The sequence below is a fragment of the Limanda limanda genome, chromosome 6 (assembly GCF_963576545.1).
Source record: "Limanda limanda chromosome 6, fLimLim1.1, whole genome shotgun sequence".
Lineage (NCBI taxonomy): Eukaryota > Metazoa > Chordata > Actinopteri > Pleuronectiformes > Pleuronectidae > Limanda > Limanda limanda.
This window is the reverse complement of record NC_083641.1, coordinates 22439122-22506852: the sequence shown is the minus strand read 5'-3', so window position 1 is coordinate 22506852 and position 67731 is coordinate 22439122. Positions and strand designations below refer to the sequence as shown.

General features: G+C 41.6%; 2 protein-coding genes and 7 non-coding genes across 9 annotated transcripts; 2 read left to right on the top strand and 7 right to left on the bottom strand.

Annotated features, from left to right (window-relative positions):
• Positions 1-32401: 32401 nt before the first annotated feature.
• On the bottom strand, positions 32402-32475 carry trnan-guu (transfer RNA asparagine (anticodon GUU)). Its single transcript has one exon. It is a non-coding gene; the product is annotated as a tRNA-Asn (tRNA).
• A 1058-nt stretch (positions 32476-33533) lies between these two features.
• Positions 33534-33607, bottom strand: trnan-guu (transfer RNA asparagine (anticodon GUU)). Its single transcript has one exon. It is a non-coding gene; the product is annotated as a tRNA-Asn (tRNA).
• Positions 33608-34222: 615 nt separating this feature from the next.
• On the bottom strand, positions 34223-34341 carry LOC133004044 (5S ribosomal RNA). Its single transcript, XR_009678325.1, has one exon. It is a non-coding gene; the product is annotated as a 5S ribosomal RNA (ribosomal RNA).
• A 1615-nt stretch (positions 34342-35956) lies between these two features.
• trnan-guu (transfer RNA asparagine (anticodon GUU)) lies at positions 35957-36030 on the bottom strand. Its single transcript has one exon. It is a non-coding gene; the product is annotated as a tRNA-Asn (tRNA).
• Positions 36031-36533: 503 nt separating this feature from the next.
• On the bottom strand, positions 36534-36607 carry trnan-guu (transfer RNA asparagine (anticodon GUU)). Its single transcript has one exon. It is a non-coding gene; the product is annotated as a tRNA-Asn (tRNA).
• A 757-nt stretch (positions 36608-37364) lies between these two features.
• On the bottom strand, positions 37365-37438 carry trnan-guu (transfer RNA asparagine (anticodon GUU)). Its single transcript has one exon. It is a non-coding gene; the product is annotated as a tRNA-Asn (tRNA).
• An 848-nt stretch (positions 37439-38286) lies between these two features.
• trnan-guu (transfer RNA asparagine (anticodon GUU)) lies at positions 38287-38360 on the bottom strand. Its single transcript has one exon. It is a non-coding gene; the product is annotated as a tRNA-Asn (tRNA).
• A 239-nt stretch (positions 38361-38599) lies between these two features.
• On the top strand, positions 38600-50216 carry tada2a (transcriptional adaptor 2A). Its single transcript, XM_061073139.1, has 15 exons — positions 38600-38683; positions 39117-39223; positions 39304-39363; positions 39460-39551; positions 40046-40203; positions 40735-40823; positions 41103-41175; positions 41292-41355; positions 43274-43317; positions 45805-45915; positions 46514-46585; positions 47400-47532; positions 47947-47990; positions 48359-48438; positions 49428-50216. Exons 1-15 carry the CDS (start codon positions 38659-38661, stop codon positions 49611-49613), a joined length of 1338 nt encoding a protein of 445 aa, XP_060929122.1. The 5' UTR covers positions 38600-38658; the 3' UTR covers positions 49614-50216.
• Positions 50217-62327: 12111 nt separating this feature from the next.
• On the top strand, positions 62328-62978 carry dusp14 (dual specificity phosphatase 14). The gene has a single exon (XM_061073597.1). It carries the CDS (start codon positions 62346-62348, stop codon positions 62976-62978), a length of 633 nt encoding a protein of 210 aa, XP_060929580.1. The 5' UTR covers positions 62328-62345.
• Positions 62979-67731: the final 4753 nt, after the last annotated feature.

The following is a 67731-nucleotide window of genomic DNA, read 5'->3' as shown; positions in this document are numbered from 1 at the left end:
AATAAGCTGAGATTTGCCTGTAAAGTAGATAAATATTTTTAAGAAAAACAGCGGACAAAAGGCATTAATATGGGTTTAAATGTTAGTGATACCAATATTTCATGTGTGTTTGTATCAAAGTCATTACAAACCCAAATTTTCTTTTTCTTTCTTGGAAACTGATTTATATTGACAGTTGGAAACTTCATCAAATATCGAATTGCCTACTTTTCCTTAAAAACACAAAAGTAACCACAAGGTACCTTTTAACTCTAGCAACAAACTCTTTTCTATTTCCCAAATACTAGACGATGATTTTGTGGCCTTTCTTGATGTATTTTACAGCTGAATACCAGCTAATTACTTAACTTAACATTCACACCTTCATTCATGTAAACCAGTAACGTACTCCACTCCACAAAGAGGCACTGCTTTTGTTCCATACACACTATCTGATCAATTCACAGGAGCTAATTTGCTTTATTTCCACCTCACCACCCACTCAGAGATCCGGAGCTGAAAGTCTCCACTGTCTCCGCTCGAGATGCAGAGAAGCAAAGGAGAAAAGGAGAAGGGGGCAGAGGAAGTGAAGTAGACCCCAGCACTGCTTTGAAGCCATGCCAGCAGTTTGCATTAGCTTGCAGTTTGGATGATGTTCAGTGTAGGCGGATTTGGGGAAGAGGAAAATGAGCTTTTAACGTAAGGCTGCGAGAGGTCCCTCGCTCCACAGTCCCGTTTCCACTTAGTGTACATTAGATGGTCTTCTTAAAAACCTGTAATCACAAATCTCTCAGTGCATTTTTGTCCTTTCAAATATCAAAACAAGATCCGTTCTAAGGATACAAGACTTTCCTCTGCTGCTGCGTTCAGAGCATATTGCCAATAGTCAAGCTGTTTTTAAGTTTCCCCTGCTGTGAGGGGGAGCATTCATTTCAGGGAGGGGTCCTCTGGTCAGGACAGTCACCTACCAAAAGTTAATGACTGAAGTTAAAGTGTATGGGACCCAAAAGCCATACTAACAACCACACACTTCTTGGCACAGGGCGTACAACCAGCAGCCCTGTGCTGCTCCGAGGCAACGCAGGGTGAAAATAGAAACAGATAATTACTTGTTTGAAATCTCAGCGTTTCCCATGCGGAGCAGAGCCATGTGCAGCTCAGTGTAAAGTACTGCCCTTTGGCTTTTCTCTCTTTCAAATGACCCTCCCAATGCTTGGTAAATGATTTACAGGTGAAGTCACGATCTCACGCACACTGTGGACACAATAAAGCTGTTCCTGCTTGGTTAGCTCACCCAACCTTTGGTCAACGTGTGCTGAGAGTTAGATGCCAGCTGAGTAAAAAGGAGGAGGAGGTTGAGAAGGAGGAGGTGGTGGTGGTGGAAGCGGGGAAGAGCCCAACCCATGAGGCCTTCCTCGCCCATAAGAAAACACTACACATCAAAGAGAGGCTGTGGTTTATGAAGCGGTGCCGTGCTGTCGTGCCTCGTACTGAGGATGAAGAATTCTGCCTGACAGTGCGGGAACTGAAGCGGGGGGGAGCTGCACTCTGCACATTAGTGTGTGTTGGTGTCCTACAGCAGTGGAAAACACCCGAGCTGCAGAGGAGAGGTTTACTCACGAGTCGGACGAGTCACCTGTCAGGAGGCCGACTGGTTGAGCACAAAGGTTTATTCAGTACTTTGACCCAAAACTAAAAAATCTTGATGTCTTCTTGAATGAATTTTCCCTAGTGTGTAGATCAATAAAGTTTCATCTTAGGTTATCTCATGCAATTTTTATTAACAGATGTAGAAGTTAAATTCTTTTGGCTAACATCACTTTTTCCTGATAGAAAAGCTGTAGCTCTTTTATTTAGATAATTTAGTTTGCAAGCATGATTTTTTTCCAGAATGACCAATTTTATGAATGACAAAAAAAAACAGCATTGATCTTGTAATATAATACCCACTTTTCCATGACCTTCGAGTATTATAAAGATATTTCTGCCATGAATTATTCAACAACAAACCTTCCGTCACTCTCAGACGTCTCCACCCCTCCCGTCCCTCGAAACTAAAGGGTAATAGATGTGACTCACTGATTTAATATCACTGCAAAGGTGTAATTGGACGTCATTCTTCAATATGCTGATAACTAACACATATGCTATACATAAATCATTACAAATATCTGAAACCGTGCCCGACACCTTAACCACGCATGGAATGAGTCATGTCATTTATTTAGAGCCTGGCTGTATTCACTCACTGCAACTCCACATATCAAGATAGGGAGTGCTTCAATTATCTATTATCCCTTCATAAACTCATAAGATAATCAAATGCTCCATAACACCTTACTTACTAAGCATATTTTATTATAAACAGTGACAGTATATTCTTAGATTGCCTGACTCACTGATGGACCAGGATCCAGCTGCTGCAACAGAAGCTGCAGCACAGAACTCCAAAGGACCAGCCAAGCGCAGCTGGAAGATTTATTATTTGGAAAGAAAAGGGAGGACAGCCTCTCCTACGTATTGATTTATGCATTCCCTCTGATCTACATCCCTCCAGTCATTGATTGATAGTTTTCATTTCACTTCAGCCAGTCAAGTGAGCCCAGAATCAGTGGCCAGGGTCAAAGGTCAGTCAAACCCACCATGGCCACTTGCCAGCAGTAGCTCGGTGCAAGGGCCTGGATCAATTCCTGACCTGGATTAATGGAATGACAAACAGCAGCCTGCGAGGGAGGAGCAGGGAGGTGTTCACAGGCCAAACACCCCCCCCACACACACATACAACAATGAAGTATCTGATTGATTGTTATGAATGTGCTTAAAATACAAGGTGTTTGATTCCTCCAAACAGAAGCAGAGTAAATCTAGCACCTCAAGTTAAAACCACACGAGTAATAACCAATAATATTTTGAGACATTTCTGGCAAACAGAGAATTCAAACAACAGGTTTTGTTTGTCCAACACATCACTGATATCAATATTGTCTAAACGATGGGATTTTAATTTTCAAAATTGCACACTTCAGGAAAATTTTGTGCTGATATTTACTTTGTGTTTTGTCTTTTCCCTTTAATTTAATCTTAACTAGAAATTTAATACTTTTATCAGCTTGATATTAGTTTCATCTGTCTTTGTGACAGTTGTCTTGTTTTATGACTTTAATGCTGTCTTTTTGTCCATGGTCTCTCTTTAAAAGCATTTCCAGATAGACACAAAGAGTTAATCAATAAACCATTAATAAACCAAATTATTACAACATTATAAGCCTTTGTAAATGGTTTATCAGAGGTCAAGTGGCACTGCACGTAAGTCGACCAACGCATTTATTAAATTCGCACTCAAAATAAGGTCATTGTCAATGTGAGAGGGATACTTAAAACAACAAAAAGATAATTAGTACATGGCTAACATAGGTTTAGATATAAATATGGATATGAATGAAATCTGAGTAGTAGAAAAGTGTATCATAATAATAGAGGCACAGGGACAAATAGTTCAGTCCCAGTGACTTTCACAGTGACTTTTGATGCGAGTGACAAGAAAACCTCCAGAGGTTCACATGCTGCCGGGCTGATCTGTCATGATGAATGCTGACTCACGTAAGCATCGGTCAAAGCCAGGGCCTTTTTTCAGGTTCACCGACTGGAGCCGCAAACTTTGCACACGCTTTGCGCCTGACCATGAAAGTTAAACATCTGCTGTTTTATCTTGAAAGATGCTCATTAAAATGCCAAACACTGAGAGCGAGGTCTGTTCTCACAATTTCACAGACCAGAATGGTTTTAAACGAAACTCACACATTGTGCACGGAAGAAAATCGATGCCACAGGTGGTTCAGAATTTTTGGCAATGCAGGGAACAAATGTCTGACCTCTTTCCTCTATTTTTCTCACAAATACAGTTTTTGCATAGTGTCATAAAATGTATAAAATAAAAATAAACAATAATTCACTTATGTAGCATGTTTCTTAACAGGTGCTTTACTGTAAGAAAGAAAATATGAAATTAAATCAATAGATATTTATCAATGGATTTCATTGTTTGGAGGTTCTAACAGTAAGGGCCTGGGTTACCAGTCGTGATCTGGGTTAAACTGTTATATATTTTCCCCCGGAGTTGGTGGAGACCAAAACAGAGGTAAAAGAAGGGTGAAATTTAGGTTAATATCTGCCAGGTATCCACACACATGACTCTTATCTAATTAAGAGGTGAAAATATGTCAGTGTTGTGTTTATAACTTGATTCTACAGCCTCTAGGTTGTCATTATATAAGCTAATTCCAGGTATATATTATTGTTATTAATCATCTACAGTTTTTATTGCTTTTGCCTGGTGCTCTTTGTCAAGCGCTTATTATACTGTCTATGCTCATTCTACCTTTGGTAATGGGAGCATTTGTACGATTTCACCAGAAATTCACAAAAATGCTCGAGGACCAGAATTAGCTTAATCTTGGATTTAACCGTTGGTCACCCCAAGAATCCTCTCAGTGTTAAACACAGTGCTGTGTTGAGCCTGTGGATACAAATGTCTTTGGTCTGAAGTCCTGCAGATAATCTTAACTCCAACCTTCAGCTCCTAAGTAATGGCTTTCTGTGGCTCCAACCCATGCAACCCATAATCTGGTCCTATGGTAAAAGGCCACATGGCAGATACATGAGAAGAGAAGACGACTTTAAGATGTTCGAATCCAGTCTAAAATAGACGCTTTGTGGTCCTTGGCCTATTTTTAACTCCCACTTACTGGGGGATTTTTTTTTGGTAGGATAACTAGCATGTATGGGTGAGCTAAGAGTGACGTAAAAAGGATATTTTTGAATTTAAAGAAGCTTTCCTTATTTTCTGTAGTGTTAAATATGCAAAGTATTGCCACAAAATAATGTAAAAAGATCTGCAAACTGCAAACCCTAAAATCTCAAATTACGTCTTAATGATTTGTGGTAAAGCAGCTAAAACCTGCATACAAACATTCAGTATTATAAACTGCTGATTCTGATGTTTACTTAAGGGAATAGCCTTATATATCATGTTCTTCCATTGGAAACACAGTCCTGGGTAAAGGCGTTTCATCCTAGCCGTGGTATAATTCAATGTTGAGTGATGCCTTGTCGTAGCCATGTCACACTCATGTCAGGGCCAGTAATCCTATTACAACCACTTTCATCATCACCAAGATATCTAGATTAAATTCCTGTGTCAACAGCGATTATACTGGGAGGGGAATGGGATTGCTGAAGGTCCAGATGGGCAGCAGCGACTGCAAGTGATCAGTAATAGTGTAAGTATAGATTATATAGTTCACCGCTGGCTGGGGTCTGCTGCACGAGCTGCCCTCTCTGCAACAAACGCTGCTCAGTCATTCATTTGAGGAAGTGAATTAAATCCCTGCGACGCCTCAGATGTATTTCAAGGCTCCGAAAAAATATTATTTTTTCATGCCTCTCATGTGAAAAAGAGGAAATCAGAAATCCAGAGAAAAGAGAGAAAATCTTGACCAGATGGTCTGCCCAAGATTATCCTCCAAACATGGCTTCCCAGTCTCTCTGAGCCCCTAATGGCTACACTGTTGTCTCAAAGAAGCGGGGGAGTAAACACATTCAGTTCAGTGTCAAGCAGATGTCTCCACTGGGGGTCTGCGTGTTTAGTACCAGTCTGTGTGAGTGTGTGTGTTTGTTCCTGGCTACAGATGTGTGTTTGCTGTTGCGCGGTCAGGGAAGGGTTATTCAAATAAGCGTGGTTTGTCTTTTGACCCAACTGCATTGAAACGCTCAGCACCACCCACACTTGTATTGAGCGTTATTCCCACATCTGTGCTGCGGCTCAGATATCACTGCTCCCCCACTCACAAGCAGCTGCTGTTGGCAGAGGACGCTGCTTTGCACAAGCCTCTGCTCTCACATAGCCTCAATGCTTACTCATGTGGAGTCACCACCTCCGACATCAAAACATGCATCACAAGTCACACCCACTTTGCACTTAACCCTCTACGGTACAGCAGTTTTATTTACTGCTCAAACATTTTCTGAATAACAGATATGCAGGGGAATCCCTCAGAGCATTTTTTAGCCATTATCTGTTTGACATTTGACCCCCTGTCCTGTTTATCTGACTGTGAGACTTTTTTGTGTCAGACTGGTTACAGAGAGACCACTGTGACTTGCAGCAGGTTTTCTGGCAAGAGCTGATAGAAAAATATTCAAGAGATGATGAAATTCCCACGGATGTGTCTTATCATTCAGGACATGCCTGAGCATCTTCAGATCATCATCATCATCATCATCATCATCATCATCATCATCATCATCATCATCATCATCATCATCATCATCATCATCATCATCATCATCATCATCATCATCATCATCATCATCATCATCATCATCATCATCATAAGCATCACAATGGTTTTTCTTTCTGTTCATTAAAAGTTTTCCATGACAGAAAACAGCTACAGATCCATAGCTCATTCAGGCTGTTTATCTGGTGTAAAGAATGTATTTGGTCAGTTTCCACAAGTGAAGCCAAAACATCTGATCACCGACCTGATGGCTGGTTGCAGTATGAGTCATAAACCCTGCCTCCTCCATGGTAGCAGATGGGACCAAACTTAATATCTAGTAGTAACAATATTTAGACGATAAATAAATGTTTTCAATAGATTGTTTCTGTCATTTTAGTTAATTCCTATCCCACCGGGGTTTTTTTTAAGCCTTCTTCATGGCCGGTGGGAGTGTAGCTGAGGAGGAGGAGAAGAAGTGACCGTGTCATGGCCTCCAGGAGTGAGGACTCTATTCATACTGTAAGTGCACTCACCTCACACGTGGCTCTCAAGCTACACTCGGGCCTGTAACCGGGTTTTTGTCTGTGTTTTATTGCCGGTTTTATTTGTGTTTTTATTTTCTACGTGGGCCCACAATAGTAAAACAGTGTGGTTATTGTTTCTGAACTTCAGCACAGAACAACATGTTCTTTTAACTTCTGCCTAATGCACACAACACATGCATATTGGGTTTTAAGACTTTTTCCAGTGTTTCTGGTTGTTTAAAAACGTTTTTACATTTATTTACATTTTACATCTTGAACCTTTGACAAACAAACATACAGCCTCTCTCACAAAAATATTCTATTGCTTTGAAAACTGTAAATAAAAGCTGTATCCAGCTGAGCTCCAGTATCCTTAAGGCTTTATGCAAAAGCAGGAAGGAAATTATAGGTATTGTTAATATTAAGCTATATAAACAAAAGAACCCAGTCTAGGATATCATGGTGACATATATTTATCAAATATTTTAGGCATGTGTTATGTGAAATATATTCTTATTATTTGTTATTATTATTATTATTATTATTACTACATCATTATTATTATTCACATACATTTTTCACATTATTCACATTTTTTGTGGATCTCAGCTTTCACAATACAGAATCTAACGTTGATCTGAATATACCAACAAACCTCCTCATATGTCAAATTGTGTTTTGACTCAAGCCTTTGTTTATTGAAAAAGAAAAGAAAAAAGCACAAGGAAAATTCTTCCACAACATCATATATAAGACACAGAAACCTCCTCCTCTGCCCCATTTGGGGTTAACTCTCCTTGAGCTGCAGGAAAGGCCAGTCTCACTTCACCAGTGGGTATTATTTTGTCCATCTGACGGAGACATAGAGGACAGTATGTCAGTGAGCAGAGGTAGAGTGGAGTGGTTGCCACGGTGAACGAGCTCCGTTTTCACCGAGCCAGCCCCTGATTGGCCGAGGCCGTGGCTGAGGGAAGGAAATTCTGCCAATTGGAAACAATTGCTGTTTGTTGCCGGGCCAAGCTGTCCTGACACAAAGCTGACATTTAATGGCAACAGGATGGCTCCTCAGGTTTGAAAAGGTGACACACAATAGGTCTCACATCATTTATGCTGCTGTTTAAACAGACTCGTTCTTTTCTTCTTAAATAAAGTAACAGACTGTCCACATGGATGCGTTAGGACACAGTCGGCCCTCAGACAAAGTCAAGTTAAGCCCTCCTACATAGGAGCAAAACCCCCACACACATTTATGCATACACAAAACAACCATGTAGCTTGTTTTGTTTTCCTGCTGTTTATTTCATACATCTTCGTGGTCATTTCTCTCTCCTTTTAGCAGTTTCATGTCTTTTTGTGGTTGTCTTGCATTTCTCCCCGAGATAATTTGCAGAAGAAGATGAGGGGCCACAATCACCCTGGGCCGTGCCTGGTAGACTGTTTCAGTGACCCGTCCATAACTATTTCATATCAATTTATTCTGATCTTTTATATAAGAATATAAGTATCACCTCTTAAAAGTAATGTAGTACATGTACAATTCAATCAGGATGTAATCAGATTAAAAATATGATTATTATCAGGAAATGTAGTGATTCTCTTCAATGTATATCTTGTCACGTTGTTCTATTATTAAACATGATATTGTTTTATTACTAGCATTAGCATATTAATAAGATGACTGTAATGTAAATACTGGACTGTCAATCCTAAAAGCTAAAATTTTACCCCCACAACTATTTGACCCAGTAACATCTGTGCCTGTTCTGGGCTGTTTGAGCACAAATGTAATGAATAACACAGCTGACTAATATAAAACACACTTTTTCTACCCTTCATTTTAATATGAAAGTATACACTACGGTATAATATGTATTTGAATAAGCAATTTAACTAAATAAAGTAGTTCCACCTCAATCAGTTACATTATACTGCTGCTTAAGCATCAGTAATAATAGTCCAACATAATATGTTTAAATTGACACTAAAATAGGCAATCATGCTGCATAATGGGTACTTTTACTTTCAGTGCTTGAAGTACATTTTTCAAATGTTTTACTCTAGTAGCAGTTTGAATGCAGGATTTGTGCTTTGCACACTGTGGTATTAATTCCACTTCAGTTAAGCATGTCAGTAATTCTGCCTCAAAGAGACTGGTGGAGAATAAAAATAGGCTCAAAGAACTTCAGCAAAGAACCAAATGTTCTTTCAACTTCTGTCTAATATACACAGCACATGGTTATTGGTTTTGAGACTTTTTCCAGTGTTTCTGGTTTTAAAAAAAAAGGAAAGCTCGGTACAATTTATTTGACAAACAAACATACAGCCTCTCTCACAAAAACCTTCTATTGCTTTTTTAAATCAAAAGAGTCTGTAAATAAAAACTGAATCAAGGCTCCAGCCTGAGCTACAGTATCCTCAAGGCTTTATGCGATAGCAGGAAGGAAATGATAGGAATTGTTAATATTAAGCTATAACTGCAAAAACCAGGTATAGTAAACTGCAGTAGATAATATGTAGTGTACATTAGATAATATACTAATACAAAAGAACCAAGCTAACCTGACTATTTATTACCCATGACCACCGGCTAATGGATTTCTCCCATATAGATCATGTGTAGCATCAAAGTCCTGGAGATAAGCACCAAGTGTAAATATAAAGGGTTTATTCCTGCAGGCTGAGTAAAATGCTGCCCTCGTACTTTCTATGTTCAAATGAAATATTACTGTTGAATTCAGCTGAATATGTCAAACAAAACGGCATTCTCTACATTTCTGGTTTGTAATAAGTAAGATGAGGAATTATTTACACACTTTATTAAATCTGAGCGGTTCATACAAACAAATCCTGTCTGTTTTTAATAAAATCATTGTTCCAATTTCAGGCTGTTTGGTTTGAATCAGGAGGACATAAACTTGCTGAACTCTGCAAAAGATGAAAAACAATGAGCTCAGTATTCTCTGTGGAGGTTTCCGTTTCTTCCGAGTCTGTTTTTTTTATTTCCTCTCTTATAAGTTGGGCGTGTGCGTGAAAAGTTATCCTGCTAAACTTATTATGTTATTCTTGCAGTGTAGAACTGTGACGAAAAGATATCAAAAGGTGATAAAAGTGCTCTGCGTGCAAACATTAAAGCTGTTTTGCTTCTGTCCTAATTTGCTGAAACTCTTAAAGATGGCAAATTACAAACTGACCCTGAAAATGTGAGTCTTCTCATTTACCTCGTTATTACAACATTCCCTGTCGCTTAATACAAATCAGTTTTCTTCATTTATTTATTTGTATCTGTGGAAATTCAGGCGTGCACTAATGCAAGGTAACAACATTTCCAATGTCACTCATTAGCCGAGCATCTAAAACAGCCAGACAGTTATTGTCAGCTGCACATGAGTAATTGGATTGGACAGACGAGCTTAAACAATTGGATCTAATTGGATTACTCTTCTGGACCATGACAACTATTGTCAGTCTGAAATGTGCCCCTCCGGCACTGCTAATTGCATATGTAAATCAGAGATATTTGGCCCCTTAACATGAGGGGAGAGTTAATGTGATGAAGGAATTCGTTCACTGGGGTTGACTTACAGCCGACCTGGCAGGCGTCCACTGGTGGAGCCCGAAGCAGGAAACAGTACTGATCTGTTCAACTTAGTCACGGGATAGCACACACGTGATTTTGAGTCTGTCCAAAATTAATATCCTTATTTATTATAGTTTAATAGTCGCTCAGCTCTGTAAAAGGTGTCTTGACCTCCAAATGCTCCACAACCACACCTCTACTTGGAAATATGGCATCCAGATTTTCTTTTTCTGTCAGTGTCATTTATTGTTTTGCCCTTGTTTTTTTTTAAGCATTGGTGTGTACATTTTTTTTTTTAGTAACTCTACTAATTGTTAATTTTATTTTGACAAAACAGGGAAAAAAACGTGTTTCTTTTTGTAATAAAATTGCAGTGGAAAAGAAAAACATAATTTTTTACAGGGAAATGTAATAAAATTTTGATTACGCTTTCTAATAAATAACTGTGTTTAGGTTATGTTATAAATTAAAGAATTTGGCAAACAACACACTTCTTTTCTGTCAAATTGTTGCATTGCCCAGTACATATGCATTTTTAGTGATGACACCATAATAATACATTTGGCACACTGCATTTGGTTTAGGTTGTAGGGGAAGATTGTGGTTTGGTTTTACAACGGAGAAAAGTTCACAGTGACTTCATACACAATATGTTTATGTACGTTTAACCAAAACCACAGTCTTTCCCGAACCTTAACCAAAGTGCTTTTATTAGACTGGCTTTGAATTCTGCTGCCTTTAACAAAAGCAGCCCTTCGTTCATTCAATACTACAAAACGTATTTGCTGTTGCAGTTTATCTGTATAGAACTGTGATTTCTTGGGGACAGAGTCTTAGCAGCAGCTAGCTGAGCCTCAGTAACTACACACGAATAAATGAACTTTGAATAAGTGAAGTTTACTTGGAGTCCTGGTTAGAAGCTAACTACTTCCCTGTGCAGAGCTAACATGTACATAAAGTGATTTAAAGCCTCCATCCAACTGTTGTGAGAGACCTGAGCCCCAAATGTCAAAGTTATTGATAGTAATGGTATTAACACTGAATTTAATTTTGTCTTCTCACACTGAATGTCAAGGAAGATGTTAAGAGGTTATAACAGAGCACTTACAAATTGGAGGCTTCAGTGGAAACGCAGCTCATTAATTTTGAACAGGGTGATTTCATCATTGCTGAAAAGATTGACTTTTTGTAATCATGAACAAATACTCAAGTGCAGGTGTTAGCCAATCAAATCACATTAATTCAAGTACAGGTGGACAGCTTGGACGGCACTTTAGCATGAAAGTTGGCTACGTTGTGTGTCCCATTTGGACTATCATGCTAGCGCCAAGCGTTTAGCACTCCCACTGTCGAGATAAATGAAATGTGTGAGAGCTTATAGTGTATCTACTGCAACATTTTCATTCATTAAAAATGTTTCCCCATCCTTATTTTATTCTCTGTTACAACAAAAAAAGAAGAGTTAAGCTTAAGCATCATTCAAAGTAATCCTGTAAGATACACATTTATTCTGCTGATCGTGAAGCAACAACCTTTCCAGAACAAACACATCATTCGTTGATCCGAAGGTATTTCAACTGTAACTAAGACACTTGACCAAGCATTGTGAGTGAGCATGAAACTTTTTATTCAAACTAAGAGTCGACATCCATATTGTATTAAATCACCAAAGTAATGGCAATTCATCCCAGGGGAGAGATTAATGTGTGCATTGAATTTCATGGCAAGTCTTGTTTATATGTCATTACTCAAATCCACAAATGTCAATCTCATGGAGGTGCTAGACCAAAAGGTCAGGGGCATCATTAAGTCAGCAGGGTTCATTCTCTGGGGACCATGAATGTATGAATGGTATCTAATGGCAATGTATCATAAAGTTATCGAGATATTTCAGACTTGAGGTTATGGGTTGAACAACATTGTTATCCATATAACTACCACTAACTGTTCTGCAGTTTCCAATTGTTGTAAGTTGTCCCATTAATATAACTGAGTTGTAAATATTCTTTGTCACTTTTACTTTTTCTTACTCTTACTTTTTTTTTGACATGTTGTGGAGAGGATGTTCCGCTATTCCTCTAAGTCGAAGGAGGGGTCCAAAGAAAATATTCATAATCCCAACACACATTAAATTTCCTCCCTCCTCTGTTGATGTCCATACAGTCAGCTTGAAAGCTCAGACTCCTCACAGTGAGTTATGTGTCACACAGGGCGGATGGAGGGAGCATTAAGGACGACGGGGCGGAGGTGGAGGAGGAGGAGGAGGTCACGTTTCAATCCCCCAGCAGCGGTCTCCCCTCCCTCTCGATGCAGAGCTCTCCTCATCCTCCTCCTTGGGGTGAGCTGAGCAGTCCTTCATAGAGAGAGAGAGAGAGAGAGAGAGAGAGAGAGAGAGAGAGAGAGAGAGAGAGAGAGAGAGAGAGAGAGAGAGAGAGAGAGAGAGAGAACATCTGGAGCTGCAGCAATGGGGCCAAAACATGGCGCCAGCACAACCCTGAGCCAACACCACATAGAAACACACACACACGCACGTCTCTGTTTGTCCCAGCATGCTGTTGTGATGTGGCACCAAAGACTTCATTTCACACATACTCCGAATCGCTGGATGTACATTTTTATGTTTTTTCACTTGGCTCCAGGAAGCAGGAAAAGTGTCACTCTTCTAATAAAATTTTTTTAAAAATCCCTCCCACTGAAGTGCCCTTAAAAGCTCCTTAAATTAATCCTGAGAAATTAACATAAGCAGATACCATTCCTTTCTCACTCAGGCAGGGCAGACCCTCATGCATGTTAATTGTTCACAGCTTTTATAATCCAGTCCTCCACATGTGGGACCTGATCCAGTCTGCCTGGTTCTGATTAGGACTCAGCCACGTGGGACCCGACGCTGATAGAAGGATCTGTGGTTCTCTGAGTCTGCGGGATCTGGAACTGTTGTCTTGATTGGTCAGCTGAAACTTCTCTGTCACGCTCAGAGTTGTGATTATTGCTAATTTGCGCCGCTGAATGAAAATGATACTGGCCAAATACAGCTGGGTAATTACATGTGTGGGAAAAGGCAGACATCAGTGAGAGCAGCACGGGATTGGTTGATTACTCCTATTTGAAGGGAGAGGGGGGTTATTTTCCTTAATGTCCAGCAACCCACTGAAACCTTCAATCTGTAATCTTGTAATTTTGTGTGAATCCATTTTTCAGGGACGGTGTCGGTCCAAGTTAGTGAGAAGACAAATGGAGAACTTTACTTTGACGCATTTCAAATTCTAACCTGCCTTCATGGTGAATTTATTTCTCAGTCCAAAAAAATTGTAATTTCATATTCATGCAATGCACTGATGCCTGGATTGTGGCCCCTGTGGTGTCTTGCTTCATGGGCCCCTGCCTGGACTCTGCATGCACGAGCAGACCAGGATGCAGGTCATGGGGGGAGGAGGAAGAAAATGTTCATCAAGCAGTTCTGCTTTCTATTGATGGGTCACCGGGGAGCACTCCATCACAAACAAGCCGGTCTGTCCTGTTGCGCCGCGCACTCCCAGTCAGTGGGTCGGGTTTCAAACACATGGAGCGGATTAAATGAATGTGGCACTTTACCAGGGCGACGTCCGCCACACCCTGACCAAGCAGTGGCTGGAGGTCCCGCTTTGTTTTCTTTATAAACACAATATACATTTAAGACGTGTTGTTGCAGCACGGTGCTCGTTCACTGCAGCCGAGGCCACCGTTGTAAAGTGGTCTGAGGAATGCTGTGGGAATTTGACCCCTATTGTAGAAAAGAGTGATTTAATTAGGCGTAACCGTGGTATTTGTGTTTAGGGTTTTAACTATTCTCAATTTACTGATTCAAATCACGTCATTCAGTTCAGCTCAAAGACTTGTGGTCGCTGACGATGTAGATAATTCACAGTTTTCCTCAGCTGAGCTGTGGTATCGCCCTCGAAATGTACTTCAGTACAAACAAAAACTCAGTCTTTCAATGTGCTTTTACTAGGGAGGGGGGCAGTGTGGTCTTCTGTTTGATTGATTTATAGAGTAATGTTAAAAAAGTGAAATAGGCAAATTTTAGATAAATTAACTATGTTTTTGATGGGCAGCAACACATGAATGTAAATAAATGTAAAGTCGCTGCGGCAAATATTTGAGCAAAAAGTAGCTTTTTATCCATTTCATTTTTGTTTTTCCCGTCAACTGAAAAGTTTTAAGTCAATATTCACTCTTCTTTAGCTCCATTTTGGTCTCAACCAGCTCCTGAGGGAAGAATCTGACTTTTAATAAGCTGGGATAATTTTTCAAATAGTGTGGTAGATTTGCTCTACATGGAAAGTGCCCTGAAGTAATATCTGTTATGAGGTACCACTAAAATCTAGGTGGTGACTTAATTTTTGTGCTGTTTTTGTGATAGAAGGAAGAAAACTGTTGTTTATCAGAGCTTATTTCCTTCTGAGAGTCCCAGAGCAATAAAACAATATGGCAATAAATGTAAAAAATATTGATAAGCATATTATTGTTTTGTAAGTGTGGTCCCATATAAGCCGCATCTGGGTTTTTTCATATCTGCTCCACTCCGGTATTCAAATAATAAATCTGTATCACTCTGGTTTCCTCATTGTAAAAATTCCTTAGCACTGTGCACAAAGGAGGTGTGAATCATACAATTTATCAGTCTATGAAACGACACCTCAGAGAGTTTAAAGTGCAGGGTCACTGGTCCAGGACGATGTGTGCTTTGCTCAAGGACACTTCAGAAATCCTTCAATGAGCTTGTGTGTACATCGCAAACTGACCCCATGGTTGGCTTTCATCCCCCTGCACTCAACATTCCTGCATTCTTTTTAATTTACTGCGGTGACTCCAACGTCCTCCGCGTCATTGTCGAAGCTGCTGCGCTTGAATCACACATTCCTCTTATGTATACGCAGGCATTTACAGCCGGGGGAAGAGTAAAACATTAAACCACGGTCAACACTCGGAGACCTTCAGCCTGCATCCATGGGCCACCTATGATACGCCACTGGAACCGTTTATCAGCAAATCTCCTTTTTTTTCAGGGAGCGCTTGGCTGTGATCCCAGAGCCTGGATACAATGGAGCTGAAAGTGCAAGGTGCTCTCCCACTCTTCCAATTTTCCAAGTCAGAGTAGATTAAACTTTGTCTTTGTTCTGTGAAACTCCCGTGAAGAAAGTAGGAGGTGACGACGCGGTGTGAGGAGACAGCAGCGTAACACCTCATCTCCAATATCAAACTGCTTTTAATGCACTAATAAGATCTACTTAGATGTCTAATTGGTAATGTAAATAGTTTGGTTTGTGTTGAAAAGGTCTATCGCAAAGTCTTTGTATTTTCCCATCTGTGAATTGTACAAATGAAGTTACATCCACTTTCTTTGTAGTTTGATGGAGGTAGAAATCTCAGAGCCGTGTTCTTTAAAGGAGAACTTTGAATTTTGTAGAACATCTCTCTTGCCAAGAGCACTGGGATCTTCCTGCCGAGTCGACCCGTTTTCTCATCCAACACATTTTCCTGTGCCCTGATCCTGTGGTAACCTACATGTGACTAATTAAACTAAACTAAATTAAACCAAGATACACAAAGAGGTAAAAAAAAGGAAACCTGCATTGGATTCAGATACAAAAATTACAATTGCAGTTTGCAGAACGGAACAGGAATTAGTGACTATCCTTAGCAATCAGCAGTGAAGATGCTAATGATGTGATTAAGACAGAAGCAAAGGAAATTGTGTCCCTTCTCCTCCGCAGCTCTGCTCTGCATACACAATAACAGACTAGACTTTGTAAAGACGAGTAAAAATAGATAATGATGTGTTATCTCAAAGAGGCTGCGCTGTATGTAGCGGTGACAGTTCCCCGAGGAGAACGTCAGCGAGAGCGCCTCACGTTTCCATCATGTTCTTTTAGATGCAGCTACGCTTTGCCCTGGTAATATTAGCTCCGTCTTCCCAACTCATGTACGCGTCTGTGACAGTGTCACACTGACAGGACGTACATGTGGAGGAAGGCACAGCTAATGCCAGCTGACGTGGGATGTTTGAAACATGCTTATGACTGACTCAGATGGTTATCTTTAGTCGGGAAAGTATACACAAGGATGCATGAGGTCATTCTCATCTTAGACTCTTTCTTCTGGAACAGTGAATATTGTGCAGGTTGAGAATTTGAAGAAAGTTTACCAGGTTATTAAGTAAGAAGGAAACGCAAACAATACCAAGACTGCAGATAGTTTGGGGTTTATTCGTGAAGGTTTTAAGATATAAATATGTGTGCAATTCCTTCTCCTTGATGAGGCACTGAATAAAACATTTAAATTCAACAGAAAAACATCTCTCCAGAAACAGGGTATGGAGGGTCATGCAGATTTTCACAAACAGGGTGGAGGCAGAAATCTCAGACATGTCAAAACCTCAGCAGATAAAATTAAAAAAGCAAAATGTCCAGGGGAGATTTAAAAAAATATACATATATAGATATTTTAATTGTATTTAACATGCCTTATTTAAGACAGACTATTTGTTTTTTGCGACTATAAATTATTTGTTGTAAGTAAGAGTCTTTTGTTTCCCTCATTTCCCGTTCAAATGTAAATAAAATTGAACTGAAATGAATTGTACTGAACTCAACCTTTACACCTGAAGAGTCCCCTCAAAATGATCTTAGCAATGGTCATAGTCAGAAAACTGGCTTCACAAATAAGGTGATTAAACCAATTCCTAAATTACAATTCAGTGGATATTTCAACACAGGACTTGTCCGTGCAATGAATAAAACCAATGCGATCCTTGCCACAAACTGGTAGAAGAGGATCTGGAGATGGCTGCTAACCACTGATGAAACCAGTAAGTCATCTGTCAAAAGGTGGTGAGAAATTAGGCCATAACGTTGTAATGGCCTTGAGTGGGAATAAATCTGAGGGCGCCGAGCGTTTCAGGGCAGGTGAGGATGACGGACTGGATGTTGGAAGGTCATGAACTGTCTTTATGATCTTTGTGTTGACAGATGAAATAAAGACAGATGATAGGTCGACACGGTGACTCACTCTCTGCACGTGACTCAATCCAGCTTCTGTCAGTGTCATCAAAACACACACGCGCGGCCGTCTTTGCGAAACACGTGCATGAGTTATTACCGACATGGAACCTCTCGGAAACAGAGCGGAAACCTTTCAAAAACCTCTCTTCAGCAGCAGCTCCCACTGAAAACATGAAGCTGCATTGAACTATAAAGGACAGGAAGCGGGATGAAGAGTCGTAACCTAAGCTGTTCAGTTTACAGATGGACACAGTCGGCTGTTGACAGTCCTTTCCTCTGACTGGCAGGGAGGGCGGCGACCTTTAACCCCAGCTGTATGCCCATTCTTAGAAATAGGGGGGGTTGTCTCCCTGCTGGTGCTCTGCTGCTGTTTTGACAACATAAAGAAAACATCTTGCGTCAGGGGGAAGCAACCATATGTTTTCCAACAAACCCCCAATGAAAAATGGTGAATACCACAAATCTTGGTCTGCTTCACCCAGGAGAGTTTATTGATTCTCTCTGGAGAGATTTACATCCTGTGTCCGATGTGGATGAGATTTACGTAATGGCCGACCGGCGGCAGATGACCTCTGCAGCTAAGTACAAAAGACAGATTCACATGAGCGCTGCGGCCCTGTAATCTGCAGGTGAAGTGGAGAACAACAGGATTGGGATTGAGGAGATAATGACTCCACCTCGGGGTTAATCCCCACCTGCAATTTTGAAATATACCCGATTCCTGGTAATCCAAGGTAAAATGTGGAGCTAAAGGATCATATGACAAACATTCAATGATATCTTGTATATGTTCAGTGTAACACTCAAAACAGAGTCACATTAATAGAATCTTCTTCAAAGAGATCCCTCATTTTCTTTACTTAAATTTGTGATTTCAAATTATTTTGTTGAACCACAATAACGTCTTCTGTGTAAGTGTAAACAATGTCCAGATAAGATGCACAAACAGTAAAACTAAGGAAAACTTTGCTCATCTGGACCTCATTTGCTTTTTAAAGGTTAAGAGTTTACTTTAAAACTCAGGTTACATCAATGAAGACAACTTTAGATGAAGGCAAATTGAGGTTTATCACATAGACTTTATACAAAGATGTATGATGCACCTTCACTTACTCTGGCTGAACTGTAAAGAAGCTGTAATATCTCAAGTGTGGCCGTTATTATTTGTAGCCAGAGTTTGTGCAGTCTTGCTCGAGGTCCTGATACACACACATCATGGCGTTTTAAAATCAAACTCAGTCTCATCATATTTCGACTTTTTATTTTGGCCCATGTCCAATCAACTAATGTGGAGACAGTGTGGTTTGGGTCAGGGTACAATGATTATTATCGCTTTAGGCATTTAAATTTCCGATAATTCACGATGGCCGACACGTCATTAATCCTGTGATTCCATGCTTTTCCCAGAATGATGATCTTTTATGAGGAAGCTGCCAGATCACCTCTCTTTGTGAAGCACCACTCCACATGCACTCAGGCCAAGTGCAGCAGGTCTTGCTGAATAACATCACAATTCATAGGCTGACAGCAGGGGACAAGCTTTCACACAAAAAACCCACCAGCTTCATGTTTGCAGCTGCCAGCCTGACTTTCTTCTCTCTCAAAGTGCTTTTTTTTGCTCGGCACTTATGTCATCCAACCTCCAGAGTTAAATAATTGAGGCAAACACATTTTGACATGTAGTACAGGAGTTGCTTTTTCACCTCCGATACATTTAACTTGAGCGTTAAAGCGCCGACACGAGCCGCGGCCTTCTCGTAAATTAAACATCATGCCACCAATTAAAGCCCAGAGGGGATGCTATCTTCCTGTTTGCAGCAGCACAGGAGCAGCAAAGTCTGTCTGTGCATGAGACCCAAAACTTTAGAAGTTGGAGATAGTGCTTAAGTTTCATCATCTCGCCAGCTTTAGTATTTATAACCTGCTACAGAGCATCCTAAGGCAGATTTGAAACATTAGGCTTTATGAGCTGCCTCAGCACTTCTCACCCCCTGATTAACACACAAGATCAGCACCTTTATACCACACACACATTTTGTTCTCGCAGGGACATTTTTCCAGACTGAGTTTGCTGCGGAGGGGACGCCACTGGTGGTCCTGGCCGACCTGAAGCCCTCCCTGCATGGTGGCCCCAAAGGCCACGGGGTCTCTACGATGGCAAATGACCACTGAGACCATGAGCAGGCAGAAGTGAACAACTGGTGACCGAGCAGCCCAGACTGGGAGAGCTTCATCCGCCTAGTGGTGATATGTCAGTGTCAAAACATAAAGGAGCTGCAGCATGGATAGATTATGAGAAAATGTCCCCCTGGGTACAGACCGGTAAAAGGCCCCTCACCCTTTCAATACAGTTTCCCCAGACTTGCCTGTGTCTCTTTATTTCTCCCATTCTACATATCTTTTTATGTCAATTTTGCATCTCTGTGTTTTGTGTCGATTTAAACTCACTTTGCTTCTCTTTTCGGTTGTTTTGTGCCTCTTGCTGGTCATTTTGTGTTTGTTGGTGGAGTATATTGGGTAATATAATGGTTGTTTTGCCTTTATGTCTTTGCCTTGTGTCAATTTCTGGTAATTTTTCATCTCTTTGGGTTTGTTTTGTGGACTCTTTTCGGTAATCTATTGTTTTATAAAGATTATTTTGGATTCCTGTGGTTGTTTTGTGCCAATTTTGCATGTGTTTGAGGTCATTGAGCTTCTTTGGCCTGAAGAATAAAAGCCAATTTAGGCTTTGGTCAGCTCAGTGACCCATCACCACAGTGCACACATAACATATTTAACTTTTTCTAAAAATGTGATGAGTGTGTTTATTTATTTCTGTGTGTGTGTGTACGTAGACGCGCACCGTTGAATCTTGAGGCCGTATTAGTGTCCCGGTGTGCTGCGCAGATAAGAGGGCTGTTAAAAGATTCAGCCTTTCCAGGGGGAAGTGAGGGAAGTCCTCTGGCCCATTCAGGAAGCACGTAAACTGAGCTGCAGTGCAAACAGGAAGTTTGTGATGGATCGCGGCTTTTGTTTCAGAGCTGATGAGAGGAAAAACTTGAGGGTTCATCGAACGCTTCACCTTTTCATCACGTTGTTAGAAAGCTGTCGAGCTGGTGCAATGCAGGAAGTCGAGTTTCTGTGGTGGATTAGCTACAGGTCACAACATTTTTTTAACTGATAAGACTTCTAGGAGTGTGTTTTGAAGTCATTTCAAAATAAGGTTTTAAAACCCTCTCAAAACACATTTCACACTGTAATTAACAATTAGTTTCTGCATAGGTAAATCTAATTTTTCTTTATTAATTGATAAATGAAAATAATAACATTCAAAACGTTTTTTTTCTTAAACAATTGCTCAAAACTGTTATGAGTTAAATGTTGCAGCTTTAACTGAATTAGGAAGTAAAGAAGAATGCACTTCACTCCTGTACTTGTAGTGTTTGCAGTTCTTGGTGGTCTCAGGGTCACGACCCCCTGTGCAGCAGCAGCAGAGACAGGTGCTGCTGCATTTTTCTCAACCTGCTGCATCTGCTGCAAACAGTCGTCCTCACGTTCACCCAATGTTCTTGTTGTGTTGCTGAAGGTTTCCACATATACTAATACCAAAGTCACAACTGTCTTGATGGTTGTCAGTGTAGAGACAGATATCTATGTCGAAATGTTTGGGTGTGGGAATAACAATAAAATCACATTTTTTACAAATATTTGAGTTTATTAGCTCAACAAAGAGGTAAAGTGAAATTTAACAGAAGTTCCTGGTCAGGTAATTAAACCATTTATTTTAATCATTTAATTATTTAAATAAAAATGAAATATAGTTATTCTCTGTGTGCCTGTTATTCAGTAAGTTAGTTCATGTCAAAGTATTCACACATATGGGAGCAACCTGGGTTATTATATTTGTTGTATATAGTAGTATCTGTTAGGATATACTGATTTTCACTGAAAATTTAGAGAAGTAAGTGAACAGCCAGTGCATTCTGTACGCATCTGGGATCTAACCACTCTCAGTTTTCACAATCGAGCTGATGTTCTCATTTATCTCTTCCACTTCCCACCTCCTCTTTGTTTAAACCAGCACCATCACCATTAGTCTGAACGACAAATGATTTAATTTGCTTCCTTTCAGTTTTGAGCAGTTGATTGTAATTATTTCTGAGCACAATATAGATTCGGTTTAATTTAAAAAAAAATACGAGAGCAGGAGTCCTAATGGAAGGCTGATGCTGGGTTTTGGAAATAGCTCTGTTTCTGCGGATCAACGACCGAGCCAAATCTGCTGATGAGACAAACATTAAGCCTGGAGGTGGCTGGAAGCTCTTGATAACAGTGGATCTTCCATTCTCCTCACTGGTAAACACAAGCGTTGCATTTGTATACATCTCTTTATCCCCTGACATTTATTGTATTTATGCATTTACCCTTTTTGCACTAGTAATCTTTCTTCATGTAAAACATACATGCCGGTCTGTCAGTGGAGCCTGCAGGCAGACACCTGTGTGTGAGCTTTCTCTTCGTGCAGTCCATGAACTCTGAGCGGTGATCCTTCTTTAACCCGCAGCCACACAGTGAGTTCACGGGTCAGATTCATGGCCCTCTCTTACTTGTCTGCCCCTGATGTCACATTCCCCTGAAACAGATATGGCCTTCACAAAAGGCAGACTTACTTTCCTGCCGCTTCATGCCACAGCTGCAGAGGTTCAGAAATAGCAGTCCTGTATTCTCTAGGGACACATTGACGCCAAAGTGAAAACCCCTGACTCACTGACTCCAAAGGATTTCTTATCCCATTAGCGTGACGTAAATCTGCCTCTATGGTACTCGTTCCTCGAGATCTCAAGATAGATGTTTCAATGAAAATGAAACAAATCAATCTAGGATTCATGATTAGACAAAGATTTGGAGAGTTATTTTAAGTTTTCTGAGGTCAGAAAATAAGCTTAAATATGAATTGAAAAGATAAAAATATGTTCTAATATTGAATTCTCCCGGTACATAAGGAAACATATCTTTAGTAAAGGTATATGGCAGCTTTTTCTTTTCTTATGAGCTGTTGCCATCAGTGTCCAACACTGCAGCAAGGCTCTGCTCACTAACCTACTGCATTGAATAATAACGACTCTGAATATATCTGTGGTGCTGTGGAGGCAGATGCACCACTGTCCCTGACACAGAGCAGGATGCATGTGCATGCCTGTACAGTCTCTCTGTAATCAGCGTCCTGGCTGCTGGAGATAAGACACAGTGGCTCAGTGTGAGGCTGCAGAGATTCCAGGGTGAAGCATCCACACCAGCAAACACCACTGTGGTGGAGCTACTCCACCAGCGTTAAACAACACAATACACCAACAGTGCAGCTTATCTGTAAGCACGGAAGAACCTGGGAGAAAAAAAAAAAAAAAATGTATTATCGCCCTTCTAGGTCAGTGAATCCCAACCAGGGATACAGGTACGCTCTGTGGAAAGATTCTCAGCTATTTCAATTTGATTACAGAAAACGATACATCCACATATGATGTCAGATTTAATGGCCGAGCACAACTTTTAACTGAAAGTGTATTAAAACAAAAAAGCGACCTCTTTCTATCACTGTACAAAAATGTGGCCAAAATACGCAGGATACAGGAGCAGCCATTTTGTGCTGGTGCCTTCACTTGGTGCCAGAGTCTGCAAAGTTGTGATGGTGGAGAGGAGCGGTGGAATCCGATATACCTGCTCGACCGGTAGAATGACGCCACATCACGTTTTATCATCAAATAATAATGAGATGATCTTTAGAGGAATACATTTGGGCATACTTGTTTCATGTCCTATATGCTAACATGGAGGAGACAGGGTTTATGAAGTATACTGCCACCAGGAGGCAATCAAAATACTGTGGCTTCCCTTTTGGTTGTTGCCAACTTTAAATTTAAACAGACAGCAAAAACTCATGAAAAAACAGTTTGAGTATTTGAGTTGTACTTGGATTACTTGAATTCATCGGAAGCGACTGTGAGGGAGGGAAAGGGCAACAAATACAAATGCGAACCTCGGATAAAGTTAGCTCCTCCCCTTCCAGTTTTCCCCGCATGTGCCAGCACACATTCAGAAAAGCTCCAGACATCAGGTTTTGTTTACCCTGTTTCTCTCAGCACAGTCAATTTCAATCATTTCTTTTTAAATTAGGATTTTCTCAGATTTACCCACAGTAGACAATCCATCACAGTTGACATGAAGGGTTAATGTGATTTTGTCAGTTTCAGTGTCACAGCAGTGGTTTGTTGCTTCTGCGTTGTGTGTTTTCGTGTCGGTGCTCGCACACACTATGTTACAATGAGTTTTCTGTCAATCACCTGACAGCCTCAGGAAGAAAAGGAAGTCTCCAGGTCTAATCCCTCATAAATATGTCATTTTTATAAACCTTTGTCTTATAATTTAGAGCATTTGGTCACCGGAGAGCAGATCTTCTGATGCTCCACTGTTTACAGAAAATCTGTATTCACAAGACAGTGAAAAATACTTGTGGAAATGTAAACCAGATGCAGACAGTGAGGTGGAAAGAAGCAGCATGAATAGTGGTGAGCAGGGAGTAAAGGTCAGTTTATTTAAACTGATGGTGGCTCTGTAAAGCATCTTTAAGCACTCCACGACAGTCACTCTTCCGTGTGTATACTGTACCATAATTTACACTTAATAACTCCCATTCTTCTCTGATTTCTGCTGGAACATCACGTCAAGGAGGGCTTTTAAAATAACAAAGTCCCACTCCTGTAGTTTCGTTTCAACAACAGCACTATACCATAAATCAGCTCCCAAAGCCCTGAGTCAGGGGAAATGCTCCCAATGTGGGAGTTGTACTACGTTGCATCAGCCAAGCGAGTGGATAGAAAAAAAAAGAGAGGTTTTTAAGATGCAAAGAGGTTCTCTGTGCGGCTGTGTGATCCGGGGGCCGCTCTTCAGCCGGAGCGCCGTCTTTTACGAGCCCGTGGACACAATCACACTGGAGCATGTGGTTTTCATCGGCTCACGTGCGAGGCCGAGGCCAGTTAAAGCACCAGTACACAATGATCACTCACTCCGCTGCTGCAATGAGAACCACATGCCAGCTTAAACCCAAACGCCCTGATCCCAGTCCCTGTTTTCATGTGCTGTCCCACAGGAGTCCTGTTCCCAAGCCTGCAAACAATGGCTCTGTATTCGTTCAACTTTGTCAAGCTGTTGTGAGACAGCCACTCCCAAACATCTTTCATTGTGATTTTCTTTTTCTACTTTCTCGGTCATTCTCAACATCGCCACACCTCAGATAAATGATGTGTGATTTGAAGATGATGCTTAACAGTTGCATCAGTTTGTCTGCACGCAAATCCTTCTTAACCCTCTGGCGCAAACTTTTCATAAGGGAAGAAAAAGAACTTCACAGTGTTTCCCTGCACGTGTCAGTATTTTCATGCTGGCAATGTTAGATCAGGCATTTATCCAAATCTGACAGTTTATTATTCATCTGATTTGTTCACCCTGAACACAGGGGAAAAGCCCAAATCAATCAGCAACAACTTTGACAATTTATCGATTGTTTAGCCACACTAGTCCCTGTGATAACAAATTAATTATGTGAAGACAAACATTGTTCAAAACTGCAGTAACAGATTTATTAGACCGGAAAGATGTTGTGAACAAAAAGTTATCACCTTTTGAGTAGATGTCTCAAACTTGTTAAAAACTCTTTTACAGATCCAGGACAACGTGGAGATTAAAGTATAATATTCTGTCTTTTCTTCTTAGCTCTAGTTTTGGTCTCTACCACCTCCTGAGGGAAAGATCCAGCTCTTAAGATGCTAAATTCTCAACTTTATTCACCAGCTTGTCACTAACTGTGTCTGTCTATTGTTGTTTATTGTTGTCTATTGTTGTAAATTTTATTGTGTTCTGTGTCAAAACTAACTCTATGGGCTGATGACAGGGAAACAAAACAGTAAGGTTTGCTTCAGAGTGATAAACAATGAAGTGAACTTGATGAAAGCTGCAGATTCAGGTAAAAAGTCTCTACTTTAATCATATTTAGTTCCTTCACATAGTCATTCAAAACATCATTATCGTAAAAACATATATTGATTATAGCCACTTTAAAACACAGAGAACTTTATTCATAAAGTTTCCAAAGACACCAGAAACAGACGTTTTGGAAACTGTGTGTAAAAAATGATGCATAAATCATCTGAGATATTTCCAGTTGATGAACAGGATGTAAACATGGAATCTTGGCTTTAAATATTTATTCTGTGAAACATCATCTAGCTTCAATAAAGAGCTGTAACAAGCCAACACAGAATACACGTATGACTCTGGCAGACCGTCTGAAATGAGATTCCTTTTCCAAACTTGGAAGCGCTTCAGGGAGGAATAAAAGTGGAAAACTGGATTTTGAGTCCGGCCTGATGCCAAGCATTCTCTGTTTCCAGCTTCTCAAATTGAAGGATTTTCTGCTTTTTTGTTTTAGATACGCTTTTTTTTCTTTCATAACCTTAAACAGATCAGACAATCTTTGTGGTTTTGTATCAATACCACGGTAAAATAATTGTTTGGAGCCCTAATCTTAACTCAACCTAATCCTAATCATGTGTAACAAACTGAACCAGCATGTTTTAAAATGATGATCAGCATTTATTTCCAGCCAAGTCACTTGTTGAGCCTGACTGATCGCACCCTCTCATTGGTTGATCCTTTGGGATGCATGTGTAAATCTACCCTGTTTCACCCCAAGTCTGACCTGTGATGTCTGCAGCTGAACAACATAAAATAATTTGTGTCCCTCTGCTGTTTGGTGTCATTACACCGCATCCAGTAACCATGAGCAGACTCTTAATGTCTCACTTTCCCCTCTCGTGAGCTGTCACCTGCAGACAAAAACGCTTCAAATTCCCCCAACCAACAGCTGCCTAATCCCCGCTAATGATCTGCTCCCACAGAAAACCCCCTCGGTGGACACCCAGGCTGAGCTGAGTGATATACAATTCTGCTGTGCAGTCGAAAGTGGCAAAGTAGACGGGTCGTAACCCTGAACCTGTGGTTGTGTGGGAAGGCCGCTGATGGCCGGGCGACGTGCTTGTGTCTTTATCTCTGTGTGTCTCTCACTCTCTCTCATGCTGTTGTCATTGCATTCCAGCTCTGACCCTGGCAGCCAATTCACAGCTCGCATGTGCTCCTCAACGCACATTCACTCCTGAAGAGCAGGTGACGACCGAGAATACTCTCACGCTGTTGACAGGCGGCGGAGCCCTGCGAAAAGGAAACCACAGGACACATTTGAGCCACCTAGCCAGTGTTGCCGGACAATTTTTTGTTCTGTGGCGAGAGGGGTCTCTCACATGTGTCCCTTCAGACATTTTTTCCATTTTTAGAAATAGGTCCTTAAACAGTCATGTTTCTCATATTTCCTTTGCACCTGGCAATAATGCATTTTGGGGGATCAGGCTGAAAATGTAATGTGCTTGACCAGACAAAAGTACAGATACAAACGCACACTGAGGATGAAATGTGACCTGATCCGAGGTGTGAGGGACACGTGAACGAGAGTGCAAGTGAAAATGCATTATCAATGCACATACAACACGTGGATTGGAAATAATAATAGTGCATGACTGTTCCAAAGCAGCAAAGCAGTGGAAGCTATATCAGCCATTAACCAGTAAACCCAGCAGCAGTCCTCTCCTCAGTCCCCATTGAGAATAAATGTCCACAAACCCTCCATTGGAAATAACAGAAAAGAGACGCAACAGAGAACTGCCGAAGTTTTATTCAGAATCGATCCATTACTACATTCAGTGATAAACTGCCACATGCTAATCTATCTAATAATTCTAGGAATCTCTGTCTATCTGTTTTTTGCTTGCATATCTTGAGGAGCGTTCTTCTTATCAGCTTCACACTTGAATATTGTTAAAGAATACACATGCCAAGGTTGGGCAGTGGGAGAATTTGATGCAATTTGGACTCACAACAAGTTTAATATTAATAAACTTTGAATAAATATCGCCCTTAAGTGGTAGCCTGCAGTGTAACTCAATGGATTCCATGGCAACATTAACTATTACGGTTTCTATAAGTGAAGACCTGTAATGTATTAACCCATTTGCTAACTGGAAATTAAAGATTATGGTCTTCTTACACACTGACTGGGCCATGAGTGGGCCACTTTGTGTACACTGCACTTAGAAGAAAGAAGACATTATATGTTATGGTGAGGCTCTCTCTAGCACAATGAGGTCATCCAGTCACACTCCCAGGATATTAATCTTCTCATTGGAAAGCAGAGTCTGTAGCTTGAGGGCTCAAGACCATTCATGCTCCAGCTCCACCAGTCGAGTCTTTTATAAAAACCTTTTTTACATTGTCCTCTCTGTTATTTTGGTTCATTCTCCCAAACGCAGCCACAGATAATGCATAGCGCACGTCATCATTCTTCCCCCACATTAGGCTGAGGGGGGGGTATTGTGTTAGGGAGCCCTCTGCGATGCGCCGAGACCCAGGCAGGCTGAATGGGTCGCTGGGCGCAGGACTAAAGCAACAGGGCCGTGGTGTCTCTCCAGGGCGACGCTGCGAGAGCCCGAGTGTGGAAGCCATCAAGGCTCCTGCAGCTGATGTGTTCTGACAGTGTTGTGGTAAATCCGCTCTGCCAGAAGAGGTACATAGGAAACACAGTGTGGTTCACATGGGGATCTTTCTTTCCTAGGACGCAGTGGGGTACATTTGTGTGTGTGTGTGTGTGTGTGTGTGTGTGTGTGTGTGTGTGTGTGTGTGTGTGTGTGTGTGTGTGTGTGTGTGTGTGTGTGTGTGTGTGTGTGTGTGTGTGTGTGGCCATGTTTCCGCATTAAAGCCACAGAATTCCCCCTCTCACAGCTCTCACAACATTCTCCATCCCACTCATCGTACTTTCCCCTGCAGCGGTGGGAAGTAAAACAGTATATTACATAAATAAGTACTGTACTTGGGTACAGCTTGCAATACTTGAACATTGAACATGAAACTGACTGCTGAATCCACTGAGTACTTTCAGATTACAGATTTTATATTTTAAACCTATTTAATATTTTCGTTTTGCATGAAAAAGCGTGATAGGTTTTAAATTACTACAAAAAGCAACGTTTGTGTCAGTGAGTTAGGGTGAGTTTCATCAGGGGCGTCACTTTGTGGTTCGGCTCTGATAAAAATAAAAGAAATGCAGTTTCAGACAGTCGGCGTCGACAGACTCATCCATATGCATCAGCTTCACTGTGACAGTTGAACAAGGCCAATATCACATCTACTGTAGAGAGCACCAGAGCATGTCAGTCAGCCAGAGACGTTATAAAGCAAAGACAAAAGATAAATAGAGAAGTCTAGGATTCCAAAGATGGCGGTTGAGTGACACATACACAATAAACAGCCTTCTAACATTATAACGCTGCCACCTGAGCTTATCTAGACACTTAAACCCTGATGATAACCGATCTCACGCCTGAAGAACAGACTTTGCCTTCTCAAGAGCAGTGTGCATATAAGGACAATGTTAGATGCAACAGTCGAGAAGACACAGGACCTTTGTATGTTTCCCGTGTGAGGCTGATTGAAGTTTCTTTTAACCATGACCACAATCCTCCTGAAACCTTAATCATGTGTTTTGCAACCATGACAACAAAGGGCCTCTAACCTAAATGAAGTACTTGTCTTAAACCCAAACCGTGATCTCTTCCCAACCCCCACCCAAGTGGTCTAAATAGCCGTTCAGGTTGGAGCTTCAGTCTTGATTAAAACCAAACAGAATGTAACAGTCACGTTTTGTTGGTTTCATACTTTTCCTGAAGGATCTGACGCTGCGGCCCTATTGGTTCAAACTCAGCAGCCCTCAGTGAATTCCTGTTTGCTGTGCTGAGGCCTGACACATGTTTTCTCAGGGCCTGTGTGTCGAGGTACTCCGCGTGGGAAACACTTGCATTCCACACCCACTTGTTGACCTCTCTGAACTCTCCCGGTGCTGATTCCTTCGTGTTACCTTGGCCGTGGGGAGACGATGACCACAGAGCGAATGGGTGGAGGAGAGGGGGGGGGGTTAATCTCTCACTCAGCGAAAGTAAACTCATGACACGTTAGGGTGGGAGTCATCTTGTTTCTATTAATATATAAACTCCTCTTGAGAGCTTTGGAGTGAAGTCAGAATCATAGAAGCACATAAATTGGCGGAGTCAAGTGAAGTTTATCAGCTGCTCGCACACAACCAAGAAAACGTGATTCTTATCTGGAGTTTCATCAACACTCTGGAGCTCTCTGTTGAATAACACATACTTCTGCCCTGGGTCACGATGAAACTATCAAGACTGAGATTAATGATTGTCTGTAAACTTCTGTGTGGCTTTATTTGCTGCTTGTGCCGCAGACATTGCATTTTCATTAACTTTGGTTTCAGCCTGAAGCCGTCTGCTTATCTCACTGCACAAACGTGGGCTTATAATTCTACAAAACGTCAATAGACACAGGGAAATCACATCCGGAAATTGACGCTGTAAAAATAAACCCGACTGTAATAAATCCAGTAGCATGAAGGGAAGAACTGGATCTTTCTGAACCCTGTGATCATCTGTATGGTAATTAGCCCTAGTGGCCAGATGGGGGCAGGTAGCTCAATAAATCTGAGCTGAAATCATCCTTTATAAAGTAATGACACAATGCATAATACTAACGTGTCCTCCGTTTATAACTAAATGCAGTAATATTCTGTGCTTTCCTTTACTCATGATTCCAATTTGTGGGGCAAAGTGTGTGTGTGTCCACTCCAAGCACCCGTCCTCTGATTGTAGCTCAGATATTGATTGTTTCCCAAGTGTCTCCTTGTGCTGTCTTTTGTCCCGTCGTATTTAAGGCTCCATTTTACCCTTAGGAGCCTTAATCTTGTTTCAGAACATTTCCGTGACAGGAGCAGTTTAACTCTTTCTTTTTCCTAACCTCCAAGGCGTGTGCCAGATGCCATCCTTTCTTCTGCTGGGCCCTCATATTCAAATGACAGCAGCTGGGAAGTGCTTTGCTGAAGAGGAGAGGGAGTGGGCTGAGACTGGGGGAGTTGTTAAAGATGTAATGGGGGTAAGGGGGGTGTGCATTAGTTTGGCCTGTGTATAATCCGGCACACGTCTGTAACAGAGGAACCCCAAAGGCTCTGTGTCTTTGCACAGCGTGAGGTGGCGGGCTGGGGGTCCAGGGCTTTTACTCTGGGTGTGAAGACACCGCCAGTGGAGAGAGAGGCATTGTGGGTCGGTGGGGGGGTGGCATGTGGCTGGAGAGACAGCAGGTTGTCTGCCCACAGGCACCGATGCTGCAGCAGGGGCCGGGTGAGAACACATGTCACTCTGCGAGGTCGACGTTACTTGCTTTGTTGGTCTCCGTGTGAATAATGGATTCCGCCTGCATTCACTGCCAAGATGTGATTTCATACAGAATGCTACAGCTGCATATTCTGAACCTGGTATTTCAAATTGGCTTCCGGTGAGAGTTGGGTTTTTATTAAAGTAATATAGTGGCTCCAGTGTTGTCCTCATACAAATTGGGCTGCAGCGAACGTCAGCTTACCGGCGATTGTCTTTTAAATTATTTTTGGATATGTTTACCTTTGACAGAGGAGTTGTGACAAAGGTTTTATGGAAATACACCAGGGATTTATAAGTTCTGTATTATACATCCTGGACTGTGCACACTCTCTGGCACCATCTTCCAAATCTATTTGTGATCATCAATGGAAATATCAATAAAAACTCCCCAAATACCTTTGCTGTAACTTTTTAGGTGCACTTCTTCCTGTAAGACAACAGGTTGGTCTTGTTTCAACATGACGATGCACCTGTGAACAAAGCAGGGTCAATAAGTTCATGTTTTCCCTTGATGAACTTCACGAACCTGTACACAGCACTGACCTCAGCCACATCCAATACCTGGCAGATGAACCAGACATACAGACTATGATTCATGTCTCATCACCCAACATCAGAAGTGGTCCTGTTTACACCTAAAAACATCAGTCACAAAATTAATTAGTCAATTGACGGAAAATGTACCTGCAGCTATTTGGGTTTGAATCGTTCACTGAGCAACATTTGCTGTTTCTGTGTTTTATCTTATTGAAATAATGATATTGATGAATGTAACCATTGTAACATTTCTTACGATTTTCCAATAATCACAAGATTAGTAGATAACAAAATGTGTTGTTTTGTTGCTACTCCTTTCTAATGTTCAAGCAAATCCTTGCAGCCGGGTTCCTTATTCCTGTGGAAAGACTTTGCAGAAGTCTGGGGGCTGTTGTGGAAAATGATTGAAATACATTTTTTGCAAACGTTCAACCGTCACATCTGGATGTAATGTTTAACTGTCCATTCACTTTACTACACAGGGAAAGTTCCAACTTATAATGCAGCTGCTGTCAGTATCAGGGTAAAAGTTGACTTTAGGACGCCACCTTCACCCAGACACCAGCTTTACTGCAAACTGTCACACACACAGAAGTTCCTCTTTCCTAAGATAAATAAATCATAATGCTCTCACGGGACTGTAAAACAAACTGTGCTCTGGCAGTAAGCTGGAAATCCCACAGAGAGGGAAGAGTACAACTGTCCCTTTATTGTGCACAGTCTGTCGGGAGGCCTCTTTGTCGTTACTCATGGATCTGCGTTGCTCGGGGCTCTCATGCTGACTGATTCTCTCCCCAGAGGTCTGAGGCGCACCCTGGGTCCCGTACGCCGCAACCGAAAGCAAGTGTCACTGTGGATTGTCCTCACAGAGACGGCCCCGGGTAATGAGAGCAAAGAAGAACATCCACTTTTAATCCCATGTGCAGTTCCGTAGCTGCACTAGAGCCACCTTTGTATTTGTATATATCTACAGCAGTGTTTTCTGTGAAGATTTGCCTCAATGTCTTGAGTGACACTTCAGATAAAGTGACAGGCCTTATTTAATATTACCGGTTTGTAGTTGGAATCCACATGATAATCTCTCTTATTGCAGCTTCAATAATAATACCGTCCCTGGTTGGACTTGAACCAACAACCTTTCGGTTAACAGCCGAACGCGCTAACCAATTGCGCCACAGAGACTTGTCCTCGCTGTCAAATCCAACATAACAGGTTGGAATAATAAATAATATATCGACTGCAAAACAACTTTGAGTTACTTGTACTTCACCTCTTCATTTGTACTTGTTTAACTAGCAGTGCGTTGAACTCTCACGGCCACTGTGTGAAATTGATTATTGATTTGATAGATGTAGCTTTTGAAAAGTATATGCACTCTTCTCCAGTAGCTGTACTGTACATCATCGAATAACATGCTGGAAAAAATGGACGTGATTGGCCTAAATCCAATGTGACATTTGGAAGAAAAGGACAAGATTGGCTAATGAGATTAGAGTTCAGACAGGTTGGTAGTTGAAATAATGATATTATCATTGTTTCCAGCTACAATAAAACCGTCCCGGTTGGTGGCCAAAGCTTGACTCAGGAACTAAAAAAAACAAACAGGAATCACATATATTGATTGCATCTGATGAGCTGTTTATCGGAAGTCACTCTTTAACTTGAGGATTTTGTGGAGGAGAAAAGCAGCTACAGAGTTGTACAGCAGAGCAGTCCCATATCTTTTCGTTGTTCATCCTAATATATACACAGGGCTCAGGTGGTGTGTATGAAAGAGACAAAGAGACAGACTTCCAGGGTGTTCCTTTTTTTTTCCCTTAAAAGAAATGATGCAAGATCGACACCTTGTGGTAGGATGAGAAATTGCCATGGCTGATTTCAAAATTTGTAATAATGGAAATAATACAAGTTCATATAAATCTAATGAGAACTTGTATACAATTTGTGAATGTAATTTTTTTTTAAATGAGACAAAACATTAAGAGGTTTAGAGAGTTTTTTAGATTTGCATGTGTTTCTTTAAGTTGCAGTGTGTTGAACTCTCCCAGCCACCGTATCAAATTGATAAATGATGATTTGTTTTGCAGGGGGAGGATGTAGCAGGTTGAAAGTACTTTTCCGGTAGGTGTAGGTCATACAAACACACAATGGAAAGGATGATGGGATTGGCCTAAATCCAATCTCACAACAGATAGCAAACCACAAGCCTGTATCAGTGTTTCCAACTATAACAGTAAAGCCGTCCCTGGGTGGGCTTGAACCACCAACCTTTCGGTTAACAGCCGAACGCGCTAACCAATTGCGCCACAGAGACATCTGTAAAAAACACATGGTTTGAAAATGAAAAAAAAAAACACATTTCTACTAGAAAACCCCCTTGTGTTACTTGTTCTTCGGCCGGGTTGTTCAGTCTCAGATAAAACCTTCTTATAGTTTCACTGCACCTGAGTGTGATGACAATAAAGATCTTAGAATCTTGAAGTTACTCTTTTTATTCAGTGATTGTTAAACATGAAACTTAAAATAAAAATAAAACACATGTGGCGAAAACAGGATGAAAATAAGACTTGATCATCCTGATCGATCCATTGGGATGAAACTGTAAGAACTTGAGACTTGAACCAACAACCTTTCGGTTAACAGCCGAACGCGCTAACCAATTGCGCCACAGAGACTTGTTCTTGATGCAAAATCCAACATAATATGTGCGAATAAAAACAACTTTGAGTTACTTGTACTTCACCTCTTCATTTGTACGTGTTTAACTAGCAGTGCGTTACGGCCACCGTGTGAAATTGATTATTGATTTGATAGATGTAGCTTTTGAAAAGTTTGTGCACTCTTCTCCAGTAGCTGTACTGTACGTCATCAAATAACATGCTGGAAAGATTGGACGTACCCTCTGCTGGTTGCAAAGAAAATTGGAAAAAGCTTACAGCACCTGGTATTCCCAGGCGGTCTCCCATCCAAGTACTAACCAGGCCCGACCCTGCTTAGCTTCCGAGATCGGACGAGATCGGGCGTGTTCAGGGTGGTATGGCCGTAAGCGAACGACTCAAGTCACAATACCTTATTTAAACATGTGAACCACCACCATGGTGAATTCTGTTGTCGCTTTGTGACCATTGAAACTAGGTTTTTAAAGAGAAGCTCAAGGTGCAATTTTGTCACAATGTTGCAAGAAAAAATCATTACAATTTTCAATAATTGTCTTTAGTGATAATGTCCTGGTTTCACATACTGTTTCTCCTTTTAATGGTGAGTAAACTCGCTGCTCTTTCATCCTTCTCTTCAAATATGACATTTTGAGAATGATATGTTACTACTACATGAATAAAGTAGTGGTTTGAATATCAAAAGTCACTTGAATGTTCACTCTCTTCCTTCAGCGATGATGTGTGTGTGTTCCATATCCTTTGTTTCTTTGATGGCCAGTCTTTTCTGCTCTTTCCAAGACGTTTCTCCTGTAAAGCAGCAGCAACAGCACCCTCTGCTGGTTGCAAAGAAAATTGGAAAAAGCTTACAGCACCTGGTATTCCCAGGCGGTCTCCCATAGTATGGAGGACCATACATGACATAGGTACAAATAAATAAATAAAAAAGTAAATAAATACAGAAATAAATAAATAAATAAAAAAGGAAATAAATAAATGAATACATAAATAAATACGTTAATAACAACAGAAATGTCTAAATGAATGTCTTCCACATTTATTTATTTATTTATTTCATTCCCTCATTTCAGTCTGGTATGCTAATGAGAAAGGCGGGCCTAGCCGCAGTCTCGGCAGGATTGGTCACAGGGGTGTAATGATCCAGCACTTCTGCCTTTCAATGCTGACTGGTGTCCAGTAGCTGTTTGCAATGTTGAGCCGGTTCACACTTAAAATGAACTAGTTCAAGTTCAGAGGGTTAGTTTAGGTTATTTTTTATTGGGATGATTAAGGTGTCAGTAATCCTGACTGTGAGCGTCACGTCCCGTGTTCTACGGAGCACAAGGAGCGAGCAGGAGGAAGCAGAATCTCCAGCTCGGTACAAACCAGCTGCAGCTTCTGCTCTGGCATGAGGCAGCTGATCTCTGAGCAGATGTGACCAGAGAAACTCTGTGTTTTCACTGTTTCCACTGTTCTACAAAGTCACTCAGTCAGCATTGAAAGGCAGAAGTAGAAGGGCTGGATCATTACACTCCTGTGACCAATCCTGCATGATACTGCGGCTAGACCCGCCTTTCTCATTAGCATAAGCACACAGAAATGAGGGAATGAAATAAATAAATGTGGAAGACATTTATTTATTTCTGTTGGTATTAACGTATTAATTTATTTATTTCCTTTTTTATTTATTTCTGTATTTATTTCTACATTTATTTATTTATACTTCTGTCATGTATGGTCATCCATACTTTCCGGTTTCAAAACCTTTCACACAATTTGCAAATGTATAATCATTTGAAATTTTGTTTTAGCTATTTGGAGCATTTTCATATTTTTTGTACTCTTCTACAGTAGCTGTACGTCATCCAATCACACACAGGAAAGGACAGATGAGTTTGAATCCAATCTGACACCGGACCGGACAGCCCACGATTTGCTGATGAGATTAGAGTTCAGTCAGGTTGATGTCCACATGATATTCTCACTGTTTCAAGCTTCAATATAAATACCGTCCCTGGTTGGACTTGAACCAACAACCTTTCGGTTAACAGCCGAACGCGCTAACCAATTGCGCCACAGAGACTTCTGAAAAGAACCGAATGGTTTGAAAATTAAAAAAAAATTCACATTTCTACTAGAAAATCCCCTTGTGTTACTTGTTCTTCACCTGGTTCAAGCCCACCCAGGGACGGTATTTCTATTGTAGCTGGACTCACTGATAACAAACCTGTGGACTTCCACCACCAACCGTTCTGAACTCTAATCTCATCAGCCAATCATGGGTTTTGCTGTCCAGTGTCAGATTGGGTTTAGGCCAATCATGTGACTCCTTTCCGGTTTCAAAACCTTTCACACAATTTGTAAATGTATAATCATTTGCAATTTTGTTTTAGCTATTTGCGGAAGTTTCATATTTTTTGTACTCTTCTACAGTAGCTGTACTTCATCCAATCACACACAGGAAAGGACAGATGAGTTTAAATCCAATCTGACACCGGACAGCCCACGATATGCTGATGAGATTAGAGTTCAGTCAAGTTGATGTCCACATGATATTCTCACTTTTTCAAGCTTCAATAGAAATACCGTCCCTGGTTGGACTTGAACCAACAACCTTTCGGTTAACAGCCGAACGCGCTAACCAATTGCGCCACAGAGACTTCATGAAAATCGAATGGTTTGAAAATAAAAAAAAAATTTACATTTCTACTAGAAAATCCCATTGTGTTACTTGTTCTTCACCTGGTTCAAGCCCACCCAGGGACGGTATTTCTATTGTAGCTGACCAATTGCGCCACAGAGACTTGTTTTTGACAACAAATCCAACATAAATTGAGCAAATAATAAATCATATGTCGACTGCAAAACAACTTTGAGTTACTTGTACTCCACCTCTTAATTTGTACGTGTTTAACTAGCAGTGCGTTGAACTCTCACGGCCACCGTGTGAAATTGATTATTGATTTGATAGATGTAGCTTTTGAAAAGTTTATGCACTCTTCTCCAGTAGCTGTACTGTACGTCATTGAATAACATGCTGGAAAGTATTTCAAATCCAACATAACCTGACCGAATAATAAATAATATATCGACTGCAAACAACTTTGAGTTACTTGTACTTCACCTCTTCATTTGAACGTGTTTAACTAGCAGTGCGTTGAACTCTCACTCTCACGGCCACCGTGTGAAACTAATAATTGATTTGATAGATGTAGCTTTTGAAAAGTTTATGCACTCTTCTCCAGTAGCTGTACTGTCCGTCATAGAATAACATGCTGGAAAGAATGGACGTGATTGGCCTAAATCCAATGTGACATTTGGAAGCGAAGGACAAGATTGGCTGATAAGATTAGAGTTCAGACAGGTTGGTAGTTGAAATAACTATATTATCATTATTTCCATTAACAATAGAAATACCGTCCCTGGTTGGACTTGAACCAACAACCTTTCGGTTAACAGCCGAACGCGCTAACCAATTGCGCCACAGAGACATGTTTATGAGTTTTTAACCGGAGTTTTTGAATTGGAGCTACAGAGACAGAAGATTTTTACAGTTTCACTGCACCTGAGTGTGATGACAATCAAGATATTTGAATCTTTTAGTGAGAAACAACAGACTGGCGTCCTTTGGAAGTGAGTATTTACTGTAACAGAGATGAATGAAAAAATAGGTTGTTTAACGTAAACAGTCCGGTCACTTGACTGTTTGCATAAACAATTAACAAAGCAGACATAACAGGACAGTTAACATAACAGATAATGCCAGAAGATCACGACAAGCCGAAATGACTCAATAAAAAAATATAGATGATACTTTAATTCAGTGTTTTCAGTGCTTTATTGTTTAGGATTTTAGTATTGAATTAATATATAGCTTGACTTCATTTACAAAAAATAAAAAAGAAGGTTTTGAAAGGCAGATTTATGACTGATAATAATAAAGATAGATTTAGGTCAATCACGTCGCTCCTGTGCTGTGCCACAGAGACTTGTTATAAAGGGTAAATTCACCATTTTGTGAATCAGAAGTCTTTTTATTGCCACGTATATTTGCATATATTGGAAAATGTTTATCTAGCAGTGCGTGGAACTCTCACGGCCACTGTATCTAAATTGATTATTGATTTGATAGATAGACCGTTTGAAAAGTTTGTGGGCTCTTCTCCAGTAGCTGTACTGTACGTCATCAAGGTACATGCTGGAAAGAATGGACGTGATTGGCCTAAATCCAAAGTGACATTTTGAAGCAAATGACAAGATTTGCTAATGCGATTAGAGTTCAGACAGGTTGGTAGTTGAAATAATAATATAATCATTGTTCCAGCAAGAATAGAAATATCGTCCCTGGTTGGACTTGAACCAACAACCTTTCGGTTAACAGCCGAACGCGCTAACCAATTGCGCCACAGAGACATGTTCTGCACGATGTTATCCACCATATATATACAAATCATAAATTACATTTCGACAGGGAACCACTTTGAGTAATTTATGCTTCACCTGAGTTATTGAGGTCCTGAAACTTGTAAACAATAAAACACAACGTGCTGAAAACAGGATGAAAAATAACACTGATCATTTGGAGCGTTCCATATCGATTGATTGGGGCTCGACTACCTTCGCCTGGCTAATCAGGTTAGCCGGCGAGCGTGGAGAAGTCGATTGAACTGAACCCTCCTGGCCGGTTGTATCTTTGTCGAAACGTCTCCACATGGACCGACTCGCCTCGTTTGGAAGTGAGTATCAACAAGAAACACGGAGATACATGCAGAAACGTCCGCTTTACAGGAAACAGCCCGGTCTTGTCTCTGTGTTTATGTAGCTAGCTGCATTCGCTAACTCATCGCTAGCCTAGTTTTGCTAACATTAACGTTAGCATGCATTGACAAATAACGCTAGTTGTGAGCTCTCAAAGAAAAACCACTAAGTTGCATGTTTGTACTATAATGTGTTATTCGTCTGAATAAGTTTAAGGTTCAGGAAATGAATGATACAACCGTTAAACGTTGAGTAGCTAGGGTAAGGTTAGCTGAGCTAGCTCTGAGCTTTTTTCCTTTTGTTTACCACCATCGTTCGGTTTAAAGCTCAGTGCAGCTTCAGCCTGTGTCGTCGTCCTGACAGCGACTCAATGTGTTTTCAACCAGTAGTTTAACAACATGTCTTTTGCAGATGATCCCTTTGATAAACCCCCGTGCAGAGGTTGTTCCTCTTATCTCACCGAGCCCTACATCAAGTGTGCAGAATGTGGACCGTCGCCTTTTCTCCTCTGCCTCCAGGTTAGTCGATCTCAAATAGAACCAATGCTGTCAGATCACTCGTTTTATTCCCACGACCCTCACTAATGCTTCTGTTTCAGTGTTTCACCAAAGGATTCGAATACAAGAAGCACGAGAGTGATCACAGATATGAAATCATGGTACGTAAAACAGAAACAAAAAACATCTGCATGTCGTTAAACTCTTACTCTCTCACGTACACTTCTGAACATATACCTTCACTTTTCCTCGTGTAGACGTCAGACTTCCCTGTACTGGAGCCTGGGTGGACTGCACAGGAAGAGGTGTCTCTGTTGGAGGCCGTCATGGACTGTGGCTTTGGGAACTGGTAAATGTTTGTTTGTTTATTTTAGTCCTACAACATAACCATGACTCCACAGTCGTCATATTTGTCTGGACTGAAGAATTAGGTCTCTTTTACACAGTGTGTTTCTGCCAGACCTGGTTCTTTTAGTTATATACTCAATAGTTGCATGGCCTTGGGGTTGAAACCCCTTTCTTTGTGATACAAAAATTTAAATGACTCAATTTAATCCCTGGAAACAACTTTGTATGTTTCTTAGTGAAATTATTAAAATCTAAAGATGTTTATTTCCTTTTTATCAATGAAATTGATTGTATAAAAATGAAAGTCTAATACTGTACGTCATTAGCAGGTTTAGATTTTAAACTTTCTTTATCTATATCAGTGAGGCTATACTCTCTAGTTATGTTTCAGAGGGAAATGGGGTGAGACAGTATGCAGATTTACAATAATGGATTTATTCATAAACCTCAGCAAACTTCTCTCTTAGCTCATCTATTTCTCACATCTCTCTTCAGGCAGGATGTTGCATATCAGATGCGCACGAAAACCAAAGAGGAATGTGAGAGCCACTACATGAAGAATTTCATCAACAACCCCCTGTTCTCCTCCACCTTGCTGAGCCTGCGCAAAACAAAAGACTCTCGCTTTGCAGAGGGTGCTATTCCTTTCAAGCGTGAGTATCCATAACATCTACCACCTTAATTTCTCTTAGCACATTTTACAGGAAAAATAGGACACAAAAAAAATCCTTATTCTGTGCGCACATCTCCATGGAATAGAGGAATAGATGGCAGTAATATAACTTGGTTTAGTTGCGAGCTGTAATTCGATTTGAAATCAGAGCAATAATTCTGCTCCTCCAAAGCAGTCAGATGAGAGATTTGCATAAAACGATCCAAAGTTTATCATCACTGTAAGTCCTGACAGTTGGTCGACAACAGTTGGTGTGAGAAGAACTTGTCTCAGTTCCTATCAAGCTGCAGGTCTCCATCTGTCACTGTGTGCGAGTGCTTGACAAACATTTCTCCGTCATGTTCACAGAACAGTCGGGGAGAGTGAAGGCAGAGACGGAAACTCATTATATTTTTTATAAAACAGAATCTTGTATGATGTTTGTTGGTGGAACACGTCTTGTTTTCAGACACAATTCATAAAATATCTCTTGTAAGCTCATAGTTTTGTTTGCTTTTTTCTGACATTACAGCCACTGATGAACCTCCACGGCCCACATTTGACTCAGTGCTGTCTCGAGACATGGCCGGATACATGCCTGCCAGAGCAGACTTCATGGAGGTGAGGGGGATTAAAACATCCTGTACTTTATCATGTGTAGTAGCATGGCCTGTCAACATGAATAAATAGATAAATGAAACGGCCACTAGGTTGATCAACATGAAATGTAACAGACAGTGATTCATGTTGTTGTTTCTAGTGAATGATTCATCCCATTGTTTGCATTTACTCATAGATAGTGTTTGAATATGGGTTCATATCTATGATAAACGATCCGCTGCATGTGAACTCGGATCAAAGCTGAAGATTATGAAAATCATTTTTTCACTTTCCCCCCAGGAGTTTGACAACTACGCTGAATGGGATTTGAAAGACATCGACTTTGTGGATGATGACTCAGACGTACTTCGTGGTGGGTAGAATGTTATTTGTGTTTTGTAAATACTTTTCCATTGATAAATAGATTATAATGGTGTGAGCTACAATATTTTACTCAACCTCCTTAATTGTTGTGTTCTTGTGTTTCAGCCCTCAAGCTGGCAGTTGTTGACATATATCATTCAAGATTAAAGGAGAGACAGCGGAGGAAGAAGTAGGTCCTTTATTTTTATGCACTAAATGACATACGTAGCTTTCTGTAATACTATACAGCATTTATTTATTCATGATCATGTAATGACCTGAGTTTACCAGTAGATGGCACATAAGCTTATATATTGACCTTTTGGAGCTTTGTTTCCCACAGACCCCTTTAAATGGGTTTAGGTTGAATAAATACATTTCATATTTTACACCCATGACTCTACCTTCTTAATATGAATGAATTCAAATATATGTATAAATTCCAATTTGTAATTATTATTTGGTTAAAAGTAGATTAAAAGAACCATTTCCTCTGAGACTGGGTGTGTAGTTGCAAAGCCTTTTTTCTTAAGCTCTCATTAGCCACAGGGAATCATTCAGGTGCAACTTACAAGCTGCATGAGCCTCTATTCAAACCAGGAATATTTTGGAGGAACCCGTCTGTCTCCTGGTGAACGCTGTACATGCCAAGCTGTTTGACGTTGGGCCCAGTTTTAGGCTGGGAAAGAGAATATCCTCCCTGCAGGAGACTTGATAAAGTTATTAACACCCCAGGAGAAATGTATGTTGCCCATTTTGTGGATTGTGTTCCCACAAAAATACTGGCTTAAATGCCTAATATTAAAAAACACATTTTCAAAAAGTATATCTTTATTAGGCAGCCTTTTCCTCAAATGTACATTTGGATTGACAGTTGAAACAATGGTAATTCTGAAAGTTGTCATTTTGCAAAATGCTAAATGTTCTCCTGTTCTACTTTATAAGTGTTAAACAATTGATGAAGAATCATCAAACTAATGGATAAGGTTTAGAGGTTTTTGGAAGTCAGCACTCTACAGATCTTCTCCTTCCTTGTGTACACTGTCAGACACACACACACACACACACACACACACACACACACACTAACACACACAGTCAATCTTGCTGTAATGCATCCATCACTAAATCATCTGTAACGAGTTCTTGCTCTCAGAGGATGGTGGAATGGCATGTCTGGCTGGGCAGGCATTCATGTTATTAGTTTCTCATTCCATGCTCCTTATTCTAAATCTGTTAACTTGCTACTTGTCAGAGAAGCTTCCAGGAAATCCTAAATTCTGACCCCTGAAACATGGAAGTACAGACCTGTCAAGAAATGTAGTCTCAGATGCAGCTGTTGAGCCAGTTTCCCTTCGCTGCTGGTTAGTAGACACATGCACATTCAGTCGTGCAATGAGTCCCTACCCTCTTGAGGATTACAATGTTCATTATCTAAATTAATATTTAATTAATTAACTTTATTTTGTTTTAAAGAGTTGTTTCTGTCATTTAGCCTCATTGGTATAAATGAGGTGGACAAAATAAAATAAAAACATGTCAGTATAACAAAATATGAATTAGTAGCACCACAAATTGCAGTGCCTATCATGATCATAATGTGGGGAGACTGTGGCTCTGGAGCGAGAGCAGGTCGTCCACTAACCAAAAGGTCAATTCTCCAGTCTGCCTACCAAAGTGTCCTTGGGCAATACCCTGAACCCCCGAATGGTCCTGATGGCTGTGCAGGCAGTGTGTGATAGAAAAAGCTCTGTGTATGGAAGCACTGTATGAATGTGTGTGAATGTGACGTTAAGTGGTCGATAAGACTAGAAAACTTTATCTTGAATCAACACTTTGCTGAAACAGCTTCAACACAAACTGAACTTCATGACCTTTAAGGGAGCCTTTACTGCAGGAGTGTTGTATGAGACTGGGTCAGTTATAGTCTGGCGTACCTAATAAACTACTGAGGTTGTGTATTGGGTGTTCCGATGCCATAATCTCTTTATAGACTGTAACAGCCAAGATATATGCAGATTAATACATGCCAGGATTAATTTCCCAGCACCACATTAATCAGAATATCAATTTGCATGTTAATAAATCTAAACCTGCATTTCTTTCAGGATTATCCGAGACCACGGGCTGATCAACCTTCGGAAATTCCAGAGTAAGTCCTCCCCCCGACAGACACATGGGCGACAGTATTCATCGCAGCTCAGAGAGACATCTGATATCCTCCAGCCAAATCGCTGCAGAGGGTATCTATGGATGCAGGCAAACAAGTCGTATGAAATGACCACCGTTAACCTCTGTAGCCCCTCGTGGCCACAGACCGAGCTCGTATTTACGATCAGACCTGTGAATAGTCTATGAGGGCTGTGTGCCAGAGCATAATTGCCTCACTGTGAAAAGATCCCCCATGTGATGAGTGTTCCTGCTATAATGGCTTTAATTTTGAGGGAGGCTTTGTTTATTGATCCACCCATCACAGGTTGGATTTCAGCGAGCTCCGGTAATACAATTCTTTGCATCTCAGGGGTTTTTGCATCGGAGGTCAGACAGATGGGCTGCAACGAACGAATTTGTCCAATTAAAGCCTTTTTTTATTTCAACTTTGCTCGACCACCCAGCCCATCGTTATATCTCCACATGTTGCTCTGTGAAAACTGTCCGTGGTCTGGGAGTTGAAGAGTTCTCCTCTCATGATTTATTTATATATCCTCCAGTTAGCCCTGCTCGCTTTTTCCCCTCCTTTCCCTTATCTCTCCGGTCTTTCAAGACAAAGGGGAACTCAGAGTAGCTGTAGAGCTGCAGACTGGTTGTCATGGAGACTGTCAAAGATTGTGTCTCTACAGTGTGTGTATGTGTGTTCGTTCATGTCTGTGTCACATGCAATAATGGAAGCAGTATCTGAGCCTGGGTGGCTCGCAGTATTCTGTCTTAGAAACTTGCCGAAGGCAGATTGACCAGCGCTGTTGTTTCAGGGCAGCGGTCTGGAGCCCTGTGGGGACCTTCTAAATGAAATGATTCAAGTATGAGTTGTCTTGTCGCCTTCGTTTGCTGTCAGTGTTTATGTGTTGGTATGAGGCCACACACCAGTGTTGATTTTTCCTTAGAGACGTGGACAACACTGTTGTGACGGTGTGTTCACTGCTTTGTTTAGGACATGACACCATGTGTTGAGTCTGAAATGGCAGCTGCTTATTCACACTTGAATGCAGAGAGAACCTGACACACACACACACTCTAACACATATCACATTTGGTGACATGCATACATTTGCATTAATTTCCTGGAGACTTGTCTAACTATAACACTAACCTTTACCCCAACCTTACCCACAGACCCAAAAAGGAACTTCTTCCAAATGGTGGATACACCTTTTGTCTCCATCAGCACAAGCCAACCCTGATAAACTGGTCTTAAATCTGTAATCTGTCTCCTAAAGTAGCCTGTGACACACAAATATAAACACAGCAGCTTTACTCTTCGACACTTATCCGTTCCTCAGCAACACGGGCAACGCTTTGAGACGAACACCAGCTCTTCAGAGTGTTTGTGCTTGTAGAGCGAGTTAAGTGTTGGAGAATACTCACTCTCCAATGGAGCTTGACTGTGGCTTGGTTTTGTATGCTAGAGATTGCTGCATCTTTGTTTTGCTTTGATTGCTGTTCAATCTGAGGGTGCTCTCATTTTTTCAGCACCCGTAAAGGTTTAAGAAGTTAAAGACAATAAGTGTTGTGTTCTTAGTTTAAAGGTTCAGTGTTTATAATTTAGTGACATCTAGTGGTGAAGTTTCAGTTGTCATAAAAAACACAAAAGATGATTAGTTTGTCCAGTTTGGGCTACTGTAAAAAAAACATGGCGGCCTCCATAGAGAGGACCCGCTCCTGATGTAAATATAAAGTATTTAAATTTAAAGGTCCCATTTTGGGGTACAAAAACCCACAACTAGATATGAAACACACGAGTGAAAACATCACTAGTTTTATTTTATATTAAATGTTTGCAGATAAATCACTTTTCACCTTAATCTTACACACTGAACCTTTAAGCACATTGTGTGTGTCTGCACTTGTCTGTAAATCCAGGTCATTCCAAAGGGTTCAAACACTTTCTTGCTCTTGTATTTTTTTTAATGGGATAGGGCACATTTTGTATGTGCGAGGTTAAGGAAAACATCTGTTTTAACGTGTAGTTCCAACACGAATAAAAATAACAAAATGATGAAAAAGCCTTTAAGAAAATACGCCTCATTGGCTTTAGTATGGCAGCGTACAGAATTGATCGCAGACAGAAATATTTTTCTGTTTCAGGTTTACAGTTAAATCTACCGTGTGAAAAGATGCCGAGTGGTGCGATTTCAGTGTAGTTCAGTGGTTTGGATAAAATGTTCAGATCTCCACAATATATTTTGAAACTATCAGATACAAATTCTCGGCAGTGATCAACCATCATAACTTCAGTGCAGCCACAGAATGGCTTTTATAGAAGACACTAGAGCTGCATATTAAAGGCTGTAAACTGGTAAACACAAATAAATTAAAAATACAGCACTTCTCCTTGCATCCTCTAAAAAGATGCTCATGTGTTTAAAAAAAAAAAGTAGGTGAATTTTTCTTCCATATTTCTCACCTCCTCTCTCTTCCTCAGTGCTGGAGCGATGTTACCCGAAGGAGGTGCAGGAGCTGTACGACGTCATGAGACGATTTGCAAGAGTGGTTGGACCAACTGAACACGACAAATTCATCGAAAGTCACGCATGTAAGTATTTTGCTGAGTTTACATGGACGGCCTCTAAGAATGGGCTCAACAGACATATACACAAAGAAAGGGATTTTTACCAGTTCTTGCCAGGCTGCCTTGTGAAATGGTACTGGTGGACCATTTCTATTGCTGAGGTCAAAGGGGTTAAAAGAAAAAACATGATGTTCCACTGTGAGCAGCAGAACAGCTTCAGTGCTCCTTGACATAATTCCACCAATTTTCTGCGACTCTTTTGAAGGGTTTAAAGCACTTTCACCAAAATATAGATATCTTCATCTTTTGTTAAGATGACGGTGACGGTGTGTGTTAGAGCGCTGTCCAACACACAGCTCCCAAAAACGACTTTCTACATTATTATCTTGTGACTAAAATCTGTTTCCCAAAATGTGCATAATATATTCCCCTGAACCTCACCACATTTTTTAACATATGTACAGTGTATGTATGAATACATGGGGATGTCTGTAAACTGTTGGGTGCTGCACAACTTGTTGATATGAGACATTTTTAGCCCGAAAGAGTCGAGGTTCCTCTTTATCTAGTAACATCATACACAGATTTGTCTTCAGCTGCCTTCTTCTCCTTTTCTTCACAGTGGAGTTTGAGCTGCGGAGGGAGATCCGCCGGCTGCAGGAGTACAGGAAAGCAGGGATCAAGTCCTTCTGCAGTGAGTTTACTTTGACTTAGTCACTCTGTTCAACAAAATTTCGTTTTCAAGTTGCATACATAAATTACTGTCAGAAATGAGCTGGCTGAGTTCTTTTTTTCTGAGTTGGTCTTAAGATGTTTTTTTATTAGTATTATTTGCAGCAGCTTAGTGCATCAGGTCCTCAGATCTTTTTTTGAATTGAGCTTGTTAGTTGATGCGTTGCACACAACTGAATATATTATTGAGTTGCTCTATCAGCTTCTTTTGTCATGATATCAAAGGATTGTTGGCAGAATTAATAAATCTGGAATAATTTCTACACCATGAATTTTTTCAGTAAATGACGCCTGATTCATTAAAACCTCTCACCTGAAAACTGCTTATCATCAATTTCACTCTGTGTATTGGTCACTACTCTCAGCTCAAGCTCTGAACTACATTCTAAATAAATCAATTAGTTCATCGACAGAAAATTCATTGATAGTTTAAATCATTGTTTTAAACTTTTTTTAAGATAAAAGTGCCTAAAATGTGCAGGTTTCTGTTTCTTAAATGATAAAATAATTTGATGCTTTTCTTTGACACGAACAGAATTCTTTTAAATCGTATAAGACAGAATTTATTCGAGGTTCATCTTTGGCTATGGGACATACAGCATTTGATTTACTTTTCCTCTGACATTTTCTAATTAAAATAATGAATCTAGGAAATATTTGAATATGAAATAAATTGTGAATGAACACATAGAAGCCTTAATTCAAAATAATGTACATTCAGTAACATTTACAGTCCTCCTTCATTTCTGTTCCCCCTCCTGTGTAATGACTCTAAGGTGCCAAGGTGTACGAGCGGGCGAAGCGACTGCGTGACGACGAGCGGAGGAAGAGAACCATGCTGTGTGACGTCCTGCAGTACATCCAGGACGGCAGAGCCTGCCAGCAGTGGCTCAGCAAACAGGCGGCAATGTGAGACTCCAAACTTCCTGCTTGTTACCGAGTGTGTAACGGACGAGCTGGTGAAGCCGTGCTCCCCCGAGACGCTGACCTTTGTCACCGCGCTCGGCTCCAGGCGTGCTCAGATTAACAGAGCAGACGTTTGTGTCACCGTGCGTCCCACGTCCATGTCCGTCCCTGCAGTGTTTTTAGTCTTTTTAATGTGCGACTGCTCCTGTGTTTTCCATCCGTGGATCTTCTCCAAGCTCCTCTAATTATTGTACCTTTTTAAAAAAAAAATCATGAATTGCAATGAGTCATCTATTTTTGGAAGATGGTTCTGGAATAAGAAGAGTGAACAAAGCCCAGAGATTGTGTGTCCAAGTGTTTGTGTGTGTGTATAAATAATGTAGTAGAGCTGCTTATACTTTTCCTTTCTGATTGCAGAGATGCTGGCATCACTCCAGCAGTCACAACCATCACAGTGTCAGGTAGGAAGCTTCTCTCCACCTTCCTCTCTGTACTCCCTCCTCGGAGGGGGGGGGCCTGGTGCGTCTCCAGGCACAGTTGCATTAATGCAGGCGCCCCTCATAATACACTTGACAAATAACCCCTCACATCCATATTTATCTTGGCTGTTTTTCCTTTTTATATTAGCTGCCTTTCCTTAACCTCCAGAGTATAAATAGGACGCTCACTCCCACACTGCATCTCGCTCACTGTAAATATGTGTTCCTGTGTCTCTTCCAAGTTAAGGAATTAACTGTGTGTTTGTCAGCGGGGTATTAAGTTATCTGAAGTGAGGACCAACACTGGGGTGCTGCATGTCTGTAACTGTTGTTGTATTTCTGCTGCACAGCAACAGGCAGGCGGAGCGCCCCCCCACTGAACCTGACGGGGCTGCCGGGGACAGAGAAACTTGACGAGCGGGAGAAAGAGGTACAAGTTACTTTTGAATGGTTTGAATCTCAGCTTCAGGTAAACGTTGGGTATTCATGACACAATCCATGCCTCACTCCTTTTTGCTTATGCATTTAAGGGTGTATCATACATTTTGGAATATTTGTTTGTCTTTGCTGCATCATGCAAAACGAACTTGTGTGTGTGTAAGTAAAACCAATGGGATCTGCACGAGCCACAGGGAAAGTTATGGTGAGAAAAGGCGTGTGACTTCACAGTTTATCTATAGCAGACACAGTGACTGCTCCACAACAATAAGAAGGAGACCTGCACAGTATCAGATATCTACCAACACAGAGTCAGTAGCTCTAGCTCAGAGTCAAATAACATTACCCTGCTAATATGGTCACTAGAACAATGCTGATGTCTATGCGGGTCAAAACCTTGTGGGCACAGACGCTGACATCCTGCACTGGTGACGTCACTTGGAGCCAGAATCTGTGCAGATGCCTCAAATAAGAGAAATGTAGGGGAATAAATAATTTGGTGGATACTTTAGCCACCAGGAGGCAAGCGGAGGTTTTAGGGAGTGTTTACCATTTTAGCCATGCATGCTAACATGTGCTAATTGGCTCTAAATACGAAATACAGCAAAGGGTGATGGGTTGTTTGAAGGTATTTGCAAATTACTGGACAGCCTAAAATTTTGACCCCATGGTGGCGCTGAAGTCATTAGGATTTATCCTCTGGAGATACCATGCCGGTAGCTTGACTAAAACTAATGCTGCTTAAGGAAATCAGCAGGCCAGTGGAATCTGACGCGTACCTTTGACTTCATTAGTAAATCTGACTCACTGGGTTTTGCAGTGAGCCAGTCTAACATCCCACTTTCAGATTAATTTGAACCATCTTGTGAATGTAGCCTTCCTCTGTTCTGCCAGGCGTTCAGACACTGTTAGATGATGAATGTGCCGTGGCCTGAAATAAGACATTGCTTCTAAGTGCCAGTTTCTCTTTTCTTCTTCTAGCTGTGCCAGGTGGTGCGTCTGGTGCCGGGAGCCTACCTGGAGTACAAGCAGGCCTTACTTAATGAGTGCAGACGGCAGGGCGGCCTGCGGCTGGCACAGGCCCGAGCGCTGATCAAGATCGACGTCAACAAAACACGCAAAATCTATGATTTCCTAATAAAAGAGGGCCACATCACTAAGGCCTAGGAGGCTTCCACCGGACCACACAGGAGGTTAGGCTGCTGTTAGGGATTCCTTTTATTTCTCATCTTGTGACGTCATAAGCCTTTTTGTTTTGTAAGAGTCTCCGATTGTCGCTGCTTCTGTGAAATACTTTAACTAATATTTGTAAAGTCTTGTGTTTGATTCTTGAAGTTATTAAAATGACAAATCTCTTTGTAATAGTTCTGTCAGAAGAACAAGGCCTCATATTAAAACGAGAACGTTATTATATCCCTGTCATAAAATGTATATATGTGGCATGTATATTGATATTTGAACCTGTAGGCACTACTTGGACTCAAATATCCGCCAATGCTTTGTTTAACAGGTCTCATGTTTCCATATTCTCCAGATGAACTGATGTGTTGATGTAAATTCATAAGAAAGTTAGTGGAACGAATGTTGTACTGATTAAAATGTACTGATGGGAAAGATTAGAAAATCCCCTGTTGCCCTGATTCATTTTAATTATTTAATATTGTATCCAGCAAATCTCTTGGTTGTTGAAACAAAATGTAAAAATTTGATTACAGGCAAAACATATTACACTACGTACATGGAGAATAAAAGTGAAGTTACATTGGGCAATTGGTTCAGGAAACTTCTTCTTGGCATCAACTGCTTATTCTAAATGAAGTCGATGACATTCAAATGTGGGACTGTATTTATCTTAAACTGTTTCCCTGTTGGTCGGACAAAAGAAACAAGATCTTTGGAACATGTTTGGTATTTCTCATTATTTTAACAATGTACTAAACAATGACCTAAATAATCCTTAGGTTCTGACCCTTCATACAACCTGTCCTGCACTGTGCTGTTGTAGCGTCTTGTCCAGACCCACTGAGACGTTTTTGAGAAGCTGCTTTCGTTTGAGGCTGTAAATGAAAATATTTATTTGCTGCGGAATAAGCAAACTCTAATCCCTGTAAGAGCTTTGTCTATCTTCTATGTAATAAGCGCCAGATGATATTGCTCTTTTATAGAAAATGAATTGGGGAATGCAGACCTGGTTCGCTCAGCATCTTGCAAAACCTGACAATTGATCTAAATGAGCTGATGAGAACAAGCAGGAGATAAGAATCGTTCCTGACACCAAACAACGTTGTGAGCTCATATTTTGATCCTGAGCAGCTCTTTTAATTGCTCCAAACTTAAAAGTGGCACACTTGTATTCTCCTGTTCACGTAAATCAATAAGTGACCAGAATCTTAATACGCAGTTAGATTTTTGCCCAGATTATTGTTTTACTAGCATTTTAAATGATATTTCACAGTTTGAGGCATCAGAGAAAACAATCCTGTGTCTTCCCCTGTGCGTTTGTGGGTCTGTTGTGATGTGGCAGAACTGTATCTAATGCAACAGCAGCAGACCGGTGGCCATCGGCCTCTGACGGGCTTATCAGAGCAGGGAGCAGCCACCGCGTCAACCTCGGCTCACTGCCTGATTCCACCTTTGATGATAAGGGCGAGAGGAGAAGAAATCCAAACATTTTCTTTCATGCTTTGATGTGTCTTAACAAATCAATGTTTCAAAACAAACACGAAGCAGCGGAGCGAATTGCTTCTTTCGCTTCTGCTCGCTGCACAGGATGCAGATCCTCGTTGTTCCAGCCGGTCTCAACAAACCAGGGTTTGATCTTTCAGTTTCTACACAAAGTCTCAGCAGTGATGGCTGGAGATACGGAGTGGCACTTGATGTCCAGGCTGCAGGATGAAGCTGATGAACAAATGTGAGGAGCTTCAATCAGAACCCACACTGACTGAGAGGTTTCACCACATCTCTTATGATGGCAACACGTGTCACATGCATATTGTCTTATAATGAGGCGGTGGACTAGTGGCAGAAACTTGGACTATGGGCAGAAAAGGTCTCTGGTTCGTCTCTGGTTCGACTCCACGGAGAAACAACAAAAAGACGAACCTGGATTGATATGTCCAAAAAACCAAGAGGATTCTCCCTACCCTGTCTAGTGCCCCTGAGCAAGGCACCTTACTCCCCCAACATCTGCTCCCCGGGCGCCGTACATGGCTGCATACTGCTCTGTGTGTCCTGCTCCAGATGGGTTAAAAGCAGAGGTTAAATTTCCCTCCTTGCATGAGTGTGCTTGTGCATGTCTGTGCATGTGTTTGGGACAAATAAATGTATCTTAATCTGTATCCTAATCTTAGAGAAGACTGGTTATTCCTGGGGGGACAAATAGAAGGTAGTTCTGTAGTGACGTCACAGTTAAATTGTAATTGATATTACCTAAAGTGTTACTGGAGTTTTAAAATGAGTAGACTGTGTATCAGGGCTTCAAAATCCTCCTAATTCTAATCCTAATAGTAATCTTGTTCTTTTTAAATTCAGATTGCCATTGTGTAACTCAGGACTATAATATGCTTTGAACAAGTATTTTAGTCTTTTAATTCTTCGTGTCTTTCTCCAAGGACGTGACTGTGTGTCTCAGTCTGTGAATTGTTTTAATCTCCTCTGAATGAGGACGAGGGAAGTGAGTGACGACCGCACGCCTCTGTGTGACAGGAGCCGTCCACAGTCACGTGCAACAGGTCTCAGATTGATGTCATGCAGTGAGGGAAGAGATGAAGCTTCATCACGTCACAGGGTGATTTGTGTTTCTTTAACCCTGCACTGAACATGGATTTATTCTCCTCACACAACACTGCATGTCTTGTATCGCCTGTCATTTGGACTCACCCAGTGCATGTTGTGGCCCTGTCTCTGTCTCGGTAGTGGGGGGGGACAGCAGATGGAGCAGATGTTAGTGTCACTGCTCGGCGTGTGTGTGCTGAGTTGCAGCGTTTCTCCACACACCCACTCACTGTCTCCTCCGACACACAGTTTGCCTCCTGCTCGCACCCACTGCTCCTCTCTGAGGTAAATGAGCGCTGACTTCCCTCAGCAGGGAAACTTGTGTATTGATGTGGATCTAATAAACATCACAAACTGAGAAGGAGAGGGTGACAGTTTGAAACCTTTTGTCCTTGAACAGTTTTGTGTCTGAGATGCTGTGAAAAAAACTCTTGACACATTTTTAAAAAAGGAAGAAAGGAGGGCACAGCATCACTATCCTCAGTGTAGAAATACTCTGTAACAGGTGAAAGTACTTTATTTAAAATTCATGGAAGAAAGTATTCAGTTGAATGGGATGTAATATATTGGCAAAAGATTGTAAAGGTCGCTAGTCTTGCTGAGTCTATTCCAATAATATCAACATTTGATCATTTGTTCATAACTTGTAATAAGAGAGTAGACATCTTGGTCTTGGCCATATTATGAATTATGCGTTTTAACAATTCACATCAAGACAGGATTAGTTTTTTGCTGAATGTGGTTTAGCACAAAGTACAATAATAACTCGATACATTTAGTAGAGTGGAAGTAGAAAGAAGAAGAACACGGAATTTCTATATTACAAAAGTATAAGGTTCTTAAATATTAAGTGCAATAGTTGAGTATATAAACTTAGTTTCTTTCCACGTCTCCACATAATGAGAATCACATAAATTAGTAATAATAATCAGTTTGATTCTACAGAAAGTGAGAGGAAGGATATCAGACAGGACGTGATGTGGTCTCCACTAAGACGTTAATCTGCTTTCAATTCCATCTACGATAAAGATTTGCACGGTCACAGCATAAAGAACATTATTACATATTCTCACATAATCTATTAGCTATTTTTCTCTTATTGTTACAGTGAAAGTCGGCCGCCACGCCACGAGAGTTAAAGGGAAAACACGACTCTCCTGAGAGGAATCGATCCTTTGGATTTAGAGCTGCTCCTCAGCCGGTGTCGTATTGATTTTCAACTTTGCTGCTATTCAGGGAAGAAGGAAAAAGACGTCTCCTGCAGCTTCGCTCCGTGTTCTACCCGTTCTGAAGAGGACAAACACTGAGGCACGTTGGTCTCTCTATAGCTGTGAGGACATCATTCATCCCCCCAGTCGCCTACACCTTCACCTTCACCTTCACCATCTCCACCCTTAAACAGCTCACAGGTCCTCACAAATATGTGTGTGTGTGTAATGTGAATGAACAGATGTAAACACATACAGTACATACACATACATATATCCTCTGAGGGTCGCAGGGGGGGCTAGAGCAAATTACATGTGTCTGTAAGTCTATACACACACACACACGCACACACACACACACACACACACACACACACACACACACACACACACACACACACACACGTATATACAAAACCACACACACACAAACCCTTCTCATCTGCTTTGGCTATTATTGCAGGTAGTGATTAACACAGAGGTGAAGCCATCAACACGAGAGGTAACCTTGGCAACCAGGTTGTCTGATAGAAGGAGCAGAGGTGTGGAGGGGGCAGCTCTGCACACATATTCACACAAACACACACACACTCTCCTGTTGCTCATCTGCTGGGCTGGGCAGAGGAGTCGTGACGAACCAGAGCCGTGCACAGAAGTGTGCTGTAGCTCCCCCCCCCCCGACCCCCACCCCCCAAACCCCCCTCCTATCTGTCTACGTGCCTTTCCTCCCTGACTCACTCTCGTGGAAGAGGGGGAGCAAGTGAATGATGATAATGAAATTATTGGGGTTGAATAAGATGTAAAATTCTCCTCTTTTGTGTGTGTGTGATGCTGCTGAGGCGTCAGAGGTCCGGTGTGTTTGTCAGATCATCACTGAGCAGAGTGACAGCTGAGAGGCCTGTGCTGCGTTCAGCCTCCTCACTGCTCTCACGTGTTGTTGCCACAGCAAACACTTTGCTCCCGTGTCTATTTTCCATCCGTCACAGCTGGAGCAGAACTTTATTTAGACCCTCAGCTCGTCCCCTGCTGCTCCCCAGGTCCACCATCCACACCAGGCGCTGACCACAGAATGCTTTCTCCTCGTCTTACCACTTTCTGCTCACACACACACATCAGCACACACTGAAATGAACCTCTGGGTTGTTAAAGCCTCCTGGGATCCTCTGAGGAGATTTACAGTCTTTACACACTTTAGTTTACTTTCTCGGGGATAAACATTCATCAACTTATTAGCCGGTGACACAGATACTGTGATAATCTGCTGGAGCTTTGCAACACACATTCCTCAGGCTGGAGGAAAGTGAAGGATGTTGCCTGGAAGACGCCCCGGGGACGGCCTGGTCGCTCTCTCTCTCTCTCTCTCTCTCTCTCTCATGGCCTGTTTTCCTGCGTCAGGCCTCACACCGGGACTCTGGAGTGCACTCGCCCGTCCTCCCCGGGATTCTCCATGAATGATCTCCATCCGCCCGAATGGGGTCACCGGGCTCATCATTCACCATTTAGATTGACAGATCTCTGCTGTTTCTCAAAAAAGTCCAAATAAGTAGCCGAGCTGCGCAGGTGATTTTCACAGTTAAATCACAGAGGCCGCCTCCGCACCATCAAACCCATCAGTTATCTGGTGTTCCAGGCGGTCAGGGTTAATCAATGTCGCCCCCCCGCTCGCTCCCCAGCAGACGGGTCCTTCACCACATGGCTGCAGGTGCTTGTTATTACAGAGCTGGTGTCATTGTAAATTCTCAGCCTACATGGCAGAGTGAGCCGCCATATTAAACAGGAGCATCTTCCCAGACTGCCTCTGACTCATCTGACATTTCAGCCCGAACCCCAGTCCCCGTCTCTGCAGCCTGCAGCTCTATCCCCCCCCTTCCTCCCTCCCTCCCTCCCTCCCTCCCTCCACCTCTCTATCCATCTTCCTCTTGCTTTTCTCATTCAAGGTTACCAATTCTTAAACATCTATCACCCCCCTTCCCTCCACTCCCTCCCTCCCTCCCTCCCTTTTTTTTTACTTCTTTCTCATTCCATTCAAATACATTCTCCTTCACCATTTTCCTTGTGTCTTTTAAAACACTAATCAGGTGAATTTCAATCAACGCAAGCTCCCGTCTCTCCTCTGAACTTATCCTGCAAAAGAATGAATAATCTTAATAATAGTATTTCAATTGCAAGGTCAAAGCGCCTCTGTCGGTCCGTCTCTTGTCTTTCCTCCCGGTGCAGAAGCGGTTCACCCTCATGGCACCAGGTCTTTTGGGTCGGTGCTGCTGCTGCTGTTTGTTTCCAGTTGATTGAATTTGGAATGTAATTAGGATTGACTCTGAGGCAGGGGGCCGTGGGTTTACGGATAGTGTAATATCTCCCCCAGGAGCCCTCTGAAATAGGATTGACTTTGGAAGGCATGTCTAATTATGGGTTTTTGTACGCGGATATATTCACCGAAGGGCTGCACAGAAAGCCCGGCACATGCAACTGCGAATCCGAAGGTCTATGAATTAAACAGCCATGGATGGTCAAATCCTCGACTGTCTCGACATTTGCAAGGACACCGAGCTGTTTCTACCAGGCATAATGAGATTTGAAATAACAGCCGTAAAGGACAGACAGTACATTTGTATTTCCTATATACGCCCGAGGCCACCAATGCTGGGGCGACATTCAAAAAGGTAATGCATTCATTTGTGTGCGTGCGTTCAACAAGTGGGTAAAATTAGATTTCCAGTCGGCAGCGTGCTGGAGAGGAAACATTTCGCCTGAGCCTCTGTGGAGCGTGATCCAACGTTTGTTTACTGCATCTTCAATTCAGCTGTTTGCTCTCTGGGCTTTATAGGTTCAAGACCTGCAACATGATCACACGCGTCTCTGCAGGCGTTCAAAGAACGAGTTCACGCTGTGTTTGAAGCTCCTGTGTCAGGTGCTCCTGTCGACACACTTGTGTGGTACAAGTAGAACAGCCTGTGTACAGGAAGCTGTGAGGTCTGAGGAAACACCTGCAGGTGCTAACAGCAAACACACCAGCGTCAGATAGGTTAAGGATGCAAATAAGGATTCTTAAACGGAATTATTTCATGGTAAGTTAGTCTATTTAATTCATCAATCCATAATAGATTATCATTAATCAGAAAGAAAAATGTTGATCATATTTTATGAGTAAAGCTTGATTCAAATTAAAGGACTGTCGGGCCAAGGAGTTTTGTGTTTTCATTGTTGTTAATTATCAGGAATACACAAAAAACTACAGAACAAAGTTTCTTGATGAAAAGGTGGAGAATGAGCTGAGGAAGAACCCAGTAACTTTTGGAATGGATTTGATTTTGAAAGGGGCGGATCCAGGATGTTTTTCTTTAACATTGCTCTTACAGCCATCGCCTACATGGCCAGACGAAAAAGTTCTTGTTATATTTTAACACGGGTTCCGTTTGCTGTTCGGCTGAGTACTTGAATGTAAAAAGTAAATTCTTCTGTCGTTGGCGCCTCGCTTGCTGCCGCCGCGAGAAACGGTTCCTCAAAGAAGCATAAGGAATCATGGGATATGGGCGGTTGTGACTATACAGCAGTCATCCTCTAACCTGCCGAAGTGTCCTAGGGCAAGATACTCATCGGAAAAAAATGACTCATTTGTCGGAGCCTTGGCATTGGGGCGCACAAGTCGCATCGCTGTGACGCAATCTACGAATGGAACCCTCTGAAGGATGTGGCCCCCGAATTGAGACTCAGCCACAGACTGATAAAAAAACTGCCTCCAATAGAGAAGCCTGAATCAGAGACACGCCCCTCCTCCTCCTCCTCCTCCTCCTCCTATGCGGTGTGGCACTAATCGCTCCTCATACCGGAGCAGCCTGCAGAGGACAAGGCGGACGCACCGATGGCTCGGGTCCCTCCTGTCTGTGTCGTGAGGCTGTTGTGTGTCTCTCGGTCTGTCTCTCACCTCCCGGCTCTTCACCATCCTCCAGGCCGAGGGCGGAGGTCCTGAGAGCTGAAGCTGCGGATCGGTGCCCCCCCGCCAGACTGGTGCAGGCGGTGCGACGCGCTGAGAGAATACAACCTCCATCCCTGCAGGACTGGGAGTCCACTGGTGAGTGGACTTTTCCTCCATGCTGGAATTAAATATAAATTCACAAAAGAAAAACATCACTTTTATGATGTAAGATGAGTGAAATTGGAGAAACACCTGCAGCAGGAGGCTACTTTTAAATGATTTGATATTATTTCTTGTATTTCACACTTATTCTGTTTCCCACAGAGAACTCGATCACGACTCACTCGTAAATAATTAAAGTTGTGGAGTCTGTCACATTTTCACACGCTGTGGTTCAGAGAGGAGGAAGAGGAGGCGTCACACTTTCCTACGATGAAGAGTCTGTCACAGGTTGTGTTCCTGAGTTTCACACTTAGGGACTGTACACAAATGATCAGTGAAGGAAATGCAAGGCAATTTGTATTTATGAGGCACTTTCTACAAACAGGGGAAGATTCAGGGAAAACATTTAAATAAATAAACATAAATCTGACCAGTCTTTTTTAGATTAGGGTGCAGCTGAATTATGGATGAGTTGTTGGTGCCTGGTTTTTACGATGCTTTGCTAAAAGTCCATTTTCATATATTTATTGATTATTTTGTCCATAAAATGACAGAAAATAGTGAAGTTGCACATGTTTGGCATTTTCATCAGCCGACTCAATCAGTTCAACTGTATTCGATATATACGGCTGCGATAAGGATCATCTTCGTCGTGCCCCAACTGATATTTTACCTTTGCACATCATTAACAAGTTCAAAACACAAACTCTCTTGTTTCTTTGAAGAAAAGCATCATTGTTTGTCATTGTTGAAACTTGGAACCAGAGAATATTTGTGATTTTTTACCATTTTTGCTTGAAAAAGGGGCAGAAACTATTCACCAATCACCAAAGTAATTGCAGATTATTTTTGTTCTGAGTGACTAATCGATCAATCGACTAATCGTCTCAGCACTAATTTGATATTCACTGCTTGTGGCGATGAATGTGCCTCATTAGATTCCGATCAGTGTGTCATGTTTAATAAAGTGGATGCACTCAGGTTCTCCATCTCTGTCTGTTGTGGTGAAGGTTTATTGTTAAACCTCTGAAAGCTGAAACACCTATGATTTGTACGTGCACTGTCTGCTGCATTGTTTTCTCAGGAGAACATACGTGCACTGACCTCCTCTCTACGTGACCTGTGGTCTTGTCTCAGCCTCCTGGTGGTTTGCATGTGTCAGCGTGCAGCAGGGTGAGGTGCAGCTCTGTCCACTGAGCGTTCACGCAGCCTCTGCTGTTTCAGAAAGGTGCCAAACCTCCGTAAACCCTTGTGTCCTCGTGTGGGATCGGGTCCAGTCTCCGATTCGACTCTTTTTGTGCAGTGGACATTAAATTGTTGTGTGTGTGTGAGGCTGCACCCAGTTGTGTTTGGATGAATTTGAGAAGCTTTATCATCGGTCCTGATTCTCTCCTGATGATTATCTAGACCTCAGGCTGCAGAGTCACTTTCAGAAACCAGTCAGACTGAATAAATGGATTTGCCTTTGATTGAGAGACGATGCTGCCAGGAGCGTTCTCCTCCTTCCATTCATCTCTTTCTGTGGCGTGAGGGAGTGTCAGTCAGGAATTCAACGTTAATCATGGCGAGGAAAGATCCGGTGTCGTCGAGGTTTCACTCTCACGGCTGCCGCTCTAGTTTTCCCTGAAGGTGGTTCACGTTTCCAATTTGCGTTAGAGGAGGTGTAACCGGACCCCTGAGGAATCTTCCCACAGAGAGTCGAGGGAAATGTGTGTGTGCGTAAGAAGATTTGTTGGATGGGACCACCTGTTGACAGATTGAGGAGGGGGAAGTTTCTCTAACATCATGGATGTCAGACGAAGGAAGATGAAGAAAGATTGAAAGTGAAATCTGGGTTTTAAAAGTCAGGATATGCTGGAGCTCCGTGGGCTCAGTGCTTCAGACATGCCAGTGAACCTCACTTCAGATTTGATTGACACTGAGCTGCAGTGTCTCGAGATGCTGTTGAGGTTTTCCGTGGTGACGACCTCGGCATAATTCTCCCCTCCTCCGATCTGTGCAACCTCATCCCCGTCCAGCCGGGGGTTTAAATAACCATGAGCACGGAGCAGGTCTCTGGTACATCAGCACTTTGGCGAGAGCCAGCGATTTCCCCTGCTTTTCACATCGCCATCATTTCTCCGTTGATGTGGCCGCTGCTGTCCTATACTGTCGGTCAGTTGGTTGCCACAGCAACAGATATATCGTACAGCTGATGGTATATATGTCTTTTCTGTCTCCATGAACTGCATCCTCGGAGAGCTGCAGCAATTATACAAATGAATTGATTTGTTGATCATTAAGGAAATTAATAAGCAACTCATTTGATGATCATTTCATTGTTGAAGTCATTTCTCCAGCAGCGCTTCTAAACATTTATCAGATGAAGCCTCCTAGTCGTGATGATTCGATACCAAATCAGTTCTAAACTGAACACTTTAATATTTGAGATCTTTTGTCACATGATTTTAAAGTTTGAGAAGTTATGGCAGACACTTTTCTCTATTTTTGATGCTTCACCGACAAAGCAATTATATCACATTTCAAGAAAATCAATTACAGATCAATCATCGAGAATTAGTGTCGGTTGCAGACACATTTCAAGCCAGTGAGATTTGTCGTTGAGTCCCATTTGTAATTCTAACGACATTTCACACGATTTATTTGCCTGGTTTGAAATCACTGGAGTGTTGCAGACATTGTTCTGATGTGAAATGAGAAACCAGTGAGCTTTGAGTAGGTTGGTTGAGGACAACCTACAAAGCTCTAATACTATAAATGTTGTTGGTCATCAACTTCTAATCAACTTATTCCTACGATTCAACAAAACAAACATCAAACCATTGATTTTATAAATTAAACTTTATTCATTTTTTAGAGTCTGGAACCATGGACTGTTTTTTATCAATTATTAAAATAACTGTAGATAAATTGTCTGAGCAGTTAATTCAGTAATGGTTCAGCCTCATGTGCTCTGAAACACATTCATCCAGTGAAATACCTGAACATGTCAACAACAGACAATACAGACAAACAGTATCAGAGTGTGACATGTTTTTATTGTTTCATGTTAATCCTTCACACTGTGTCTCAGCTCTGCTGCTCTGAAGTGTCTCTCATCTACTCCAGTTGTGGACTGCGCTCAAGCCAGCCAACACAGAAATTCTACTGCACTCATATACTGACACTTATGGTTAACGCATCCAAACCACCCAGAAAGGGGAAGGCAAAGGAATACTCGAAGTTAGAGGAAGAACACATGTGGGCCTACGTTCGGTTTTCAAAATAAACTGTTGACATGGACTCAAAATACAAAATGCATAATTGAAAAATAATTTCTTGGATTAAATTCACAAGAAGTATATATTGTCTTACCTGTGTCATTTTTATGAACAGCATTTTGACAATATCAATTATGAGATTTTACAAAATAAAAATCACACATTTTTAGCTTCAAGTAGGTGATTTCTGGATACTTCAAAGTACTGTAAAAACACTTTGCTCAATACGTTCAGAGTGAGACTGATATGCCTGTGTTCAGGACCTCTCTGACTACTACCTACATACTGTATATCAAACATTTGTACTGTATAGATTTGGAGATTTTTCCAAGTAAAGTCAAACATTTTATATTTAGAAAATAGATCATTTCAGGATTACTGTAAAAACACTCTGAGCTCAATAAGTTCAGAGAGAGAGTGATATGCCTGTGTTCAGGACCTCTCTGACTACTTACATACTGAATATCGTCCGTCATGTAGCTTTATTCAAATCCATATCTTTCCACTCTCTCTTGCTTTCAATCAAAATTTAATTAACAAGAACAATCGTCCCCGTGGCTTCTCTGCAGGTGTGTTTTCTTTCTATATTTCTGCAGACTGAAGACCCCAGTTGAAAGCAGTTGACCCGTGTGTCTTGTTAACCAGACTGTAGCTGAACATGAAAGAAAAATACCTGCCGGCTAGACTGGTGCACGAGGTGCGGATGACGCACGACAGCAGTGCAGCGGCGTGTGAAGTAGCACCCGGAGCAGTGGACTCTCTGATGATAACTCCAGCATTAGCATAGGAGGCTATTTCCATCATATACAGTGCAGCCAGTAGCGTAGCTTGATATCTGCTGTTCTACGTCATGTGTCACCCGACCTCACGTTCAGGTTACAGCTCGCTTCACTGTAATTTGGGGTTTTATCAGCTCACTTATATATATAGTATCATACAGTAGGTGATGGCTTTCCAAGCTGCCCTTTGGTGCCATCCGAGCCGACAGTAGAAGCAGCGATGGCCACAGAGACGAGAGATGTAATCTGTATGTGGGGGGTCGTGGATGGATGAACGTGAGATGAGGCGAGTGTTCTGCCTCCGGGGGGGGGGGGGTCTGTGCTCACATGGCAGAGGGAATCAGCAACATCCGACCTGGATGGAGAGACACACACATTGGAGAAGGAGCAGCTTCTCTATGTGACACTTTGAGGATTCATGGAAAACGTTTTGTTGGATTTATTGTAAAGTGACGACTGTGGATCCGACAGTCGCAGCTTCACAGCAGCAGGCTGTTGGTTTAGGTTTCGTCAAACTGTGTCTCATGTGGTTTTTTTTATTAAAGTTTAAAGACAGACTCAGCCTGAAGAGAACAACCGTCTCAGCTGTGACATCTGTAAAAAATAGATGACTGCTGTAACTTGTCCTTGAGGAGTTTTGTGTGTTTTTCAACCTCCACTGAAAAAAAGATGAATTCATATTGAAGGTGAAATGTGTTTGTGTTCTCCAGGAGCTGATCCTTCTTCCCGACTATGAGTTTGAGCTGCTGAGGATTTCTCTTCTTTAATTCTCCGTCCGTCTTGAAGCCCCACCTGATTCCTCGATGGGTTCCCGCAGCCAAGGCTTCTTCCACCACCACCACCACCACCACCGCGGCTCCTTGGTGCCCACCGCGGTGCCGAGGCTGCTGGCTGAGAACAGCAGCCTGCTGGGGGGCATCGCGCAAATCACCCCCAACCTCTTCCTCAGCAGAGGGAACGTGGCGTCCAACCGCAGCCTGCTGCTCTCAAAGGGCATCACATGTGTGGTCAACGCCACCATCGAGCTCCCGAACTTCAACTGGCCTCACATGGAGTATGTCAAGGTCCCACTGGCGGATATGCCCCACTCCCCCCTCTCCCTGTATTTCGACAGTGTGGCCGATAAGATCCACAGCGTGGGACGCAAGCGAGGCGCCGTGCTGGTGCACTGTGCCGCGGGAGTGAGCCGCTCCGCCTCCCTGTGCCTGGCGTACCTCATGAAGTATCACCGTGTGTCTCTGGCAGAGGCCCACGCCTGGGTCAAAGCCCGGCGGCCCGTCATCAGGCCCAACGGCGGCTTCTGGCGCCAGCTCATCGAGTACGAGAGGAAGCTGTTTGGTAGGAACTCTGTAAAGATGGTGCAGACGCCCTACGGGGTGATACCCGACGTGTACGAGAGGGACCGCAGGAGCCTGGCTCCGTACTGGGGCCTGTGAGAGGAGCTGCGACCCCACAGAGAGCCAGCCTGGACTGTAGGTTCACACCTGTTCTGGTGAAGTGAGACACGTGTGAGTGTAGATCTGTGTGAAGCTTATTTAACGAATCATTGGACAGAGGGAGTATAACCGAACGCTGGTTGTTGATGGTGCTGCTGTTCATCCAATCAGTCGTCTCCATTTCGTCTTTGAGTTGGTGCAAGTCCACTTCAAGCCCAGCGTCCTCTGGACCTAAAGGATCGGTTTGGGACCGCGGTTCTTATCAGACAATAAAACAAGAAGAAGGGGCGTACGCTGTGCTCCAGACTCTGCAGCTCGGACACTGATTCGAGCTCCTTTTCCTGACGTGGTGTCGTGTGGTGGTTCTGTGCCAGTTTAATCTTTGGTGTAAGAGCAGCAGCAGCAGTCTGCTCTGAATTTACGGTAGCATTAAGATAAGTGTACAGAAAAAACAAGTACGTAGACAAAGTGTTTAATTGGAATGTGCTGATAGTGGAGTACAGCGATTACAGCGCACTTTAACCTAAGATTTAAAGATGCTATTATATCAACCTTTGTTAAGGGTAAAATGTTAAAAGATGTTTAAAGTCGAGGTTTAGGGAAAGCTCCTGTGTAGCACAGGGTCGACGGCTCCTTCCTGTGACCACACTATGTTATTGTAGTGCTATTTGATGCTGTATTAAAAAAAAATCTGCTGCCTCAAGGGATCTGGCAGCTCTATGATAGATAGATGCTGGGGACAGTATTGTCTATCCCACTGTTTTTTGCCTTGTGTCAATAGGTTCCAGAAAGATCTTTATTGGTTCAGTGCTTTCCTGAAGAGACGTGTCTGAAAATCCTACTTCTGCTGTCGTGTGGTGGCTGAAATGTTCACTTTGCTGCACAACATATAGTTGGAGGGGTGAGACGAAACGTAGGTGCCGCAGTGAATCACAATACAAAACAACATCTACAAATACAAACATTAATAATTATATTTCATTCTTAAAGGTAGCCCCTGGAGTTTGCTTGTAATTAAACAAACATTGTGTGTTTACTGACCGTTTGAATCCCTGTGGTCTAATAATCGTTTGCTTCAAGACTCCAAACACTGATCGAAAACTGCTCCACAGTGCAACTAAAGTTAAAAAGCACAGGGTACTTTTAACAAAAGATTTATTCTTACGTGTCCATTAACGTATCTGAAGTCATTGTGTCATCAGCAGATTTATCAGATGGCTTCTTTCACAGAATCACTCATACTGTGATTCCACTGTTATCATGGGCAGTGATTGTATCGTGTTGTCTTTGTGTTGTGATTTACCTTCTTGATCTTTGTCGCCAATACACCATACTACACTACATCACACACACAACACACTACTCTAGACAACAATGCACTATACTTGTGACAGCAGTGATGTTGTGTTCAAGTGCAGCAGAGTTGACATTTTCAACACAGAGATTGATGAACCGATGTTTTTCTGCCATAATAGATTAAGTGTGATATAACAAGTTAAATATAAAAGAATTAAAGTTTAGGGGTGATTTATTTTTAGAAGGAAAAACAATTTATTTCCGGTAATCTGTAATCTGACATTTCAAATTTGTTTCATGCCCGGAGACGATGATATTAAAATGAAAAAATAAAAAAGATCTCGTGTAGTTTGTGCTGAAATCTCAGAATTATAGTGATGAACATTTGATCATCTTTTGTATTTTAACTCTACCAGGAGACGTCTCAGATGTTTTCGTATGAACGTGCTGCAGCGTTTCCTCCTCCGGATGCTTCTCGAGGCCCTTTCTGTAGAAACATCTCCCCCTGAGAAGCCACACAGAGGTGTCACAGAGCCGCGCTGTCATTCATTTTCATTTGATGTGGCCACAGAACAGCAGGCAGATATTGATGAGCACTATTTGTCTAGTGCCCACACTTGTGAGGGACCTGCAGAGTGGACTCTTCAACCAATCCCATTACCCACAGAGAGGCTGACAGACCAACCACTGAGGGGACGCACAAGCGATGGGCCCAAATTACACACTGCACTATTCTCTCCCAGCAAAACAATAAAAATGGAATCCATTTCTTCTCCATTTCCTCCTCCTCTCCTCCTCCTGACTGTGTCCATGTGAGGGCAGGGCCTCACATTTAGCTTTTGGCAGAGTCAAAAGCTAAAAGTAAACACATCCTTCATTGGCATATTACCATCTATCAGTAAAGTGGTAAGCGGAGCCGTTTGCATCTTCCTGAGCATCGGAGCGGACCAGGCTCCAGCGGCGTGGCCACGCAGAACCAACGGTGCTGATGGAGGTTTCAGGAGTCGACGTTCAGACGACAGCTCAACGCAGCAGGAGGCGTCCGACTCTGGTGAGCTGCAGCAAACTGCCGTGTGTTATTCTCATTTTCATTTAACATTCATCATTAATGTTTGGATGATAAAATGTCAACGTCCTCAAACCCATGACGGTTTGTCGGGTTTATCCACCCGACAAACCAAAAGAGAAGGAACTTGATTTAAAATCATTCAAAATGTTTAATTCACCATCCGTTTGAGAACCTGAAATAATATTTATTAATAGTAATATTGACGTAACTAAATTAACTTGAACTTTTGTACCTGTAAGACTAGTTGTCATAACCAATAAAGATGTAAATAAAGACTTGTCTTCTCCTTGAAATTTAAGCCAAAGTATCTCAATCAGCCCCTAGTGGCTGACTGCAGCATAGGTTGTAAATCCCGCCAACTCCATGTTGGTGGATGGGACAAGAACCAAACTAAGAAGTCAAAGCTCATGTTGAATAGACTAAAAATGGTTTAAATACTTCTTCCTCCTCCTACAATTAGAGTAAATAAACCAATAATCTCAGTTTTGTATGACCACCACCACTACTACTACTACTACTACTACTACTACTACTACTACTACTACTACTACTACTACTACCACTACTACTACTACTACTACTACTACTAATAATAATAATAATAATAATAATCCTTGGGTTGTTCTCAAGGGCGTTTTTGCCTGTGAACATAATATTTATAAAACCCTGTGGCTCTGTAATTGTTTCTGAATGTAATATCTGTGCAGATTTGACTTCAATCTCACATCCGATCCTCAGCTGTAGGTTGCAATGCATCACTGAGTCATGGTTTCTCTCTCGCTTCAAATTATACAGCTCTGAATAATTCACTGTAATCAGCAGGAGCTGCAGCACCACTTCTCATATCAATTGTTGTCGATCCTGCGTTTTCCATTTTAACGAGACCATACTCTCAGAAAGCTGGTTATTAATAAACATGTGCTGCTTTGACTGCTGCTGCACATTGGAGCTTGTTATAGTTGTAATTTGACAGTTCCCTGCAACGTACTTTATGCTCCAACTGTTGGATGAAATTCAAAGTCTTTTTTACTTTTTAGTGCCTGAACAGTTACAAGGAAACAGCTACACAGAGAAAGCTGCTTGTACGACGGCCAACAGCACGTGAACAATCGTCCCAGAGGAGTTTTTTACTCAGTGCCTCATGTAGAGGGAATAAACAAGTAGAGCTGAAGCAGGAGTAAAATACAAGCTGATAGTGGTGTAAAGTAAATCAAGTACTGAGGTACATGTACTTAATTTTTAGTTTTTGCATTATTTATACTCTGCTACGTTTGAGAGGGAAATATTGAGTTTTGTACTTCACTACATTTGACAACTTTAGTAACTTAGCATTTATTGAGATTATTTTGAATGCACAATATTTGTTGCTTTTTTAACAGGATGAAGTGTCTGATGAGCCTGTTTAGTTGTAAATCTGATCTATCTCCTCCACAGCCAAGGTTTTATGAAAGCAGATTTAAATTCACTCGATCTGGATTTTTGTATGGATCTGCACAACATACTCATAAATATTTGTCACCAGAACATGTCAGATTTTTCTCATAAAGATCCATGAATTATTCTCTGAGAAATCACATAAAATGTGGATAAATATCCAGATCCACCCCTGATTCAGATCTGCACCATGGAATCATTGAAATCGAATCCTTTCTGCGTAATCCTTGTAACAAACAAACAAACCTCTTGGCGGAGGTAATAATAATAATCGAATACACCGTGTATCAGTGGGAAAAGAGAAAATCTGCATGATGATGTTTGGTCTTTTGAGGCTTTAAGCACAGCAAAACTACACAAGAGTTGAATGTAGGATTTGTACATTGATTCAGTGTTACTGAAGTAAATGATCTGCGTTTCTCTTCCACCAGTGGAAACACACACACAAGTTCTTCTTTTCAGTATCAGATATTCTATCACATGTGTTGTTTCAATCAATTAATCATTCTGTAATATGCAAGACAATAGTGAGAAATCTCTTCCCAGGGACAAAGATGCTGTGTTTTAATGTCTTGCTCTGTCCAACCAACATTTCAGGACGCAGGGATTTTAAATTCAGTTGAACTTGATGTGCAGAAGCAGCTCCTTTTAAATCAATAATGTGATGGACCACGGCCACGAAATACCGGAGAGCAGCGGTCAATACAGCCCAGTATCACTGTAATCTCACTTCTGTCCCGGAGCCACAGGTTTGGCAGCACAGGCGTGAAGATGACAGGCACAGCTTCCCTCAGTAACACATTTCAGCATTTGTAATTTTCAGTAATCTTGGTGTTTAGCGTGAGAGGAGAGGAATTCATTTTCTGCACGAAATGAATTAGGGAAGGGCGAGAGATAAAATGGATGTTGGAGAACACACCTGAACACAAGTGAGAGCGATAATGAGACTGGTTT

Bases quoted from the DNA above. Each gene is read 5' to 3' on its own strand.
- tada2a (XM_061073139.1), top strand. From the start codon at position 38,659: ATGGACCGACTCGCCTCGTTTGGAA. The intron at 38,684-39,116 runs GTGAGTATCAAC...TGTCTTTTGCAG, and splicing joins CCGACTCGCCTCGTTTGGAA to ATGATCCCTTTGATAAACCC. The intron at 40,824-41,102 runs GTGAGGGGGATT...CTTTCCCCCCAG, and splicing joins CCAGAGCAGACTTCATGGAG to GAGTTTGACAACTACGCTGA.
- dusp14 (XM_061073597.1), top strand. From the start codon at position 62,346: ATGGGTTCCCGCAGCCAAGGCTTCTTCCACCACCACCACCACCACCAC.